Source organism: Oncorhynchus masou, chromosome 13 (genome assembly GCF_036934945.1).
Source record: "Oncorhynchus masou masou isolate Uvic2021 chromosome 13, UVic_Omas_1.1, whole genome shotgun sequence".
Taxonomy (NCBI): domain Eukaryota; kingdom Metazoa; phylum Chordata; class Actinopteri; order Salmoniformes; family Salmonidae; genus Oncorhynchus; species Oncorhynchus masou.
The window spans coordinates 33590001-33662089 of NC_088224.1; the positions used below are offsets into that span (position 1 = coordinate 33590001).

General features: G+C 41.4%; 3 protein-coding genes across 3 annotated transcripts; all 3 read left to right on the plus strand.

Moving 5' to 3' along the window:
* Positions 1-24023: 24023 nt before the first annotated feature.
* Positions 24024-27065, plus strand: LOC135553315 (mucin-2-like). The gene is made up of 2 exons (XM_064985477.1): positions 24024-25876; positions 26363-27065. The coding sequence occupies exons 1-2, from the start codon at positions 24024-24026 to the stop codon at positions 27063-27065; spliced, it is 2556 nt and encodes an 851-aa protein (XP_064841549.1).
* Positions 27066-27108: 43 nt separating this feature from the next.
* On the plus strand, positions 27109-31289 carry LOC135553317 (mucin-2-like). The gene is made up of 2 exons (XM_064985478.1): positions 27109-31038; positions 31104-31289. Exons 1-2 carry the CDS (start codon positions 27109-27111, stop codon positions 31287-31289), a joined length of 4116 nt encoding a protein of 1371 aa, XP_064841550.1.
* A 593-nt stretch (positions 31290-31882) lies between these two features.
* Positions 31883-35030, plus strand: LOC135553318 (mucin-5AC-like). Its single transcript, XM_064985479.1, has 2 exons — positions 31883-34281; positions 34809-35030. Exons 1-2 carry the CDS (start codon positions 31954-31956, stop codon positions 35028-35030), a joined length of 2550 nt encoding a protein of 849 aa, XP_064841551.1. The 5' UTR covers positions 31883-31953.
* The last annotated feature ends 37059 nt before the right edge of the window (positions 35031-72089 follow it).

Genomic DNA, 72089 nt, shown 5'->3' on the forward strand with positions numbered 1-72089 from the left:
AACAAAAATATAAACACAACATGTAAAGTGTTAGTCCCATGTTTCATGAGTTAAAATAAAAGATTCCAGAAATGTTCCACAAGCACAAAAAGCTTATTTCTCTCAAATTTTGTGCACAGATTTGTTTACATCCCTGTTATTGAGCATTTCCAACAATAACATTCCTTATTGTTTTGGAAGAAATGGTGGTGCAATAAAGTAGAAGCTCATCTATTGTTTGTAGGTATTTTCACTTGGTAATGAGTAGTAGCCCTAAGTAAATACATGGAAATCGCTTAATCCTGTGTAATGCCAAGTAAATGCATTGTTTTTATGCATGTTTTATAAATGTTTTATTACATTTATTCTGGGGAGTATGATATTAGTTAAATAGACAACCATGGATTGGCACATCTATTGTTTTAGTTTCAAATTAATTAAATATAGCCATTGATTCTTAATACTTCTATATTAATGTGAGTGCATGATTACGGATAATCCTGAATGAATCGTGAATAATGATAAGTGAGAAAGTTACAGATAATTAATAATACTAATCTGTAAACACAACCAAAACAAACAGCAAATGCATCCAACAAATGTGTAGATTAACAAGCTTGATGTAGTCATTGCGTGCAATGAATATGGGACCAAATACTTACCTTTGTACTACATTAATACACATAAGTGAATTTGCCCCAATACTTTTGATTCCCTAAAAAGGGGTGGACTATGTACAAAAAGTGCTGTAATTTCAAATCCGACACTCCAATATCGATATAAAAATACATTCAAATTAAACCTTCCCTAACCTCAGTCATTGTATAATTTCATATCCAAAGTGTTGGAATACAGAGCCAAAACAACAAAATTGTCACTGTCCCAATACTTTTTGACCTCACTGTATAGGCCCAGACAACAAACATAGAAAATGCATTCTTACATGTCTGAATTTATGAAAATTAGCATGAAAAGTTTTCAAAGTTCCATCCTGTACCATTACGTAGAGTGCAGACGCATGCAATGTCACTGTTGTTGGTTTGGTTCCTACTGGAGTGATCCACACAAAAAAGCATGCATGCTCTACTGTATGTTTCTTTTGATAAAATAATCTACTAAATTTTATTATAAACTAAGTACTAATACCATCTAACAAGGAGGATGTTCCTTGTTATGGACGTTATAGAACAGATTCTAAAAGAAACTCAAACACCTTAAACGTCATACGAGACGTCAGGGAGACGTCAGGGAGTGATACAACTCCTAAAAACATGACATCTTATGATATGTCATCTAATGACAGACCAGACCAGTGTTTAATCAACCATGATTTCTTAGGGTGTGGCTAGTCACAGAACAGTGTAGTTATTTGTAGACAGCAACACCTAAGACAACAATAAATCATCAGAATCACAGTTCAAACATCCAAATAGGGTTAAGTGTAAGAGTAAGTTGTACAATTCACATCTGATAAATATAAGTTGTTACGATTGGGTCAATGCAAATCATTAGTTGGGATATGTGCTAAAAGAATCAGTGATCTAAAGACTGAACCACGAAGCAACTTGCCAACACGCTCTGACTGGGGATTTAAAACCGATAAAGGGCTTTTCACATTGCTGAGCTGAACAGAGCTGCACTCACAGCACTGTCTCCGTGAATAGGCTGGTGGAAAATGAGTCTTAAAAGCAAGTCACACCCTAAAAAAGAAAATCACACCTTTGACAATAAACATACTCTCTAAAACCTGTGATGTGTTTACACCTAGCAGGTATAACTGAAAAACACATGCATACATTCATGGCAGTCAGTCCTTATTATTCAAGAAGGCTTGAGACAGTAACAATTAGACATTGAGTCAGGCATCACACCCAGGAATGTACATGTTCACAAGTGATACCCACATGCTGCTGGTTAGAATGAAGCTCCTCGCCCAAATTGCGTAAATAAATAGTTTGTGTAACACTTTGTGAATGTTAAAACTATCATGCATAACAACCTTCATATTTTAATATCATTCACAAGGAACCTTCATTAGTTATTTTTTAATTCCAGTAAGTAATTATTAAGTTAAGTTAAATGATTTTAAATCAGTATTGTGAACAGTATTGTTGCTGATGTCACTGACTGGGTTAGTCCTGTGCACCACAAGGCTGTATTAGTCTTTGCTGAGCTAAAGCTAAGGCATAATCTTCTGGCTCGATGGGGTTTAGTAATGCTATTCCTGACCATCACTGATGTGAAAAGGGTTTTATAAATGAAATGTGATTGATTTGATCTGATACATATCTTCAGGTATCAGGCAAAGTTACTCAACACGTTACAATGCCATCAATTGCTCTGACCTGGGTTCAAATAGTATTGAGCCTGTCTGGAGTGAGTGCCAGAAAGATGGGATTTACTCTTATGGGACTACTACAATATTTCCTTTGTGCCGGTCAAGCTCAATCACCGGCCACAGTGCGTTAGAGTATTTGAAATATATTATTGACAGCCAGGTCTGGTTCCAACCATTCTGCCCTTGTGGTCTTGAGCAAGTCACATAACCCCTAAACTGCTACCTGGGTACTGCTCTGAGACTTAGCTGGTGCTCCCAGACTGTTGTGTGAATTGTATGTCAGAGGGTTGGGTACTGTGACAGAAGAAATACAAATGTTATTTGTACTGATATATAAAGAGCTTTTCGAGGGGACTTATTTTTAACAAATAACTCATAAATGATGCTGACGAAATGTGTTATAATAGTTATGAATGTATATACAGTATATATATTTTTTACCTTTATTTAACTAGGCATGTCAGTTAAGAACAAATTCTTCTTTACAACGTCTGCCTACACCGGCCAAACCCGGACGACGCTGGGACAATTGTACGCCTTCACATGGAACTCCCAAATACGTCCGGTTGTGATACAGCCTGGATTCGAGCCAGGGTGTGTGTAGTGACACCTCTAGCACTGAGATGCAGTGCCTTAGACTGCCTTGCCGCTCTATGAACATCTGGAAAAAGTGCCATTCAAATATATATTTTTTTATTAATACAATTAATGAAGTCCAACTCCACATAAAACTAGAAATCACAAATCCAAGATAATTTCCTCCATTGTTGGGCTCACCATGTGGGGTCATTGTGACCCTCAATCATTGTTACCAGTTGATTACAACAATCACTTTTGTTAGAGATTTATAAACTGAATCAACCTTTAAAATAAACAACTATGTTTTGTAAAAAGATATGGGAAGTAGCACATGTGTGTGTGTGTGTAGGACTGTTAAATAGAAAAGGGATGACTGCTTACATTAGGCCATTGTCTAAAATTAATGAATGGCTCCAAAGTTAAGTCAATTAAGTACAATGAAGCACATTTCTGGCTAATTGTATTTGTCACCTAAACCGTTTACAATAAAACAAGGTCAGTACATAACTGTTATTATACTCTCAAACACCTAACCAGTTTTCCATACCACGTCAGTACCTGGGGATATATATTTTTTTAAGCTAAGTAACTCTGACATGCATTCCTCTGTCCCTCCCTTTTTCGTCACCTTTATCTTATTATCTTTGGTGCCTCCCAAAATATTACGTCACCTGAAAGACAGACAATTTGTGGCATCAAACCGGCCCTATAGTAATAGAAACTAGAAATACATTTTCATGACAGTATGCCTACTGTATCAACAATTGTAGGCTACCTCAACCCCATATTGTTATTTATATATATATATATTTTTTTGTTGTTGTTGTTGCTTTTTTGTGTTGCTCTTTTGCACCCATTATCTCTACTTGCACATCATCATCTGCACCTCTATCACTCCAGTGTTAATGCTACATTGTAGTTATTTTGCCTCTATGGCCTATTTATTGCCTTACCTACCTAATCTTACCACATTTGCACACACTGTACATAGATTTTTCTATGACTGATTGTAAGTTTGTGTTGTGTTATTGATTGTGTTGTTTGTATTGTGTTATTGATTGTAAGTTTGGTTGTCCCGTGTGTAACTCTGTGTTGTTGTTTTTGTCGCACTGCTTTGCTTTATCTTGACCAGGTCGCAGTTGTAAATGAGAACTTGTTCTCAATCGGCCTACCTGGTTAAATAAAGGTGAAATTAAAAATAAATTAAAAAAAAGCTTGAAATAGTTAACAGAACTAGAAAGATAATGAGATTTTAGAGTAGATATAAGCTAGATATTGTGATTGGTTAAAGACAAACAAAACTTTCCTCAATGAATATTTGGAGAAATTACAGAAATAGAAGTGTTTGCTATAGGTAAGTAATAACCTTTACTGTATAATGGAATATATACATGGAAAGGTTTGATAACATTTTTTAAAATAAATTGCACACAGTACAAAACATAGAAATACATAGAAATAGATCAAGGTAAAATGGTCTTATAAGATAGGATAAAAATCCCAAATTGATAATGTAAAGCAAAAACATTGAAACTTTGATTATGGTTATTATGTATGTGTTATATGTGAACACCATTACACTTTTGATGAACTACACCTACTATTCTGTCACAGAATATGGATAGGATTCAGAGTGAGATGCTGGCAGACCATTTGAAAACTTTAAATTACTTCCTCTTTTTTGAAGTAACAGTTACATGATTTACAGTGCCTTCAGAAGGTATTCATTCATACCTCTTGACTTACTCCACATTTTGTCGTGTTACAGCCTGAATTCAACATTGATTAAATAGAGATTTTACAACATTCTCAAACAGAGAATTAGTGAACATAAAAGTTCAATCAGGAGAAACAACAGGGATTATCTAGTCACAGTACATTTTAATGACCAAAAACATGACATTTCTACCTTTTAATTTTGAGGCATAGAGAAAGTCAAGATATCAGACCAGGGAGGTGATATAAATAATACTCTGAGCAAAAGAGAATGTTTTGGGATTTTCACCCTCCACATATGAAATGCCCATGCATGTTATGTAAATGTGAACATGAGTTAATGCCGCCACTTCAGATCACTCTGACGGTTTTTGTTGTTCAGTACCCAATGATTTATGAAAACTTCCTTGATAGGTCGATGTCCTCATTGTGATTTCACAGTCTTGTTTAATACATTTTATGTACACACTTTATTAGAATTATACGAATACTTATGAAATGCACGTTTTTATGCTAACATGCTTGTTTTCCGTAAACTCCAATCCCATTCAATGCATTGAACGGATGTGGGTGGAGCAAATTAAAAAAGTTCTGATCAAGGCCTTGAGGCCGATATGTAAAGCTTAATACAGAGCTGTCGGGATTTGGCCAGGGTTGTTCCGGGTTTTGGTCACTAGATGCCCCCATTGTGACGGTGGATTACGTCCTTGCATCGACTACCGGGGACTCAATGCCATAACCGTCCGTAACCGTTACCCGCTACCCCTTATGGCCACAGCCTTCGAGCTGCTCCAGGAAGCAGTTGTTTTCACTAAGCTTGACCTGCGGAACGCATACCATCTTGTGCGGATCAGACCTGGTGACGAGTGGAAGACCGCTTTCAACACGCCTACTGGTCACTATGAATACTTGGTGATGCCCTTCGGCCTGACCAACGCCCCAGCGGTGTTCCAAGCGCTCATAAACGATGTGCTTAGGGATATGCTTAACATATTTGTGTTCGTTTACTTGCATGACATCCTCATCTTTTCGAGCTCCCTTCAAGAACACACTAAGCATGTCAGACAAGTACTCAAACGCCTCCTGGACAGCCATCTGTACGTTAAGCCGGAAAAATGTGAATTCCATTCATCCCGAGTACAATTCCTGGGATTTGTAGTGGAACCCGGTCGAGTCCAAATGGACCCCAGGAAGGTAGGGGCTGTAGCGGATTGGCCCACCCCCAAATCCGTTAAGGAAGTTCAGCGTTTCCTGGGCTTCACAAACTTTTACCGCAAGTTCATCAAGAACTTCAGCTTGGTGGCAGCCCCTCTCTCAGCTTTAACCAAGGGTGGCAATGCAAGGTTTTTGTGGGGAAGAGAAGCTGAGACGGCCTTCCAAGGACTCAAGCAGCGCGTTCTCTCTGCTCCCATCCTGATACTACCGACTACGGATGAACCATTTGTGGTGGAGGTAGACGCATCAGAGGTTGGTGTTGGAGCTGTCCTGTCTCAGAGGGGTGAAGACAAGAAAATTCATCCGTGCGCTTTCTTCTCACACCGGCTTACCCCGACTGAGAGGAACTACGATGTGGGGGATCGTGAACTCCTAGCGGTTAAGATGGCATTGAAGGAATGGAGACACTGGCTCGAGGGGGCTTCTCACCCGTTTCAAGTGCTTACGGACCACAAAAATCTGGAGTATATCCAGCAGGCGAAGCGGTTGAACTCTAGACAAGCTAGATGGTCTCTTTTCTTCAATCGATTCCAGTTTATCCTCACCTATCGGCCCGGGTCGAAGAATCTCAAACCGGATGCCCTGTCCCGAGTCTACGCTCCTGCCATTCGAGATGACACGGACATGCCTGTCCTTCCTGCTGCTAAGATTGTGGCTCCGATCTCGTGGCAAGTTGAGGATACCGTGAGACGTGCTCAAGCTAGCGAACCGGACCCGAAAGGAGGTCCTGCCAATCGGTTGTTTGTCCCCAAGGCAGTGAGGACTCAGGTCCTTCTGTGGGGGCACTCCTCTCGCCTCACCTGTCATCCGGGCGTAGGTGGCACCTTGGAGTTCATCCAGCGTAAGTTCTGGTGGCCTACCATAAGAGAAGACGTTGCCACTTTCGTCAATGCCTGTCCCGTGTGCTGCCAGGGCAAATCTTCTCACCTCCGCCCTCAAGGACTCCTTCACCCTTTACCTGTTCCCCACAGACCCTGGTCCCATATCTCATTGGACTTTATTACTGGACTTCCTCCATCCCATGGCAATACTACTATCCTAGTCATAATCGACAGGTTTTCAAAGGCGGCCACGTTCGTCCCTCTGACTAAGTTACCTTCTGCCAAGGAAACGGCTGAGTTGGTAATTAATCATGGTTCCGAGTCTTCGGCATTCCTCAAGATATGGTTTCTGACAGAGGTCCCCAGTTCGCCTCAAGGTTTTGGAAGGCCTTCTGCCAACTCATGGGGGCTTCTGCCAGTCTATCTTCAGGGTACCATCCGGAGTCCAACGGCCAAACAGAGAGGATGAATCAAGAGCTGGAAACCACCCTCCGATGTATGACTCGTGACAACCCGTCCACATGGTCATCCTTTATTGTTTGGGCCGAATACGCGCACAACACCTTGCGCTCCTCCTCCACTGGTATGTCCCCGCACGAGTGTCAGTTTGGCTATGCTCCTCCATTGTTCCCGGACCAGGAGGCAGAAGTCAGAGTGCCTTCAGCCTTGAAGTTCGTCAGACGCTGTCGGCTTATGTGGAGGAAGACCCGTCTTAATCTTATGCGTTCCTCACAGAGGTACCAACAACAAGCCAACAGACGTCGCCGTCCCGGGCCTACCCTGCGCCCCGGCCAGAGAGTCTGGCTCTCCACAAGAGACTTACCTCTACGGGTGGAGTCTCGCAAGCTGTCCCAAAAATACATCGGTCCCTTCAAGGTTGCCAGGAGAGTTAACCCAGTTTCTTATCGCCTACACTTACCCAGATCCCTTAAGATTAATCCCACATTTCACATTTCATTGTTAAAACCTGTTGTTTTTCTCCCCTTGTCCCGGCAGACAGACCTCCCCCTCCGCCTCGTGTCATTGGAGGCCAGCCGGCTTATACCGTCCATCGGATACTGGATTCCCGCCGGGTGCAGCGGTCCTGGCAGTATCTGGTGGACTGGGAAGGCTACGGTCCCGAGGAGCGCTCCTGGGTTCCTGCCAAAGACATCCTGGACCCTGACCTCATTCGTCAGTTCAGGGCCCTCCACCCTGAGAGAGCTGGTAGGAACGTCAGGAGCCGTTCCTAGGGGGGGGATTCTGTCAGGATTTGGCCAGGGTTGTTCCGGGTTTTGGTCACTAGATGCCCCCATTGGGCTTTTTGACCTTATGTTTTTTCCCTTGTTCCCCATTGTTATTTGCACCTGTGCCTCGTTTCCTCTGATTGTATTTAAACCCTTAGTTTCCCTCAGTTCTGTGCTCTGTGTTTGTATGTTAGCACCCAGCCCTAGTGTTCTGTGTATTCTTGTCGATTCCGGTGGATGCTCTTGTGGAATTCTGTTTTTGTTTTTGAGGATCTCTTGAGGCTTTTTTGTGCTATTCCTACCATCTTTTGGATTTACTATTTTTGTATTGAAGGACTTCTCCTTTTTACTTTATTAAATACACCATCTTAAGTACTGCTGTGTCTGCCTCATCTTCTGGGTTCTGCTGATTATTCGTGGCTCAGTTGGTTAAGTGACTGTTTCTCACTCCGGAGACCCAGGTTCGTAACCGGGTCCTGACAGAAACACAGAGCACAGAACTGAGGGAAACTAAGGGTTTAAATACAATCAGGGAAAATGAGGCACAGGTGCAAATAATAATGGGGAACAAGGGAAAAAACATAAGGTCAAAAAGCACAATGGGGGCATCTAGTGACCAAAACCCGGAACAACACTGGCCAAATCCTGACAAGAGCAGTGATATTAGCAAGAGCAGTGTGCGTGTTTCTTATTTATGCTCATCTTTTGAGGAATATAGAAATTGGATTGGTAAACTTTTGATAGCCAAGATTACTTATGTTTTATAAGCAGTAAAATGCTGATTTCTCTTGAAATATTGCAACTCTAATGTGGAATATAATGTATTATTTTATGTATTATATTTTATATTTGAAACATCCACTTTGATGAACTACACCAATTACTTTTACAGAATATGTATAGAATTCAGAATTAATTGCTGGGAGCTGGCAGACCATTTGAACATTTGAAATGACTTTTCCTCTTTTATGAAGTAACATGATTGACGTGATGCAGTAATAGGCTGATTTCTCATGGACAAAATGCAATGCTACTGGATTTTACTCTGTAATTTCACTACGGTGAATAAATCCATGTTCACAGCAGTTATAGTGGCTATTGTGAAATTATTCACACCCTTGAAAACCTTCATTCAATGAGATGTCTTGCATGCATAGTTATTCACCCCTCTTGATCTGGCACAACAAAAATGGTTAAAGTGCATATATTTGCTTTAACAAGTGTCGTGGCATTTTTCTGCTTTACCAAATGAGGAGAGTTACAAACTACACACCAGTCAGAGTTATACTTAAATTACATATTTAATAATAATAAGAGCTTTGCAATAGCCTTTTTACACTTTCAATGATGCGCTATCTCTAATGAACCATTGAAAAGTGACTACAGAAAATTACATTATCACACTGCTGTAACATCTATTAGTTGAATTATATTACCACACTACTCTAAAAAAATGCGACTCAGGTGTGGTAATCTCAATAAGGTACTATAGGTAATATTTCAGTATTTAGGGAATCATTTCAGTATTTAATTTATGTAGCTATAAATTATAATTGTTTATTGTATATAATAAAGATGTAAAAAACTGCACCATGTTGATGAACGGTAATCTTGGAAATAATGAAATTGTGCACAATAAACAAATTAACCATTCATCTAATAAACCACAGTGTTTTTATGGTGGATTATCCTTGGAGTTCTGACCACAACTGCAGTTTACACAACTGCAGCTCCTACTACAACGACAATAACTGAAGCTCCTACGACAACTGTAGCTACAACTACAACAACTATAGGTCTTATGACAACCACAACAGCACCTTCTACTGCAGATCCTACTACAACAACGGTAGCTCCAATGACCACTATGAATGCAGTACCTACTACGAAAACTACAACTGCAGGTCCTGCAATGACAACTGCAGGTCCTACATTGACAACTGCAGGTCCTACAATGACAACTGCAGGTCCTACAATGACAACTGCAGGACCTACAATGACAACTGCAGGTCCTACAATGACAACTGCAGGTCCTACAACAACGATCTCCTTCGACCACTACGACTGAAGCGCCTACTACCAAAACCGCAAGTGAAACTCCTTATGATAAACACAACAGCGGCATCTGCTACGACAACTATAACTGAAGCTTCTAAGACCACGACAGCAGAATAATCTACGGGTACAATGACAACTGTAGCTCCTAAAACAACTACAACTGCAGCACCAACTAAGACCAGTACAACTGCACATCTTCAGGACCGACAACGATAACTACAGGTCCTACGAAAACTGCAGCTCTTACAAAAACTGTTGCTCACGAAACTACAATTGAAACTCCAATGACAACCACACCTGCAGCACCTGCTACGAGAACAACAACTGAAGCCTCTACAAAAACTACAACTGTAGCTCCAATGACAACAACTGTAGCTCCAATGACAACAACTGTAGATACTACTACAACTGCAGCACCGACTTCAACAACCACTGCAGCACCTACTACTACAATGACAACTGCAGCACCTACAACTGTAACTCCTTTGACAACAATTTCAGCTTCTATGACAATTCCAACTGCAGCTTCTCCTACAACATATAATTGGTAGAGTTTGATAGAAAACACTCTAAAGTTTCTAAAACTGTTCAAATAATGTATGTGAGTATAACAGAACTGATATGGCAACCCTGAGGACAAACCATCCCCCCCCAAAAAAACATGTCAGCCTACCACTGTTTTCAACAGCTGTCACTTTTAATATAAGGCGAAATCATTCCAGATTGCAGTTCCTATGGATTCCACTAGATGTCAACAGTCTTTAGAAAGAGTTTCATACTGGTGTTTCAAAAAATGAGCCAGAAATTGCAGTTTTTCTAGGTGGCTCCCATTTTGGCTGTAGTGTTTCCAAGCGCGTGGAAGAGAGCTCGTTCTTTGGTACTTTTCTCTGGTAAAGACAATAACGATTCTCCGTCTTAAATGTTATCATTTATTTACGTATTGGGGTACCTAAGGTTTGATAATAAATGTTTTTTAACTTGTTTGGAAAACTTTATAAGTAATGTTTCGGATACATTTTGTATGCATTTTGATGGAGTTTAAATGGGTGGATTATTGACTGAAGCGCCAGCTAAACTGAGTTTTTATGGATGTAAAGAAGGACATTATCTAACACCATTTGTGATGTATCTGGGACCTTTTGGAGTGCCAACAGAAGAAGATCATCAAAGGAAAGGCATTTATTATATCGCTATTTCTGACTTTCGTGGCGCACCTGCCTGGTGGAAATATGTTTTTCATGCTTTTGTATGCAGGGAGCTGTCCTCAGATTATCGCATTGTGTGCTTTCGCCGTAAAGCCTTTTGAAATCTGACACAGCGGCTGGATTAACAAGAAGTTAATTCCTTCTATAAATCATCAGGGAGGGAGGCAAATCCAGACTCAGAGGAGAAGAAACGACAGCTGCCGGGAATGATGTGGATGGGTAACCAGGCAATAGCTTACGGATTAACAAGAAGTTAAGCTTTATTTTGATGTATTACACTTGTGATATTATGAATGTAAAATATTTATAATTCTGTAGTTTGAATTTCGCGCTCCGCAATTTCACCGGATATTGACCAGCTTGGACGCTACCATCCCACCTGCCCATAAGAAGTTAACTGCACTGTGAATAGGTTGGACAATATGAGCCTTACAAACTAAAGCTGTAGAGATAAACAATAATGTATTGGTGATGCGGATGTGTGCCTCAAATGAGAGGTCACAGTAAAAATAAAAAAAGTTTCTGGTGGTGGGGATGCTGCGATGCTGTCATCATCCAGAGAAAGGGAGAATGTCCTCAGCCAGCTCTATGCACTCTTAGAGCCAATATGCCAAGACATGTTTTGCTGCAATTAAGTTTCAGGAAGTTCAACTGCATCCATCTCTTGATTGCATCTAGACAGTCTGCCAGTTTAGTTGTAACAGTATGTAAGAATATGTAAGAATATGTCGAAGATAAATACAACGCGGACACAGAGGACGAGAGGTCAATAGAGTAATAACGATTAAGGGAAATAGCGTTTTTTCTGTAATAGGGAATTATTGATCAATGGTTCAGAAAAATGGGAGGAATATGTCTTCTGAAATAGGATACTTGCTATTTGGCCATTGGTGTCACGTGTGCTCGCTCTATGGTCTCTAGGTCACCAGGCTGCTCATTATGGCACACACCTGTCACCATCGTTACACGCACCTGCGTGTCATCAGACACACCTGGACTCCATCACCTCCTTGATTACCTGCCCTATATATGTCACTCCCTTTTATTATGTTACTTTCACTCCCTGAACTTGCTTCCTGACTCAGCACACTCCGCCACCGACCTTGTTCGTCTTTCATTCACCCACGTGGGTATAACCAATGAGGAGGTGGCATGTGGGTACCTGCTTCTATAAACCAATGAGGAGATGGGAGAGGCAGGACTTGCAGCGAGATCTGCGTCACAAATAGAACTGACTTCTATTTTAGCCCTCGGCAACGCAGACGCGTTGGCGCACCCGAGCAATGTGGGTGCAATAATTGAATAATCTAGATTTCAACATTTATTTTGCCATGCTCGCGCACGCGATACGAGCCGTGTAGTCAGGGTATTACCCTCAGCACCTAAAGGATTGTCAATGCGACACATCATGGGAGAGCTCAAGACTGAGGTCGGTCAGATTCCCTAATAGTTTTTTCAGTTATTTTAGTAAATTGAACTGAGTTTCTTGCAAAATACAATGTCTTATTTTTTTAAATCTCATTATTATTTGGCCTTTGTAGTTCAGCAGCCTATTGAAATGTAACTGTTCCACAAAAAAATGAGTGATGGAGGAGAAATGTATACAGATTATGATAATTGTCACACCCTGACCATAGAGAACCTTTGTTTTTCTATGGTATAGTAGATCAGGGCATAACTGGGGGGTTTCTAGTTATTATTTTCTATGTGGTGTTCTAGTTTAGTTTTTCTAGGTTGGTGTTTTGTAGGATTCTCAATTAGAGGCAGCTGGCTATCATTGTCTCTAATTGGGGATCATATTGAATTAGCATTTTTTTCCACCTGTATTTTATGGGATATTGTTTTGAGTTAGTGTCTGCTACACCTCTTTGTTACGGTTCGTTGTTTCCTTCTTGCTTTATTGTTTTGTGCATTTCAAATAAATAATATCTGGAAACCATATTGCATTGCAGCTTGGTCTGATAATTATTCCAGTGAACGTGACAATAATAAAGAAAGATGTATGAACAATAGCCTTTGTCCAAGTGTTCTGACAAAATTCTACATTAAACTATGGAATGTCTGAAGAATGCAAAGAAAAGTTCTGCATCACAGCAAAATAAATCATGCTAAATCCATCGCGTCAAAGGGGCATTGTCCATTAATCAAAAACATTAAGGCAGCTTTATGAAAGTCACTAAATACAGCCTACTAAGTTACAACAAACCCGACTTGAAGTATCGACATGAACATTTGAATAACCTGCGCACTAAACTGCTGACCACGAATGCAAACTGTCAAATAATTCCCAAAACATAATGCATTGAAATAAATGGCATGCGATCACAGGAATTACTTACAATCATCAAAGACGCATACATTTTCATTGTGTTCTCGGGGTGACAGGTTTAACCGAACAGAAATCTAACTTGTACTGTTTTGGAGCAGAAAAACCTTCATACTCAGCATCAACGTCAATCGGCTGGCTAGGGTCTTTCTCCACCAGTCTTGTGAAGCTGTGCTTGGCCTGAAGTTGCTTCTTGATATTTGAAGTAGAGTTCTTCGCAGCTCACAGGCGCTTATCCCTGAGGCACCTTTTGCATTCCAATTATTGTTGTTCTCATTTTACCCTAACAATTAAAAATAATGTGAATACTTCCTGTTGTCTCTGCCATATTGCTAGCTATATTCCCGCCACAATGTTCTTGAAGAAACAGGAAGAGTGTGAGTTTAGGGGTGAGATTAGAACTTTTGGGGGGGCAACATTTAAAAAAATAAAAAGGAAATCATATTTAAAAGCAACAAGTTATTTTAAAAAGTAACTAATTACTTAAATCGAAAAACTCAAGCATTAAGTTACTTTGGAACATGCCACCCCCAAAACTAAGAAATGTACAGTGGGGCAAAAAAGTATTTAGTCAGCCACCAATAGTGCAAGTTCTCCCACTTAAAAAGATGAGAGGCCTGTAATTTTCATCATAGGTACACTTCAACTATGACAGACAAAATGAGAAGAAAAAAATCCAGAAAATCACATTGTATGATTTTTTATGAATTTATTTGCAAATTATGGTGGAAAATAAGTATTTGGTCACCTACAAACAAGCAAGATTTCTGGCTCTCACAGACCTGTAACTTCTTTAAGAGGCTCCTCTGTCCTCCACTCGTTACCTGTATTAATGGCACCTGTTTGAACTCGTTATCAGTATAAAAGACACCTGTCCACAACCTCAAACAGTCACACTCCAGACTCCACTATGGCCAAGACCAAAGAGCTGTCAAAGGACACCAGAAACAAAATTGTAGACCTGCACCAGGCTGGGACTGAATCTGCAATAGGTAAGCAGCTTGGTTTGAATCAATCAACTGTGGGAGCAATTATTAGGAAATGGAAGACTTGCAAGACCACTGATAATCTCCCTCGATCTGGGGCTCCACGCTAGATCTCACCCCGTGGGTCAAAATGATCACAGGAACGGTGAGCAAAAATCCCAGAACCACACGGGGGGACATAGTGAATGACCTGCAGAGAGCTGGGACCAAAGTAACAAAGCCTATCATCAGTAACACACTATGCTGCCAGGGACTCAAATCCTGCAGTGCCAGACGTGTTCCCTTGCTTAAGCCAGTACATGTCCAGGCCTGTCTGAAGTTTGCTAGAGAGCATTTGAATGATCCAGAAGAAGATTGGGACAATGTCATATGGTCAGATGAAACCAAAATATGACTTTTTGGTAAAAACTCAACTCGTTGTGTTTGGAGAACAAAGAATGCTGAGTTGCATCCAAAGAACAGCATTCCTACTGTGAAGCATGGGGGAGGAAACATCATGCTTTGGGGCTGTTTTTCTACAAAGGGACCAGGATGACTGACCTGTGTAAAGGAAAGAATGAATGGGGCCATGTATCGTGAGATTTTGAGTGAAAACCTTGTTCCATCAGCAAGGGCATTGAAGATGAAACGTGGCTGGGTCTTTCAGCATGACAATGATCCCAATGAGCCCGGTCAACGAAGGAGTTGCTTCGTAAGAAGCATTTCAAGGTCCTGGATTGGCCAAGCCCGTCTCCAGATCTCAACCCCATAGAAAATCTTCAGAGGGAGTTGAAAGTCTGTGTTGCCCAGCAACAGCCCCAAAATATCACTGCTCTAGAGGAGATCTGCATGGAGGAATGGGCCAAAATACCAGCAACAGTGTGTGAAAACCTTGTGAAGACTTACAGAAAATGTTTGACCTATGTTATTGCCAACAAAGGGTATATAACAAAGTATTGAGACAAACTTTTATTGACCAAATACTTATTTTACACCATAATTTGCAAATAAATTCATAAAAAAATCCTACAATGTGATTTTCTGGATTTTTTTTTCTCATTTTGTCTGTCATACCTACAGGCCTCTCTCGTCTTTTTAAGTGGGAGAACTTGCACAATTGGTGGCTGACTAAATACTTTTTTGCCCCACTGTATATGAAGTTTTTTTTTTTTTTTAAATCCCATATGGAAAAAAACATTGGAACCATTTAAAGGCTAGGTTTTATGGGCATTATGACTCATACTGTGTTACTCAATTCAGATGTGCCTTTTGTTAAGTAAGTCAGGTGTTAAATGAGGTGAAAAAGGAGACTGGAGTGCTGTCATGTATTGATGTGACGTACTGAGATAGGACGTCACCACGCCAGTAAAGGAATGTGAGGGGATTACAGACAGTGCTGGAGTAAAGACATGTTGAAGTTTACCTCTGAGTCTGGTTGATTAAATTCAGTATAATATCTTAATTTAGTACGAGTATAAGATTGAACAATGGCGACGAGCATAACGTTTGAAAACAATAGTTAAATCTGAAAATGTCAGTGTCGTCAAGATCGAAAACATTGTGCCAAAGTTTGACTGCTACAGTGAGCCTTCTTACAATAGGTCCACGCTGGACCAGATGGTTGATGACGTTTGAGCTGTTCGCGGATGGTAAAAGATTAATACTATCACAAGCCCATCAGACTGCTAAGTAGCAATCACTAATTCAGAGAGGCTGCTGCCCATATTGAGACCCAATCACTGGACGCTTTAATAAATGGATCACTAGTCACTTTAAACATTGCCACATTAATAATGTTTACATATTTTACATTACTCATATCACATGTATATACTGTATTATATACCATCTACTGCACCTTGCCTATGCCGCTCGGCCATCGCTTATCCATATATTTATATGTACAAATTCTCATTCACTCCTTTAGATTTGTGTGTATTAGGTAGTTGTTGAGAATTGTTAGATTATTTGTTAGATATTACTGCACTGTTGGAATTAAAACACTCACATTAACATCTGCTAACCATGTGTATGTGACCAATACAATTAGATTTGATTATTTTCCTACTTGGATGGCACTTCCAGAAGCTTGAGGACCAGATTCTCAGGATGGGTAATGTACTGTATAAGTACATATTCATTACAAGTAAGTACTCCTCAAGATACACTTAATTTGAACCAGCTAAATCCTGTGTAACAACTAGTAATTACATTGTATTTAGGCAAACATGACCTGTGCTTTGAAATAGTGTATTGTTTCTAATCTGGGATGATACCAGTGTTGCCAACTCCTCAGTAAGGAAAGTAGCTATTGGCTGTCCTAAAAGTCGCTAAATGACACCATCACCTAATTTGCATAATTGGCCATGTAATTGTGATATATGCTGTAGGAGAGAGGAATGACGTCATGGGAGAGACAAAAAGTGAGTAAAAACACCCCAAATATGTTTAGAACTCCAAATGAACTTTCTTCTGTTGATTCTTGTTATTTCCAACCCTCCTCCTTTGTCCGGCCTTGGGACTGGCAAAAGTGACCCTCTGGCGAAGTTACTTCGTTTTTTATTTGATTTATTTGATTTTTTTTAGTTTGTTTTGTTTTTTAACCTCATGGTCCACTTAGGAGCCTAATACAAGTCACATTAAAACATGAACATTTTTAACCATAACATTTTTTACATTTTTTTTGTATACAATCAACATTAACAATCTAAATGGACCAAAAAGAGACAATAGAAAAAACTGTCAATGGCAATGTGAGAAAATGATAGTAACTCGTCTGGCCCTAATTCAGGTAAATTGTTTTGTTAATGTAAATCACAAGATTTTTTACTAGTTGCTTTTTTGAAAATGTGTTGCTAGAGGGGTCTGAATACTCACTAAATATAGCAACAAAGTTGGATTAGATCTGTTTTCATAAACTCAGCATTAACACCATCTTCCATGTCATAGTATTCAAACATAAAACAAGGAGGATGTTCCTTGTTATGGATGTAGAGGTATGTTCAATAGAACAGATTCTACAAGAAACTCAAACACCTTTCAACGTCACGGGAGACGACAGGAAGACGTCAGGGAGTGATACAACTAATGAAAGAACATTCCTTTTTATCATATGTAATCTAATGACAAGCCAAACCAGTGTTTAATCAACATTGATTGTTTAGGGTGTGGCAAGTCACAGAACGGTGTAGTTACTGGTGGACGGCAACAGCTAAAACAACAATAAATAATTAGAAAACATTAAATCACAGTGAATCAATATCCAAATTGTGTTAAGTGTAAGTTGTACAATTCACATCTGATAAATATAATAATAATGATTAAACTGTCGACATCGAGCGCCGGAGAGGGGGAATGGGTGTAGACGTGACAGTTGGGATGTGTGCCAAAAACAAATCACGGGTCAAAACACTGACACGTGAGGCAACTTGCCAACACTTTTTGACTGGGGATCGTGCTCTTTGCAATATGACAGTACATTTTCTTTAAGATTAATACATTTCTACCAGAAGTTAGTTTAGTTTAATGTGGCAAGTAGCCGTTATATAAGCAGGATGGAGTTCTATGGAAATAATTCACTTCACAGAGGTATAAAGGAACGCATCAGACCAATTTTGATAGTACAAAAGTATAAATAAAGGTAATAAATGCGCCTGGCTGGTTAAGTTTTAAGAAAAATCCAGTATATCCTGTATTATAACAGTCTTTATTAGTCAAGGCGGCATGAGATAGTAACAATTAGAATTTTTTTATTTATTATTTAACTAGGCAAGTCAGTTAAGAACAAATTCTTAATTTCAATGACGTCCTAGGGCATGTTGAGTCAGGCATCACACTCCAAATCTCCATGTTCACAAGTGATACCCACATGTTGCTGGTTAGAATGAAGCTCCTCACCCAAAAAGCTAAATATTAGTTTGGGTAAAACTTTGTGAATGTTAAATGTATCATGCATAACAACCGTCATATTTTAACATAATTTATAAGGAACCATCAAAATGAGTGATTTTGTCATCACAGAAAGGTATTATGAAGTTAAATTATTTTAGTTGAAATAGTCTGGTCTGAGTGAACAGTATTGTTGCTGGTGTTACTGACTGGGTTAGTCCTGTGCACCACAAGGCTATATTAGTCTTTGCTGAGCTAAAGCCAAGGCATAATCTTCTGTCTCGATGGGGTTTAGGTCGGTATCAGTAAAGCAATTCCTGACGAACACTAATTTATAAAGCCCTTTTTTTACAGCAAATGTGATTGATTGATATGATCTAATACATGTTTTCAGACATCAGGAAAAGTTACTCAACATGTTACAATGCCATCAATTGCTCTGACCTGGGTTCAAATACTATTGAGCCTGTCTGGAGTGAGTGCCAGAAAGATGGCGGTTTTCTCTTTTGGGACTACTACAATGGTTCCATTGTGCCAGGCAAGCTCAATCACTGACCACAGTCAGTTAGAGTATTTGAAATATATTATTTACAGACAGGTCTGGATCCAACCCTTCTGCTCTTGTGGCCTTGAGCAAGTCACATAACCCCTAATCTGCTACCTGGGTACTGCTCTGAGGCTTACCTGGTGCTCCTAGAATGTTGTGTGATTAGCATGTCAGAGGGATGGGTACTTTGACGGAATAAATCAAATATTTATCAAATTCCTCATGAATGATGTTGAATAAATGTGTTCTAATAGTTGTTATGAATGACACTGGAACACTCAAGGTGTTATGTATTACGCACCTTTGTTTCAGATCAACTAATGCAACATTGGCATGCAGAATATTCCCCTTGGTTGAGAGGAACTCCCTGAGGAAGACAGGAAAACTGTGCATCAAGGCTTAACCCTAAATAAAGTGATAATGACAGCTGGAGAGGGAAAACCTGCATACTTCAGATCCACGTTTGCGTTGCCATGAACCTTGCAGAGGTTAAATCTGCAGCCAGAAATAGGTCAATACTATTATGCATTTACTTTTTGATCGCTTTACTAAAGATTTTAGTCCTTAGTCCCTGAGTCCTTAATGGGGCAATCTGGGATTCAAACAACAACAATGCGGACACCCCACCACTTTAGTAAACGTAACCACTCTCAAATTCATAGATGTAGCAATGGATGCAAGGACTGACCATCCATGATATCAAAATGATGAGAACCAAGGCACTCTTCAAAATACTGAAACACTATTGTAGTGTCATGTTAATGTTCAACAGAAAATATAAAAAATATAACTTGAACACATTTCATTATCATAAAGAGATACAAGTCTTTAAATATGTATTTATTTTAAATCGAGCCACAAGATAGAGATTTTTATTAATTTCTCCAAATATATCAACTGTAAAGTCCAAAAAATCTAAGGTATTTCCCACACAATATTTTATCAGAAATTAATTTGTTATATTATTATACATATTATACATTTCTTTCTTTCTTTTCAGCAGGTACACACAAATGTTTAGGTGTCAACATTCTTCATTGTAAGCAATCATTTAAAAATTATTTTAGCATCTGGAAAATGCTCCATCAGAAATCCAAGATAATGTCCTCCATTGTTGGGCTCACCATGTGGGGTCATTGTGACCCTCAATCATATTTACCAGCTGATTACAACAAATCTTGGCATCACTTTGTTAGAGATTCATAAAATGAATCTACTGTTAAAAGAAACAACTATGTTTTTAAAAAGATATGGGAAGTAGCACATGTGAGAGTGTAGAACTGTTAAATAGAAAAAGGCTGGCTGCTTACTTCAGGCCACTGATTTAATTAAATGAATGACTCCAATTAAGCAAGATTCTGGCTACAGAAAATCTTTTAAAAAATGTATTTGTGACCTAAACAGTTTACAATAAAAAAAAGTCAGTACATAACTGTTATTATACTCACTCTTATACACTTATTTTCCCCCTCCCTTTTTTTCAATTATTTTTAGTCCATCCCAAATTTTTGGTCAGAACACCTAACCAGTTTTCCATACCACGTCAGTCAGTACCTGGGGAAAAAACAAAAACATTTTGAAGCTAAGTACTTCCCACTTGCATTCCTCTGTCCCTCCCTTTTTCGTCACCTTTATCTTATTATCTTTGGTGCCTCCCAAAATACTACGTCAATTTGTGGCATCAAACCAGCCCTATAGTAATATAAATACAAACTAGAAATACATTAGCATGACAGTATACACGGGAACAATTCAATTGTAAGCTTGAAATGGTTAGCAGAACTAGAAAGAATGAGATTTTAGAGTAGATATAAGCTAGATATTGTGATTGTTAATCGTCATTAACCAAGACCTTCCTCAATTGATATTTGGAGAAATTACAGAAATAGGTGGCTGGCATTGAAGTGTTTGCTGTAGGTAAGTAATAACCTTTACTCTATAATTGAATATATAAATGGAAAATACTTGATAAATATGTTTTAAATAAATTGCACACAGCACAAAAAAATTGAAATATCATATACAAATATAACAAGGTATAATGGTCTTACAAGAAAAGATCAAAATCCAAAATTGATAATGTAAAAGCAACAACATTGAAACAATGAAGATTATGGTTATTATGTACACGTTATATGTAAACATCCCTTTTGATGAACTACCAAACTGTCACAGAATATGTATAGGAGTATGTAGTTAATTGCTGGCAGACCATTTGAAAACTTTAAATTGACATGATTTATAGTGCCTTCAGAAAGTATTCATAACTCTTGACTTATTCCACATTTTGTTGTGTTCCAGCCTGGTCTTAATGATGAAATGCCCATGCATGTTATGTAAATGTGAACATGAGTTAATGCCGACACTTCAGATCACTCTGACGGGTTTTCTTGTACAGTACCCAATGATTTATGAAAACTTTATTGATAGGTCGATGTCCTCATTGTTGTTTTACGGTCTTGTTTAATAAGTCTTATGTACACACTTTATTACAATTATTAGAAGACTTATGAAATGCATATTGTTATATTATAGGGGTGGCAGGTAGCCTTGTGGTTAGAGTATTGGGCCAGTAACCGAAAGGTTGCTAGATCGAATCACCGAGCTGACAAGGCAAAAATCTGTTGTTCTGAACAAGGCAGTTAACCCAATGTTCCTAGGCTGTCATTGTAAGTAAGAATTTGTTCTTAATGGACTTGCCTAGTTAAATGAAGGTTAAATAAAAAATATAAATATTTGTAACATATGCTTGTTTTCCTTATACTCCAGGATTTTGTGAGTGTTTTTAATTTGCACCCTTATGTTGACATTGCTCCAGCCACATCCGTTCAATGCGTTTCATGCTTGAGGCCTAAATTTGAACTTAATAGGGCAGTGATATTAGCAAGAGCAGTGTGCAGGTTTCTTATTTTTTCTCATCTTTTTAAGAATTTTGAAAATGGATGGTCAACATTTGAAAGCCAAGTTTAAATACTTCTGTTTATTAAGCATCAAAATGCGTATTTCTTTTGAAAAATTGTAACGCTAATGTGGATTTTACTATTTCATGTATTATGTTTTATATTTGAAAAAAACATGCATCTTTTGATGAACTACACCGATTATTTTCACAATGTGTGAATTCCTTGTCGCTCGCAGACCATTTGCAAATTTGAAATGCCCTTTCCTCTTATGAAGTAACATGATTGGTGGGATGCGGTAATAGGCTGATTTCTGATGGGGTAAAAATGCAACGCTAATCTGGATTTTACTGTGTAATTTCACTAAAGTGTATAAATCCATGATATAGTGGTTATAGTGACTGTTGTGAAATGATTCACAGCCTTGCAAAGTTTTCACATTTTGTTTCCTTGGTTTTTACATTATTCTTCACAAGATACTTTTGTTCACAGCGATGTCTTGAATGAATAATTATTCACACCTCTTGATCTGGCACACCTAAATGAGTTGCATAAATTTGCTTAACAAGTTACAGATTAAGTTGAAAAGTGTCCACCGCTGAACATTAATAGTGGCTTATGACCTGTCAATAAAATGTATATTTTTCTTTCTATTCAGAAAACAACTGCATCAACTGAGTCCAAAATGAAGACACAGAAACTGACAGCTACTTTATTTACCATGGGTATGTAGTACACTGAATTTCATTCTGTGTTCATGTTTCTAACTCATTTTTTACTATTTGCTAACTTCATGCCAACTGGTGTATTAATCCTGAATTAAAATATTAACAACCAAAAAAGCAAGATGGTGACAAAATAGACCATATACATTTGGATAATGTAATTAGAATAATGAGCAATGATGTACATGTTGTATGCATTTGATGTTACAATGCCTATGATTTTTTTTAAATATGTTTATTTTGACATTTCATGGGGGCAATTTTACATTTTGCCAAGGCTACTTTACTGTCAAATGTCTCCCCTCGATTAAATACGTTTCCAAAATAGAAAAAAGGAAAATGACTCAATTGTAAGCGGTAAACATTATCAAACTGCTGTAACCTCTATTACTTGAATTATATTACCACACTACTTTCATGAAAAATGTACCCTTTTTTCAACAACAACAAAAATTGAACTCAGGTGTGGTAATCTCAATAAGGTATTATAGGTAATATTATTAACAATCAAGGGAATAATATGTAGCTAAAAATTATAATTGTATATATTACATAATAAAGATGTCAAAAACTGCACCATGCTGATGAAGGGAAATCTTGGAAATGTTGATATTGTGCGCAATAAACATATTAACCATTCATCTCATAAATCACAGTGTTTTTATGCTGGAATATCCACGGAGTTCTGACCACAACTGCAGCTCCAACGACAACTGCAGCTCCTACGACAACTGCAGCTCCTACGACAACTGCAGCTCCAACGACAACTGCAGCTCCTACGACAACTGCAGCTCCTACGACAACTGCAGCTCCTACGACAACTGCAGCTCCAACGACAACTGCAGCTCCAACGACAACTGCAGCTCCTACGACAACTGCAGCTCCTACGACAACTGCAGCTCCTACGACAACTGCAGCTCCTACGACAACTGCAGCTCCTACGACAACTGCATCTCCTACGACAACTGCATCTCCTACGACAACTGCATCTCCTACGACAACTGCATCTCCCACGACAACTGCAGCTTCTACGACAACTGCAGCTACTACGACAACTGCAGCTCCTACGACAACTGCTGCTCCTACAACAACTGCAGCTTCTACGACAACTGCAGCTCCCATGACAACTGCAGCTCCTACGACAATTGCAGCTCCTACGACAAGCTGCAGCTCCTACGTCAACTGCAGCTCCTACGACAACTGCAGCTCTTACGACAACTGCAGCTCCTATGACGACAAGTGTAGCTCCTATGACGACAAGTGTAGCTCCTATGACAATAACTGTAGCTCCTACTACAACAACTGAAACTCCTTCGACAACAACTGTTGCTTCAACGACAACCAATGCAGCTCTTCCTACAACTGTAAGTCCTACGACCACTACACCAGCTGCACCTACTGCAACAACCACAACGACAGCAGCTTCTACGACAGCCACTGCAGCTCCGACAACCACAACTGCAGCTCCAACTTCAACAACTGTAGCTCCTATGACCCCCACAACTGAGGCTTCTACGACAACATCTGTAGCGCCTATGACCACTACAACTGCAGCACCTACTTCAACAACTACAACTGAAGCTGCTACAACAACTATAGGTCCTACGACCACCACAACTGCAGCTCCAACTACACCTGTAAATCCTATGACCACCACAACTGCAGCACCTACTACGACAACTACAACACCTACTACGACAACCACAGCACCTACTACGAAAACCACAACTGTACCTCCTTCGACAACCACAACTCCAACTACAACAACTGTAGCTCCTATGACCCCCACAACTGCAGCACCTACAACTACAACTGAAGCTCCTACGATAACCACAACTGCAGTACCTACTACGACAACTACAACCGAAGCTGCTACGACAACCACGACTTCAGCGCCTACTACAACAACCACAACACCTACGATGACAACCACAGCTGTAGCTCCTACGACCACCACAACTGCAGAACCTACTACAACAACTACAACACCTACTACGACAACCACAACACCTACTACGGCAACCACAACACCTACTACGGCAACCACAACACCTACTATGGCAACCACAACACCTACTACGACAACCACAACTGCAGCTCCAACTACAACAACTGTAGCTCCTACGACCCCCATAACTGCAGCACCTACAACGACAACTGTAGCTCCTACGACCACAACTGCAGCACCTACTTCAACAACTACAACTGCAGCACCTACTACGACAACTACAACCGAAACTGCAACAATAACGATGACTTCAGCACCTACTATGACAACTACAACACCTACTACGACAACACCTACTATGACAACCACAACTGTAGCTCCTACGACAACCACAACTGCAACTCCAACTACAACAACTGTAGCTCCTACGACCACCACAACTGCTGCACCTACTACGGCAACCACAACCGAAGCTGCTACGACAACCACGACTTCAGCGCCTACTACAACAATGACAACACCGACATTACCTACTACAACAACCACAACTGCAGCTCCAACTCCAACTGTAGCTCCTATGACCACCACAACCACAACACCTACTACAACAACCACTGTATCTCCTACAACAACTACAAATGCAGCTCCTACGACAACAACAACTGCAGCTCCTATTACAACTTTAGATCCCACGACCACTACAACAGAAGCACCCACTACGACCACTACAAATGCAGCTTCTACGACAACAACAACTGATACTCCTACTACAACCACTACAACAAAAGCACCTACAACCATAACTGTAGCTCCTATGACAACCACAACTGCAGCTCCAACTACAACAACAGTAGCTCCTATGACCACCACAACTGCATCACCTACTACGACAACCACAACACCTACTAAGACAACCACAACACCTACTACGACAACCACAACTGTACCTCCTACGACAACCACAACTGTACCTCCTACGACAACCACAACTGTACCTCATACGACAACCACAACTGTACCTCCTACGACAACCACAACTGTACCTCCTACGACAACCACAACTGCAGCTTCAACTACAACAACTGTAGCTCCTACGACCACCACAACCACAACACCTACTACGACAACCACAACTGTACCTCCTACGACAACCACAACTGCAGCTCCAACTACAACAACTGTAGCTCCTACGACCCCCACAACCTCCGCACCCACAATGACAACTGTAGCTCCTACGACCACAACTGCATCACCTACTACAACCGAAGCTGCTACGACAACCACGACTTCAGTGCCTACTACGACAACTACAACACCTACTACGACAACCACAACACCTACCACGACAACAACAACTGCAGCTCCAACTTCGACAACTGTAGCTCCAACGACAACCAAAACTGCAGCTCCAACTACGACAACCACAACTCCAACTTTGACATCCACAACACCAACTATAACAACTGTAGCTCCTACGACGACAACTGTAGCTCCTACGACCACAACTACACCATCTACTTCGACAACCGCTGCAGCATCTGCTAAAATAACTACAACTGATACTCCTACGACAACATCTGTAGCTCCTATGACCACTACAACTGCAGCACCTACTTCAACAACTACAACCGAAGCTGGTACGACAACTACAACACCTACTACGACAACCACAACACCTACTACGACAACCACAACTGTAGCTCCTACGACAACCACAACTGCAGCTCCAACTTCAACAACTGCAGCTCCTACGACCACAACTCCACCACCTACTTCAACAACCGCTGCAGCATCTGCTAAAATAACTACAACTGATACTCCTACAACAACATCTGTAGCTCCTATGACCACTACAACTGCAGCACCTACTTCGACAACTACAACTGTTGCACCAACTACGACAACTATAACCGAAACTGCTACGACAACCACGACTTCAGCGCCTACTACGACAACTACAACACCTCCTATGACAACCACAACACCTACTACGACAACCACAACTGCAGCTCCAACTACAACAACTGTAGCTCCTACGACCACCACAACAACAACACCTACTACAACAACCACTGGATCTCCTACAACAACTACAAATGCACCTCCTACGACAACCACAACTGCAACTCCAACTTCAACAACTGTAGCTCCTACGACCACCACAACTGCATCACCTACTACGACAACCACAACACCTACTACGACACCCACAACACCTACTACGACAACCACAACAGCTACTACAACAACCACAACAGTACCTCCTACGACAACCACAATAGCAGCTCCAACTACAACAACTGTAGCTCCTACAACCCCCACAACCTCATCACCTACAATGACAACTGTAGCTCCTATCACCACAACTGCAGCCCTTACTTCAACAACTACAACTGCAGCACCTACTACGACCGAAGCTGCTACGACAACCACGACTTCTGCGCCTACTACGACAACTACAACACCTACTACGACAACCACAACACCTACTACGACAACAACAACTGCAGCTCCAACTATGACAACCACAACACCAACTACAACAACTGTAGCTCCTACGACAACATCTGTAGCTCCTATGACCACTACAACTACAGCACCTACCGACAGCCGCTGCAGCATCTTCTAAAATAACTACAACTGATACTCCTACGACAACATCTGTAGCTCCTATGACCACTACAACTACAGCACCTACTACAACAACTACAACCGAAGCTGGTACGACAACTACAACACCTACTACGACAACCACAACACCTACTACGACAACAACTGCAGCTCCAACGACCCCCACAACTGCAGCTCCAACTACAACAACAGTAGCTCCTACGACCACCACAACCGCATCACCTACTACGACAACCACAACACCTACTACGACAACCACAACACCTACTACGACAACCACAACTGTACCTCCTACGACAACCACAACTGCAGCTCCAACTGCAACAACAGTAGCTCCTACGACCACCACAACCGCATCACCTACTACGACAACCACAACACCTACTACGACAACCACAACTGTACCTCCTACGACAACCACAACTGCAGCTCCAACTGCAACAACAGTAGCTCCTACGACCACCACAACCGCATCACCTACAACGACAACCACAACACCTACTACGACAAGCACAACTGTACCTACTGCGACAACCACAACTGTACCTACTACGACAACCACAACTGTACCTCCTACGACAACCACAACTGCAGCTCCAACTACAACAACTGTAGCTCCGACGACCCCCACAACCCCAGCACCTACAACAACAACTGCAGCTCCTACGACCACAACTGCAGCACCTACTACAACTGAAGCTGCGACGACAACCACGACTTCAACGCCTACTACGACAACTACAACACCTACTACGACAACAACAACTGCAGCTCCAACTTCAACAACTGGAGCTCCAACGACAACCACAACTGCAGCTCCAACTACGACAACCACAACTCCATCTTTGACAACTGTAGCATCTAAGACCACCACAACTGCAGCACCTACTACGACAACCACAACTCCAACTACATCAACTGTAGCTCCTACGACCCCCACACCTGCAGCACCTACAATGACAACTGAAGCTCCTACGACCACAACTACAACACCTACTACGACATCCACAACTCCAACTTTGACAACTGTAGCATCTACAACCACCACAACTACACCACCTACTTCGACAACCGCTGCAGCATCTGCTAAAATAACTACAACTGATACTCCTACGACAACATCTGTAGCTCCAATGACCACTACAACTGTAGCACCTACTACAACAGCTACAACCGAAGCTGGTACGACAACTACAACACCTACTACGACAACCACAACTGAAGCTCCTACGACCACCACAACACCTACTTCGACAACCACAACACCTACTACGACAACCACAACACCTACTACGACAACAACTGCAGCTCCAACTACAACAACTGTAGCTCCAACGACCCCCACAACTGCAGCACCTACAATGACAACTGTAGCTCCTACGACCACAACTACACCACCTACTTCGACAACTGCTGCAGCATCTGCTAAAATAACTACAACTGATACTCCTACGACAACAACTGTAGCTCCTATGACCACCACAACCACAACACCTACTACAACAACCACTGTATCTCCTACAACAACTACAAATGCAGCTCCTACGACAACAACAACTGCAGCTCCTATTACAACTTTAGATCCCACGACCACTACAACAGAAGCACCCACTACGACCACTACAAATGCAGCTTCTACGACAACAACAACTGATACTCCTACTACAACCACTACAACAAAAGCACCTACAACCATAACTGTAGCTCCTATGACAACCACAACTGCAGCTCCAACTACAACAACAGTAGCTCCTATGACCACCACAACTGCATCACCTACTACGACAACCACAACACCTACTAAGACAACCACAACACCTACTACGACAACCACAACTGTACCTCCTACGACAACCACAACTGTACCTCCTACGACAACCACAACTGTACCTCATACGACAACCACAACTGTACCTCCTACGACAACCACAACTGTACCTCCTACGACAACCACAACTGCAGCTTCAACTACAACAACTGTAGCTCCTACGACCACCACAACCACAACACCTACTACGACAACCACAACTGTACCTCCTACGACAACCACAACTGCAGCTCCAACTACAACAACTGTAGCTCCTACGACCCCCACAACCTCCGCACCCACAATGACAACTGTAGCTCCTACGACCACAACTGCATCACCTACTACAACCGAAGCTGCTACGACAACCACGACTTCAGTGCCTACTACGACAACTACAACACCTACTACGACAACCACAACACCTACCACGACAACAACAACTGCAGCTCCAACTTCGACAACTGTAGCTCCAACGACAACCAAAACTGCAGCTCCAACTACGACAACCACAACTCCAACTTTGACATCCACAACACCAACTATAACAACTGTAGCTCCTACGACGACAACTGTAGCTCCTACGACCACAACTACACCATCTACTTCGACAACCGCTGCAGCATCTGCTAAAATAACTACAACTGATACTCCTACGACAACATCTGTAGCTCCTATGACCACTACAACTGCAGCACCTACTTCAACAACTACAACCGAAGCTGGTACGACAACTACAACACCTACTACGACAACCACAACACCTACTACGACAACCACAACTGTAGCTCCTACGACAACCACAACTGCAGCTCCAACTTCAACAACTGCAGCTCCTACGACCACAACTCCACCACCTACTTCAACAACCGCTGCAGCATCTGCTAAAATAACTACAACTGATACTCCTACAACAACATCTGTAGCTCCTATGACCACTACAACTGCAGCACCTACTTCGACAACTACAACTGTTGCACCAACTACGACAACTATAACCGAAACTGCTACGACAACCACGACTTCAGCGCCTACTACGACAACTACAACACCTCCTATGACAACCACAACACCTACTACGACAACCACAACTGCAGCTCCAACTACAACAACTGTAGCTCCTACGACCACCACAACCACAACACCTACTACAACAACCACTGGATCTCCTACAACAACTACAAATGCACCTCCTACGACAACCACAACTGCAACTCCAACTTCAACAACTGTAGCTCCTACGACCACCACAACTGCATCACCTACTATGACAACCACAACACCTACTACGACAACCACAACACCTACTACGACAACCACAACACCTACTACGACAACCACAACTGTACCTCCTACGACAACCACAATTGCAGCTCCAACTACAACAACTGTAGCTCCTACGACCCCCACAACCTCAGCACCTACAACGACAACTGTAGCTCCTATGACCACAACTGCAGCACCTACTTCAACAACTACAACTGCAGCACCTACTACGACCGAAGCTGCTACGACAACCACGACTTCTGTGCCTACTACGACAACTACAACACCTACTATGACAACCACAACACCTACTACAACAACAACAACTGCAGCTCCAACTATGACAACCACAACACCAACTACAACAACTGTAGCTCCTACGACGACAACTGTAGCTCCTACGACCACAACTACACCACCTACTTCGACAGCCGCTGCAGCATCTTCTAAAATAACTACAACTGATACTCCTACGACAACATCTGTAGCTCCTATGACCACTACAACTACAGCACCTACTACAACAACTACAACCGAAGCTGGTACGACAACTACAACACCTACTACGACAACCACAACACCTACTACGACAACAACTGCAGCTCCAACGACCCCCACAACTGCAGCTCCAACTACAACAACAGTAGCTCCTACGACCACCACAACCGCATCACCTACTACGACAACCACAACACCTACTACGACAACCACAACACCTACTACGACAACCACAACTGTACCTCCTACGACAACCACAACTGCAGCTCCAACTGCAACAACAGTAGCTCCTACGACCACCACAACCGCATCACCTACTACGACAACCACAACACCTACTACGACAACCACAACTGTACCTCCTACGACAACCACAACTGCAGCTCCAACTGCAACAACAGTAGCTCCTACGACCACCACAACCGCATCACCTACAACGACAACCACAACACCTACTACGACAAGCACAACTGTACCTACTGCGACAACCACAACTGTACCTACTACGACAACCACAACTGTACCTCCTACGACAACCACAACTGCAGCTCCAACTACAACAACTGTAGCTCCGACGACCCCCACAACCCCAGCACCTACAACAACAACTGCAGCTCCTACGACCACAACTGCAGCACCTACTACAACTGAAGCTGCGACGACAACCACGACTTCAACGCCTACTACGACAACTACAACACCTACTACGACAACAACAACTGCAGCTCCAACTTCAACAACTGGAGCTCCAACGACAACCACAACTGCAGCTCCAACTACGACAACCACAACTCCATCTTTGACAACTGTAGCATCTAAGACCACCACAACTGCAGCACCTACTACGACAACCACAACTCCAACTACATCAACTGTAGCTCCTACGACCCCCACACCTGCAGCACCTACAATGACAACTGAAGCTCCTACGACCACAACTACAACACCTACTACGACATCCACAACTCCAACTTTGACAACTGTAGCATCTACAACCACCACAACTACACCACCTACTTCGACAACCGCTGCAGCATCTGCTAAAATAACTACAACTGATACTCCTACGACAACATCTGTAGCTCCAATGACCACTACAACTGTAGCACCTACTACAACAGCTACAACCGAAGCTGGTACGACAACTACAACACCTACTACGACAACCACAACTGAAGCTCCTACGACCACCACAACACCTACTTCGACAACCACAACACCTACTACGACAACCACAACACCTACTACGACAACAACTGCAGCTCCAACTACAACAACTGTAGCTCCAACGACCCCCACAACTGCAGCACCTACAATGACAACTGTAGCTCCTACGACCACAACTACACCACCTACTTCGACAACTGCTGCAGCATCTGCTAAAATAACTACAACTGATACTCCTACGACAACATCTGTAGCTCCTATGACCACTACAAATGCAGCACCTACTTCGACAACTACAACTGCAGCACCTACTACAACAACTACAACCGAAACTACTACGACAACCACAACATCTACTACGACAACCACAACTGTAGCTCCTTTGACCACCACAACTGCAGCACCTACTACGACAACTGCAACACCTACTACGACAACACGTACTACGACAACCACAACACCTACTATGACAACAACTGTAGCTCCAACGACCCCCACAACTGCCGCACTTATAACGACAACTGTAGCTCCTACGACCACAACCATACCACCTACTATGACAACAACAACTGCATCTCCAACTACAACAACTGTAGCTCCAACGACCCCCACAACTGCAGCACCTACTTCTACAACTGCAGCACCTACTTCAACAACTACAACCGAAGCTGCTACGACAACCACGACTTCAGCGCCGACGACAACCACAACTGCAGCTCCAACTACAGCATCTGTAGCTCCTATGACCACTTCAACTGCAGCACCTACTTCAACAACCACTGCAGCTCTTACAACAACTACCCCAGAAGCACCTACTTCGACAACCACTGCATCTCCTACTACAACAACCACTGCAGCTCGTACAACCATTACAACAGCAGCACCAACTACAACAACTACAAATGCAGCTCCTTCGACAACCACAACAGAAGCCCCTACAACAACAACTGAAGCTTCTACGACAACAAATATATCCCCAACCACTACAACGTCAGCAGCTACTGTGAAAATAACTTCAGCTCCTACTACAACAACTGTAGCTCTTACAACCTCAACGACTGCTTCACATAATACAACGATAACTAAAGCTCCAACGATAACAACAATTGCAGCACCAATTACGACACCTACATCTGCAGCACCAACTTCGACAACTACATCTGCAGTACCTACTACGACAACTACATCTGCAGCACTTACTACGACAATTACAACTGCAGCACCTACAAAGACAACTGTAGCTCCTATGACCACTACAACTGCAGCACCTACTTCAACAACTACAAATGCAGTTAATACAACAACCACAACTGCAGCTCCTACTACAACAACTTTAGATCTTTCGACCACAACAGCAGCAGCACCTACAACGACAACTGAAGCTCTTACGATAACCACAACACCTCCTACGACCATTACAACAGCAGCATCTATAACAACTTTAGCTTCTTCGAAAACAACTATATATCCTACTACCACTACAACTGCAGCAACTACTTCGACAATCACTACAGCTCCAGCTACAACATCTTTAGCTCCTACGACCAATACAACTGCAGAACCTACTTCGACAGTCAATACAGCTCCAGCTACAACATCTTTAGCTCCTACGACCACTACAACTGCAGAACCTACTTCAACAACCACTGCAGCTACTACTTCAAAAACCACTGCAGCTCCTACTTTAACAACCACTGCAGCAGCAGCACCTACTACAACAACTACAAATGCAGTTCCTACGACAACCACAACTGCAGCTTCTACTACAACTTTAGATCCAACGACCACTACAGCAGAAACACCTACAACGACCACTACAAACGCAGCTCCTACGACAACCACAACTGATACTACTACTGCAACTTTAGATTCTACGACCACTAAAACAGCTGCACCTACAACAACAACTGTAGCTTCTATGACAACAAATATATACCCAACCACTACAATGTCAGCAGCTACTTCGACAATCACTTCAGCTCCTTCTACACCAACTATAACTCTTACAACTACTACGACTGCAGCACATACTACAACTACAACTGAAGCTCTTACGATAACCACAACTGCAGCACCTATTACGACAATTACAATCGAAGCTCCTACGACAACCGCAAATGCAGCACCAACTACAACTGCAGCACCTACTACAACAATAACAACTGCAGCACTTACTATGACAACCACAACTGCAGATCCTACGACAAGCACAACTGCAGCTCCAACTACAACAACTGTAGTTCCTACTACCACCACAACTGCAGCACCTGCAGTGACATCTGTAGCTCCTACGACCACTACAACTACACCACCTACTTCGCCAACCACTGCAGCAACTGCTATAATAACTACAACTGAAGTTCATATGACAACATCTGTAGCTCCTATGACCACTACAACTGCAGCATCTACTTCAACAACCACTGCAGCTCTTACAATCACTACCCCAGCAGCACCTACTATGACAACAAATGCAGTTCTTATGACAACCATAACTGCAGCTCCTACTACAACAACTTTAGATCATACAACCACAACAACAGAAGCACCTACAACAACAACTGAAGCTCCTACGATAACCACAACACCTACTACGACCATTACAACAGCAGCACCTATAACAACTGTAGCTTCTACGACCACTACAACTGCAGCACTTACTTCAACAACCATTGCATCACCTACAAGAACACCTGTATCTACTTTGACAAACACTGCAGCACCTGCTACAATAACTTCAACTGAAGCCGCTACGACAACCACAACACCTACTCCGACCATTACAACAGCAGCACCTGCTACAATAACTACAACTGCAGCTAAAGCTACAACCATAACTGCACCTCCTACTATAACATTTTTAGCTCTTATGACCACTACAACAGCCGCACCTACAATGACAACTGTTGCTCCGACGGCAACTATAGCGCCTACAACCACTACATCTACCATACCTACAACAACTAAAGCTCTTACTCCAATAACTGTAGCTCCTTCAACCAGCACCACAAAAGCTGCTATGACAATCAATTCAGCTCTTACTACAACAACCATTGGTCCTACCACCCCTACAATTACAGCATCTACTACGACAACAACTGCAGCTTTTACGAAGACCCCAATTGCAGCTCCTACAACTGCAGCTCCTACAACTGCAGCTCTAACAACTGCAGCTCCAACAACTGCAGCTCCAACAACTGCAGCTCCAACAACTGCGGCTCCTAAAGCTGCCACTGCAGCTCCTACAGCTGCAACTGCAGCCCCTACAACTGCAGCTCCTACAACTGCAGTTCCTACAACTGCAGTTGATAATGCTGCTCTAATTACAACAGCTATAGCTCCTACAACCACTACAATGGAAGCTCCTTCAACAACCACAACTCCAGCTCCTTCGACAACCACAACTGTAGCTGCTACAAAAACCACAACTGTAGCTGCTACGACCACCACAACAGCAGCACCCACAACAACAACCGTAGAAGCAACCACACCCCTTCCCACTCTGTTGCTGATCACTCCTTTCAATACCACAAGTGGAGGTTTTCCTGGCTGGGCTCTGGCCATTATCATCCCTTGTGGCATCGCTATCATTTTGGTACCTCTGTGGATCCTGCTATGTGTACGTATAGTCTTGTGTTCACTTGTACTGTGTATATTGTTTACATATTTATTTAAAAAATATGCTACATTTCTGCAATGATTTAATTTTACATGTGAATCATACTTCTCCATCTTGTTTTGCAGTGCATTTTATGTGGTGGATGTGCAGCTATAAGGAGACGCTGGCACAGACGCAGATCTTACAATGTACAGTACACCAGAAGAAATGGTCTCTTCTGAGGTGACAACGCTAACATCTGTGACCAATTGTCATCACAAGAACAGCCAATCATCTATATCTGCTAATCATGGGACTTTAATGCATGGAAAATCACTTGACTACACAGGACTGCATCCGAGAAGATCAAGTGAAAATTGTTAATAAGCTTAAAAGGCCATATGGTTTTTGTTCAATGTACTACTTTTTATATTATGCATCTGATTGTTAATCAAAGTTACAGCTGAGCTGAACAAAGTATGTTTATATATTTATTAGTCATGTCATTTGTGGTTTCAAGCTGTGCTGTCCACTGACTAAAACGGTTATCATTTATTTATTTAATTTATAATAAGCTTCATTCCAATATTTATTTTTTGTTTGTTATTTCCTCTCTTGATTAACTATGAAGTAATTTATTTTGAACTGCAATACAGTACTTGTTTCTTCAACTTACAGTTTGACAAATGTAATGAAGATACAAACCAGTATTATTTTATGAAAAGGTTTGACTAAAGGGTGATTATAGACAGCACATCTACACATCAAATGTAGTCAAAATTGTCCGACCTGGCACCTTAATCTATGCAAATTAAAGACACAATTCATTCAAAAAAACGTGATTTTTTAATGTTTTGTATTCAGTGCCCTCAGAATGTATTCACACCCCTTGACATAAAAATTGTGTTACAGCCTGAATTTGAAATTGATTAAATTGAGATTTTGTGACAAATGGCCTACACACAATACTCCATACTGTCAAAGTGGTATTATGTTTTTAGATTTTCTTTTTACAAATTAATTTAAAAAAGTAAATAAGTATTCAACCCCTTTGTTATGGCAAGCTTACATAAGAAGTCACATAATAAGTTGCATGGACACACTGTGTTCAAAAATAGTATTTAACATGATTTTGGAATGACTTCCTGTCACGACTTCCACCGAAGGTGCCTCCTCTCCCTGTTCGGGCGGCGCTTGGCGGTCGTCGACGCCTACCTACTAGCTGCCACCAATCCCTTTTCCTTTTCATTTGGTTTTGTCTGTCTTGTGTTCACCTGTGTATAGTTTATTTAATCTCGCCCTACACGCTAGGTTTTGTGCGGGATTGTTTGCATTACTGCCGTTAGTTTGGGACGTTTTTTTAATATATTTTTTTACTTTTAAGCAGGTGTATTTTCACGGGACTGTTTTGCCCACACGTTAGTTTAGCAGAGGAGTGTTACCTCCGTTTTGTTTACTAGACTGCGTTCCTGTGTTCTTGTGGCTACGTTTGTGGTCATGTGCCTGTTGTGTTGGTGGACAGTAATAAAATGCCCTTCCTGGATATTCTTGCTCTCCTGCACCTGACTCTACACCCACCTCGCCGAGGGAGAATCTGACACTTCCTCATCTCTGTTCAACCACAAACACCAGGGAGGTTTTCCAATGCCTCGCAGAGAAGGGCACTTTTTCGTAGATGGGTTAAAGAAAAAAGACAGACATTGAATAGCCCTTTGAGCATGGTTAAGTTATGAATGACACTTTATATGGTGTATCAATGCACCCAGTCACTACCAAGATACTGCCGTCCTTCCTAACTCAGTTGCTAAAGTGAAAGGAAACCGCTCAGGAATTTCACCATGAGGCCAATCGTGACTAAAACAGTCACAAAGTTTAATGGCTGTGATAGGAGAAAACTTAGGGTGGACCAATAACATTGCATTTATTCCACAATACTAGCTAAACTGACAAGAGTAAAACGAAGGATGCCCGTAGAAAATTTAGCAAAGCAATTCACTTTTTGTCCTAAATACAAGGTGTTCTGTTTGTGACAAATCCAATACATTACGTCAAGGACTTGGAAGTTTTTCGGAATAGAACATAAATGGAATGTAGCTAAGCACAGGTAACATCCAAGAGGAAAACTTGGTTCAGTCTTCTTTCCACCAGACATTGGGAAATGAATTCACCTTTCAACATGACAATAATTTGAAAACACAATGCCAAATATACACCGTCTCTTGGTGTCTTTCACACATACATATACATACAGTTGAAGTCGGAGGATTACATACACCTTATCCAAATACATTTAAACTCAATTTTTCACAATTCCTGACATTTAATCCTAGTAAAAATTCCCTGTCTTAGGTCACTTTTTAGAATGTGAAATGTCAGAATAACAGTAGAGAGAATGATATATTTCAGCTTTTATTTCTTTCATCACATTCCCAGTGGGTCAGAAGTTTACACACACTCAATTAGAATTTGGTAGCATTGCCTTTAAATTGTTTAACTTGGGTCAGGAAGCCTTCCACAAGCTTCCAACAAAAAGTTGGTTGAATTTTGTCCCATTCCTCCTGACAGAGCTGGTGTAACCGAGTCAGATGTGTAGGCCTCCTTGCTCACACACACTTTTTCAGTTCTGCCCACAAATGTTCTATAGGATTGAGGATAGGGCTTTGTGAAGGCCACTCCAATACTTTGACTTTGTTGTACTTAAGCCATTTTGACACAACTTTGGAAGTATGCTTGGGGTCATTATCCATTTGGAAGACCCATTTGTGACCAAGCTTTAACTTCCTGACTGATGTCTGGAGATGTTGCTTCAATATAACCATATAATTTTCTTTCCTCATGACGCCATCTATTTTGTGAAGTGCACCAGTCCCTCCTGCAGCAAAGTACCCCCACAATATGTTGCTGCAACCCCCGTTCTTCACGGTTGGGATGGTGCTCGTCGGTTTGCAAGCCTCCCCTTTTTCCTCAAAACATAACGGTGGTCATTATGGCCAAAGAGTTCTATTGGTGTTTCATCAGACCAGAGGACATTTCTCCAAAAAGTACGATCTTTGTCAACACGTGCAGTTGCAAAACGTAGTCTGGCTTTTTTATGCCAGTTTTGTAGCAGTGGCTTCTTCCTTGCTGAGCGGCCTTTCTGTTTATGTCGATATATGACTTGTTTTACTGTGGATATAGATACTTTGTACCTGTTTCCTCCAGCATCTTCACAAGGTCCTTTGCTGTTGAACTGGGATTGATTTTAATTTTTCGCACCAAAGTACGTTCATCTCTCGGAGACAAAACACCCCCTTCCAGCAGCTAGCTAAGCAGCTAGCTAACATCCACTGTCCACTAGCACTGTAGAAACTATTACACTCAACTGAACGACTCGATTAGCGTAGTGTCAGCTAGCTACATAGTTGTCTTCGCTGTCTTCGTATCCAAGATAATTGTGCAGTTTAGAGTGTGTAGACTTAGAGTGATTATCTTAATTTACCGAGGTTAGCTAGCCAGCTATTTGTCGTCCTTAACGTAGGAAATGCTGCTAGCTAGCTAGCCAACAGCTAGCCAACCTCTACCGAATTGAACTCCAACTACCCGGTCAACATTCCGCGTCGCTCCACAGGTAGTATCACATTTTTCATTTCACTTCATTACAGTACAACGGTTTGATTTGTTTGATCGTAGCTAGCCAGCTACATAGCCGTCTTTGTATCTAAGACAATTGTGTAGTCTAGAGCGATTTTCTAGGTTAGCTGGCCAGCTATTGTCGGTCTTTCAACGTAGCTAGCCAGCTAGCCCCCGAATAGCAGCACTGTAGTAACTATTACAGTACAACGGTTTGTTTTGTTTGATCGTAGCTAGCTAGCTACATAGCCGTCTTTGTATCTAAGTCAATTGTTTAGCCTAGAGCGATTTTCTAGGTTAGCTACATCGCAGCCACTACCAGCTAGCCTACTCCAGCAGTACTGTATCATTTCAATCATTTTAGTCTATAAGATTCTTGCTACGTAAGCTTAACTTTCTGAACATTCGAGACGTGTAGTCCACTTGTCATTCCAATCTCCTTTGCATTAGCGTAGCCTCTTCTGTACCCTGTCAACTATGTGTCTATCTATCCCTGTTCTCTCCTCTCTGCACAGACCATACAAACGCTCCACACCGCGTGGCCGCGGCCACCCTAATCTGGTGGTCCCAGCGCGCACGACCCACGTGGAGTTCCTGGTCTCCGGTAGCCTCTGGAACTGCCGATCTGCGGCCAACAAGGCAGAGTTCATCTCAGCCTATGCCTCCCTCCAGTCCCTCGACTTCCTGGCACTGACGGAAACATGGATCACCACAGATAACACTGCTACTCCTACTGCTCTCTCTTCGTCCGCCCACGTGTTCTCGCACACCCCGAGAGCTTCTGGTCAGCGGGGTGGTGGCACCGGGATCCTCATCTCTCCCAAGTGGTCATTCTCTCTCTCTCCCCTTACCCATCTGTCTATCGCCTCCTTTGAATTCCATGCTGTCACAGTTACCAGCCCTTTCAAGCTTAACATCCTTATCATTTATCGCCCTCCAGGTTCCCTCGGAGAGTTCATCAATGAGCTTGATGCCTTGATAAGCTCCTTTCCTGAGGACGGCTCACCTCTCACAGTCCTGGGCGACTTTAACCTCCCCACGTCTACCTTTGACTCATTCCTCTCTGCCTCCTTCTTTCCACTCCTCTCCTCTTTTGACCTCACCCTCTCACCTTCCCCCTACTCACAAGGCAGGCAATACGCTCGACCTCATCTTTACTAGATGCTGTTCTTCCACTAACCTCATTGCAACTCCCCTCCAAGTCTCCGACCACTACCTTGTATCCTTTTCCCTCTCGCTCTCATCCAACACTTCCCACACTGCCCCTACTCGGATGGTATCGCGCCGTCCCAACCTTCGCTCTCTCTCCCCGCTACTCTCTCCTCTTCCATCCTATCATCTCTTCCCTCTGCTCATACCTTCTCCAACCTTTCTCCTGAGTCTGCCTCCTCAACCCTCCTCTCTTCCCTTTCTGCATCCTTTGACTCTCTATGTCCCCTATCCTCCAGGCCGGCTCGGTCCTCCCCTCCCGCTCCGTGGCTCGATGACTCATTGCGAGCTCACAGAACAGAGCTCCGGGCAGCCGAGCGGAAATGGAGGAAAACTCGCCTCCCTGCGGACCTGGCATCCTTTCACTCCCTCCTCTCTACATTTTCCTCCTCTGTCTCTGCTGCTAAAGCCACTTTCTACCACTCTAAATTCCAAGCATCTGCCTCTAACCCTAGGAAGCTCTTTGCCACCTTCTCCTCCCTCCTGAATGCTCCTCCCCCCCCCCTCCTCCCTCTCTGCAGATGACTTCGTCAACCATTTTGAAAAGAAGGTCGACGACATCCGATCCTCGTTTGCTAAGTCAAACGACACCGCTGGTTCTGCTCACACTGCCCTACCCTGTGCTCTGACCTCTTTCTCCCCTCTCTCTCCAGATGAAATCTCGCTTCTTGTGACGGCCGGCCGCCCAACAACCTGCCCGCTTGACCCTATCCCCTCCTCTCTTCTCCAGACCATTTCCGGGGACCTTCTCCCTTACCTCACCTCGCTCATCAACTCATCCCTGACCGCTGGCTACGTCCCTTCCGTCTTCAAGAGAGCGAGAGTTGCACCCCTTCTGAAAAAACCTACACTCGATCCCTCCGATGTCAACAACTACAGACCAGTATCCATTCTTTCTTTTCTCTCCAAAACTCTTGAACGTGCCGTCCTTGGCCAGCTCTCCCGCTATCTCTCTCAGAATGACCTTCTTGATCCAAATCAGTCAGGTTTCAAGACTAGTCATTCAACTGAGACTGCTCTTCTCTGTATCACGGAGGCGCTCCGCACTGCTAAAGCTAACTCTCTCTCCTCTGCTCTCATCCTTCTAGACCTATCGGCTGCCTTCGATACTGTGAACCATCAGATCCTCCTCTCCACCCTCTCCGAGTTGGGCATCTCCGGCGCGGCCCACGCTTGGATTGCGTCCTACCTGACAGGTCGCTCCTACCAGGTGGCGTGGCGAGAATCTGTCTCCTCGCCACGCGCTCTCACCACTGGTGTCCCCCAGGGCTCTGTTCTAGGCCCTCTCCTATTCTCGCTATACACCAAGTCACTTGGCTCTGTCATAACCTCACATGGTCTCTCCTATCATTGCTATGCAGACGACACACAATTAATCTTCTCCTTTCCCCCTTCTGATGACCAGGTGGCGAATCGCATCTCTGCATGTCTGGCAGACATATCAGTGTGGATGACGGATCACCACCTCAAGCTGAACCTCGGCAAGACGGAGCTGCTCTTCCTCCCGGGGAAGGACTGCCCGTTCCATGATCTCGCCATCACGGTTGACAACTCCATTGTGTCCTCCTCCCAGAGCGCTAAGAACCTTGGCGTGATCCTGGACAACACCCTGTCGTTCTCAACCAACATCATGGCGGTGGCCCGTTCCTGTAGGTTCATGCTCTACAACATCCGCAGAGTACGACCCTGCCTCACACAGGAAGCGGCGCAGGTCCTAATCCAGGCACTTGTCATCTCCCGTCTGGATTACTGCAACTCGCTGTTGGCTGGGCTCCCTGCCTGTGCCATTAAACCCCTACAACTCATCCAGAACGCCGCAGCCCGTCTGGTGTTCAACCTTCCCAAGTTCTCTCACGTCACCCCGCTCCTCCGCTCTCTCCACTGGCTTCCAGTTGAAGCTCGCATCCGCTACAAGACCATGGTGCTTGCCTACGGAGCTGTGAGGGGAACGGCACCGCAGTACCTCCAGGCTCTGATCAGGCCCTACACCCAAGCAAGGGCACTGCGTTCATCCACCTCTGGCCTGCTCGCCTCCCTACCATTGAGGAAGTACAGTTCCCGCTCAGCCCAGTCAAAACTGTTCGCTGCTCTGGCCCCCCAATGGTGGAACAAACTCCCTCACGACGCCAGGACAGCGGAGTCAATCACCACCTTCCGGAGACACCTGAAACCCCACCTCTTCAAGGAATACCTAGGATAAGATAAGTAATCCTTCTCACCACCCCCCTTAATGATTTAGATGCGCTATTGAAAAGTGGCTGTTCCACTGGATGTCAGAAGGTGAATTCACCAATTTGTAAGTCGCTCTGGATAAGAGCGTCTGCTAAATGACTTAAATGTAAATGTAAATGTCTGAGTGGTGTGACGGCTGCGTGGTCCATGGTGTTTATTCTAGCGTACTATTGTTTGTAAAGATGAACGTGGTAACTTCAGGCATTTGGAAATTGCTCCCAATGATGAACCAGACTTGTGGAGGTCTACATTTTTATAGGTCTTTGCTGATTTCCCCAAGATGTCAAGCAAAGAGTTTGAAGGTAGGCCTTGAAATACATCCACCTCCAATTGACAAAATTATGTCAATTAGCCTATCAGAAGCTTCTAAAGCCATGACATAATTTTCTGGAATTTTCCAAGCTGTTTAAAGGCACAGTCAACTTAGTTGTATGTAAACTTCTGACCCACTGGAATTGTGATGCAGTGAATAATAAGTGAAATAATCTGTCTGTAAACAGTTTTTGGAAAAAGGATGTGTGTCATGCACAAAGTAGATGTCCTAACCGACTTGCCAAAACCTATAGTTTGTTACCAACAAATGTGTGGAGTGGTTGAAAAACGAATTTTAATGACTCCAACCTAAGTGTAAACTTCCGACTTCAGCTGCATATAAACTCAGCAAAAAAAGAAACGTCCCTTTTTCAGGACCCTGTCTTTCAAAGATAATTTGTAAAAATCCAAATAACTTCACAGATCTTCATTGTAAAGGGTTTAAACACTGTTTCCCATGCTTGTTCAATGAACATAAACAATTAATGAACATGCACCTGTGGAACAGTCGTTAAGACACTAACAGCTTACAGACGCTAGGCAATTAAGGTCACAGTTATGACAACGTAGGACACTAAAAGAGGCCTTTCTACTGACTCTGAAAAACACCAAAAGAAAGATGCCCAGGGTCCCTGCTCATCTGTGTGAATGTGACTTAGGAAAGCTGCAAGGAGGCATGAGGACTGCAGATGTGGCCAGGAAAATAAATTGCAATGTCCGTAATTTGAGACGCCTAAGACAAAACTACAGGGAGACAGGACAGACAGCTGATTGTCCTCGCAGTAACAACACCTGTAACAACACCTTCCACCTGGTGGAAGACTGGAGTAACATCTCACAGCAAGAACTGGCAAATCTAGTGCAGTCCATGAGGAGGAGATGCACTGCAGTACTTAATGCAGCTGGTGGCCACACCAGATACTGACTGTTACTTTTGATTTTGATGCCCCCCTCTGTTCAAGGACATATTATTAAATTTCTGTTAGTCACATGTCTGTGGAACTTGTTCAGTTTATGTCACAGTTGTTGAATCTTATGTCTCGCCGACAGAGATGGCCGCCTCGCTTAGCGTTCCTAGGAAACTATGCAGTTTTTTGTTTTTTTTTACGTGTTATTTCTTACATTAGTACCCCAGGTCATCTTAGGTTTCATTACATACAGCCGAGAAGAACTACTGTATATAAGATCAGCGTCAACTCACCATCAGTACGACCAAGAATATGTTTTTCGCGACGCGGATCCTGTGTTCTGCCTTACAAACAGGACAATGGAATGGATAGCATGCAGCGACCCCAAAAAACGACTCCGAAAAAGAGGGAAACGTAGCGGTCTTCTGGTCAGACTACGGAGACGGGCACATCGTGCCCCACTTCCTAGCATTCTTCTTGCCAATGTCCAGTCTCTTGACAACAAGGTTGATGAAATCCGAGCAAGGGTAGCATTCCAGAGGGACATCAGAGACTGTAACGTTCTGTGCTTCACGGAAACATGGCTCACTGGAGAGACGCTATCCGGAGCGGTGCAGCCAACACCTTTCTGGTAAGAAGAGGGGTGGGGGTGTATGCCTTATGGCTAACGAGGCATGGTGCGATGAAAGAAACATACAGGAACTCAAATCCTTCTGTTCACCTGATTTAGAATTCCTCACAATCAAATGTAGACCGCATTATCTACCAAGAGAATTCTCTTCGATTATAATCACAGCCGTATATACCCCCCCCCAAGCAGACACATCGATGGCTCTGAACAAACTTTATTTAACTCTTTGCAAACTGGAAACCATTTATCCGGAGGCTGCATTCATCGTTGTTGGGGATTTTAACAAGGCTAATCTGAAAACAAGACTCCCTAAATTTTATCAGCATATCGATTGTGCAACCAGGGGCAGAAAAACCTTGGATCACTGTTACTCTAACTTCCGCGACGCATATAAGGCCCTGCCCCGCCCCCCTTTCGGAAAAGCTGACCACGACTCCATTTTGCTGATACCTGCCTACAGACAAAAGCTAAAAAAAGAAGCTCCCACGCTGAGGTCTGTCCAAAGCTGGTCCGACCAAGCTGACTCCACACTCCAAGACTGCTTCCATCACGTGGACTGGGACATGTTTCGTATTGCGTCAAATAACAACATTGACGAATACGCTGATTCGGTGTGCGAGTTCATTAGAACGTGCGTTGAAGATGTCGTTCCCATAGCAACGATTAAAACATTCCCTAACCAGAAACCTTGGATTGATGGCAGCATTTGCGTGAAACTGAAAGCGCGAACCACTGCTTTCAATCAGGGCAAGGTGTCTGGTAACATGACTGAATACAAACAATGCAGCTATTCCCTCCTTAAGGCTATCAAACAAGCTAAGCGTCAGTACAGAGACAAAGTAGAATCCCAATTCAACGGCTCAGACACAAGAGGCATGTGGCAGGGTCTACAGTCAATCACGGACTACAGGAAGAAATCCAGCCCAGTCACGGACCAGGATGTCTTGCTCCCAGGCAGACTAAATAACTTTTTTGCCCGCTTTGAGGACAATACAGTGCCACTGACACTGCCTGCAACGGAAAAATGCGGTCTCTCCTTCACTGCAGCCGAGGTGAGTAAAACATTTAAACGTGTTAACCCTCGCAAGGCTGCAGGCCCAGACGGCATCCCTAGCCGCGCCCTCAGAGCATGCGCAGACCAACTGGCTGGTGTGTTTATGAACATATTCAATCAATCACTATACCAGTCTGCTGTTCCCACATGCTTCAAGAGGGCCACCATCGTTCCTGTTCCCAAGAAAGCTAAGGTAACTGAGCTAAACGACTACCGCCCTGTAGCACTCACTTCCGTCATCATGAAGTGCTTTGAGAGACTAGTCAAGGACCATATCACCTCCACCCTACCTGACACCCTAGACCCACTCCAATTTGCTTACCGCTCAAATAGGTCCACAGACGATGCAATCTCAACCACACTGCACACTGCCCTAACCCATCTGGACAAGAGGAATACCTATGTGAGAATGCTGTTCATCGACTACAGCTCGGCATTCAACACCATAGTACCCTCCAAGCTCGTCATCAAGATCGAGACCCTGGGTCTCGACCCCGCCCTGTGCAACTGGGTACTGGACTTCCTGACGGGCCGCCCCCAGGTGGTGAGGGTAGGTAACAACATCTCCTCCCCGCTGATCCTCAACACTGGGGCCCCACAAGGGTGCGTTCTGAGCCCTCTCCTGTACTCCCTGTTCACCCACGACTGCGTGGCCACGCACGCCCCCAACTCAATCATCAAGTTTGCGGACGACACAACAGTGGTAGGCTTGATTACCAACAACGACGAGACGGCCTACAGGGAGGAGGTGAGGGCCCTCGGAGTGTGGTGTCAGGAAAATAACCTCACACTCGACGTCAACAAAACTAAGGAGATGATTGTGGACTTCAGGAAACAGCAGAGGGAACACCCCCCTATCCACATCGATGGAACAGTAGTGGAGAGAGTAGCAAGTTTTAAGTTCCTCGGCATACACATCACAGACAAACTGAATTGGTCCACTCACACAGACAGCATCGTGAAGAAGGCGCAGCAGCGCCTCTTCAACCTCAGGAGGCTGAAGAAATTCGGCTTGTCACCAAAAGCACTCACAAACTTCTACAGATGCACAATCGAGAGCATCCTGGCGGGCTGTATCACCGCCTGGTACGGCAACTGCTCCGCCCTCAACCGTAAGGCTCTCCAGAGGGTAGTGAGGTCTGCACAACGCATCATCGGGGGCAAACTACCTGCCCTCCAGGACACCTACACCACCCGATGTTACAGGAAGGCCATAAAGATCATCAAGGACATCAACCACCCGAGCCACTGCCTGTTCACCCCGCTATCATCCAGAAGGCGAGGTCAGTACAGGTGCATCAAAGCTGGGACCGAGAGACTGAAAAACAGCTTCTATCTCAAGGCTATCAGACTGTTAAACAGCCAACACTAACATTGAGTGGCTGCTGCCATAACACTGACACTGACTCAACTCCAGCCACTTTAATAATGGGAATTGATGGGAAATTATGTAAATATATCACTAGCCACTTTAAACAATGCTACCTTATATAATGTTACTTACCCTACATTATTCATCTCATATGCATACGTATATACTGTACTCTATATCATCGACTGCATCCTTATGTAATACATGTATCACTAGCCACTTTAACTATGCCACTTTGTTTACATACTCATCTCATATGTATATACTGTACTTGATACCATCTACTGTATCTTGCCTATGCTGCTCTGTACTATCACTCATTCATATATCCTTATGTACATATTCTTTATCCCCTTACACTGTGTATAAGACAGTAGTTTAGGAATTGTTATTTAGATTACTAGTTGGTTATTACTGCATTGTCGGAACTAGAAGCACAAGCATTTCGCTACACTCGCATTAACATCTGCTAACCATGTGTATGTGACAAATACAATTTGATTTGATTTGATATTTGCACATGTTAAGTTTGCTGAAAATAAACACAGTTGTGAGTGAGAGGATATTTCTTTATTTGCTGGGTTTTTATATATACACTGCACAAAAAAATAAAGGGAACACTAAAATAACACATCCTAGATCTGAATTAATTAAATATTCTTATTAAATACTTTTTTCTTTACATAGTTGAATGTGCTGACAACAAAATCACACAAAAATTATGAATGGAAATGAACTTTATCAACCCATGGAGGTCTGGATTTGGAGTCACACTCAAAATTAAAGTGGAAAACCACACTACAGGCTGATCCAACTTTGGTGTAATGTCCTTAAAACAAGTCAAAATGAGGCTCGGTAGTGTGTGTGACCTCTACGTGCCTGTATGACCTCCCTACAACGCCTGGGCATGCTCCTGATGAGGTGGTGGATGGTCTCCTGAGGGATCTCCTCCCAGACCTGGACTAAAGCATCCGCCAACTCCTGGACAGTCTGTGGTGCAACGTGGCGTTGATGGATGGAGCGAGACATGATGTCCCAGATGTGCTCAATTGGATTCAGGTCTGGGGAACGGGCGGGCCAGTCCATAGCATCAATGCCTTCCTCTTGCAGGAACAGCTGACACACTCCAGCCACATGAGGTCTAGCATTGTCTTGCATTAGGAGGAACCCAGGGCCAACCGCACCAGCATATGGTCTCACAAGGGGTCTGAGGATCTCATCTAGGTACCTAATGGCAGTCAGGCTCCCTTTAGCGAGCACATGGTGGGCTGTGCGGCCCCCCAAAGAAATGCCACACCACACCATGACTGACCCATCGCCAAACCGGTCATGCTGGAGGATGTTGCAGGCAGCAGAACATTCTCCACGGCGTCTCCAGGCTGTCACGTCTGTCACATGTGCTCAGTGTGAACCTGCTTTCATCTGTGAAGAGCACAGGGCGCCAGTGGCGAATTTGCCAATCTTGGTGTTCTCTGGCAAATGCCAAACGTCCTGCACAGTGTTGGGCTGTAAGCACAACCCCCACCTGTGGACGTCGGGACCTCATACTACCCTCATGGAGTCTGACCGTTTGAGCAGACACATGCACATTTGTGGCCTGCGGGGAGGTCATTTTGCAGGGCTCTGGCAGTGCTCTTCCTTGCACAAAGGCGGAGGTAGCGGTCCTGCTGCTGGGTTGTTGCCCTCCTACGGCCTCCTCCACATCTCCTGATGTACTGGCCTGTCTCCTGGTAGCACCTCGATGCTCTGGACGCTACGCTGACAGACACAGCAAACATTCTTTTCATAGCTCGCATTGATGTGCCATCCTGGATGAGCTGCACTACCTGAGCCACTTGTGTGGGTTGTAGACTCCGTCTCATGCTACCACTAGAGTGAAAGCACCGCCAGCATTCAAAAGTGGCCAAAACATCAGCAAAGAAACATACGAACTGAGAAGTGGTCTGTGGTCACCACCTGCAGAACCACTCCTTTATTGAGGGTGTCTTACTAATTGCCAATAATTTCCACCTGTTGTCTATTCCATTTGCACAACAGCATGTGAAATTTATTGTCAATCAGTGTTGCTTCCAAAGTGGACAGTTTGATTTCACAGAAGTGTGATTGACTTGGAGTTACATTGTGTTGTTTAAGTGTTCCTTTTATTTTTTTGAGCAGTAGTTAGTCAACAATAGTTGATCTAAAAACAAATGATTTTGTGCAACTTGTTTCTAACCAGCATCATGTATCGCTTCTGAACTTCTACATGCTCCCTGAGAGGGATGGCTGACTCAACCTGTCAAGTTGTTCAACTCAGAGCCTTCTTGGCTAATAAGGAACGTTGCCGTGAATGTAAAGTGTGTGCAATTCTGGTTATACTTGCTAGACGAAGAGAACGTGTTTTGTTTTTTTAGGCTGTAGTTTTTTAGGGTGTGACAGCAATAGCGTGTAAGGCTCATATTGCGCAACCTATTCACAGAGACAGTGCAGGGAAAGAATATCATTGTGGTAATATGACATTTCACATTCAATAAAACCTGAGATGACAGTCTCCGATATCCTAGAACTTGTAGCATCGTAAGCTATTGCTTGGTTACCCATCCACATCTTTCCGGCCAACTAACATTTCTTCTCTATGAGTCTGAAAGACCATCCAGTCGCTGATGAGTTTGTTACATTTTGAATGCTTAGCAGGACAAGAAAATGGTCTAATTCACGCAATTAAAGAGAAAATCCCTGGTCATCCCTCCTGCATCTGACCTGGTGGACTCACTAGAAACAAAATGCTTTGTTTGTAAATTATGTCTGTGTTGGAGTGTGCACCTAGTCATCCGTAAAATAAAATAAAGAATAATCATTGTGCTGTCTGGTTTGCTTAATGTAAGGACTTTAAACGATTTATACTTTTACTTTAGATACTTAACTATATTTTAGGATTTAATTTGACTTTTGATACTTAAGTATATTTAAAACAAAATACAAGTAGGATTTTTCTGTGTGACTCACTTTTACTTCAGTTATTTTCTATTAATGTATGTTTACTTTTACTCAAGTATGACAATTGGGTACTTTTTCCACCAATGCCAAAAACAGAAAAACCTCTTAAAATGCCTTGGGGGTGTTAGTCATTGTTATGCCCAGTAGACCACCCTACCTTAGAATGGCTTGTCTACTTAGTACTCTCGGGAACGTTACGCTCAGCACCTAAAGGGTTGTCAATGCGCCACACTGTAGGCAGCACTGATGTCATCGGATATCACTGGAGAGCTCAAGACTGAGAAATCTGACAGATCTTGATATTTTTTTCAGTTCTATTAGTACATTGAAATGTGTATTTTGCAAGAAACAATGTCATGTTTTCTATCTCACTATTATTTGGCCTTTGTAGTTCAGCAGCCTATTGAAAATGTAACTGTTCCACAAAAAAATGTGTGATAAAATGTGTGATGGAGGAGAAATGTATACAGATTATGATAATGAAGAAAGATGTATGAATAGCCTTTGTCCAAGTGTTCTAACAAAATTCTACATTAAACCATCGACTGTCTGATGAATGCAAAGAAAAGTGTTGCATCACAACGAAATAAATCTTGCAAAATCCAACGCATCAAAGGAACATTGTCCATGAATCAAAAACAACATTTAGGCGGCTTTATGAAAGTCACTAAATACAGCCTACTAAGTTACAACAAACCCGACCTGAAGCAATGACATGAACATTTAAAGAATCTGCCCACTAAACTGCTGACAATGAATGCAAACTGTCAAATAACTCCAGAACATAATGCATTGAAATAAATGGCATGCAATCAGGAATAACTTACAATCATCAAAGACGCATACATGTTTATTTAGTTCTGGGGGTGACAGGTTTAGACTAACAAAAATCTAACTTTTGCTGTTTTGGAGCAGAAAACCCGTCATACTCAGCATCAACGTCAAACGGCTGGCGTGGGTCTTTCTCCACCAGTCTTGAGCTGTGCTTGGCCTGAAGGTGCTTCTTGATGTTTGAAGTTGATTTTATTATTGTTTTTCTCATTTTCTAATACCAATTAAAAATAATGTGAATACTTCCACGGTGTTAAGGCTGTTGTCTCTGCCATCTTGCTAGCTGGCTTCCCGCCACAGAGTGAGAATTTCGGGGAAAGGAATTGAATTTTTGGGGAGGCCAAAATAATAAAAATGGAAATCAGATTTAAAAGTAACTAGTTATTTTAAATGGTTACTAATTACTTAATTATGGGTTGAATCCCGCTAATGGGATCGATGTGACAACAGCCAGTGACAGTGCAGGGAGCTAAATTCAAAACAAAAGACATCTCATAATTAAAATTCCTCAAACATAGAAGTATTTTACACCATTTTAAAGATAAACTTGTAGTTAACCTCTCTGCGCACCAAACCCATTAGCGGGATTAAATTTGACAACATATGGTGATCGCTACATAAATAGTCATATTAAACATTCATGAAAAAACAAGTGTCTCACATGGGTCGAAAGCCTAGAATCTTTCTAATCCAACTGCGTTGTCAGATTTAAAAAAGGATTTACTGCGAAAGAATACGATGCGATTATCTGAGAACAAAGCCTCAAAAATATAACTATTTCAACCAGCACAGGCGTAACATCACAAATTGCAATAAAATTGCTTACCTTTGACGATCTTCCTCTGTTTGCAATCCCAATGCTCATTGTTACACAATGAATGGTCTTTTGTTTGATCAAATTCATTTTTATAGCCTAACACGAAACAATTTGTGAACCGCTTGTGCTGTGAATTCCGTCTCATTTCATTTGACGACATATTCGATTTAAATACACACACTAAACGTGACTTTTACACTCATGTTTGGTTTCATTGCAATCAACTGGTTTGTTTGTAACATGGGGCTTTGTTCTCAGATAGTCGCATCGTACTCTTTGGCAGTAAATCTTTTTTTCTAACACAACCAAACCTGATGGGTCATTTCGCGGGACCTATTGACTAAAAGAAACCGATTGAAAGACAACAAGTAATGACATCATTGTGCACTAATGATATGACCGCTGTTTTCATTGATTGACTGTATTTTAACCCAATAACCACTGATGGTCTTGAAATCTAGCTGGGTAGATAGCCAATGAGCTGAGGTAAACGGCAATATGTAATGTTTATGTGTTGGAAGACCAACCTATGTAGTAAACTCCGGTGTATAGAGGTTCATTCGCCATTGAAGATTCATACCGGAAGGAGCCACGCATGTTACGCACAGAGTTGTTTTGGTAAAGCGCATCTTCAGCTGTTTATATATAGTGGGGCATATATATAGTTATTCCATTCAAAATGTATAACTTCACCAATTTGGCCACTCGGGTACATTTGGGCTACTTGTGTGGGACACCTGAGTGACTTCATGATAAATGTCATGTAGCACACTTATTTTGGAAGTTATCATTCTGAAACTTTGCATAAGTACTGTTGCCCTCTTATGTTTTTCACTGAAATTGTCCCCATCATCCTATCTGAATGTTTGTTTTGTCTTGTTCATTTTAAAGATTATTCAACAATAGAAATTAAAAAACATATGTTTTTTCATTGTATTATCTAAACTAGATCTATTGTGTTACATTCTCCGACATTCAATTCACATTTACACAAACTTCAGAGTGTTTTCTTTCAAATGAAATCAAGAATATGCATATCCTTGGTTCGGAGCCTGAGTTACAGGCAGTTAGATTTGGGTATGTCTTCAGGCGGAAATTGAAAAGAAGTAGGGGGGTAGCTGTGAGAGGTTAATCTACCCATCTTGTCCAATTACAAAAATGCTTTACAGCGAAAGCACAACATATGATTAAATTAGGTCAAAAAGCAGAAATAGAGATAAAATGAATCACTAACCTTTGATGATCTTCATCAGATGACACTCATAGGACATCATGTTACACAATACATGTATGTTTTGTTCGATGATGTGCATATTTATATCCAAAAATCTCAGTTTACTTTGGCGCGTTACGTGTAGTAATGTTTTGATTCAAAAACATCCGGTGATTTTGCAGAAATAATAAATATTGATAAAAGATACAACTGTTATTCACAGAATTAAAGATAGACTTCTCCTTAATGCAACCGCTGTGTCAGATTTCAAAACAACTTCACGGAAAAAGCATAATCTGAGAACGGCGCTCAGAACCCAAATCCCCCAGAGGAATATCCACCCTTTTGGAGTCAACAGAAGTTAGAAATTACACCATAAATATTCACTTACCTTTGATGATCTTCATCAGAAGGCACTCCCATGAATCCCAGTTCAACAATAAATGACTGATTTGTTCCATAAAGTCCATCATTTATGTCCAAATAGCCACTTGTTGTTAGCATGTTCAGCCTAGTAATCCATCATCATGAGGCGCAGGCAGTTCGTCCAGACAGAAACTCTGAAAGTTTTGTTACAGTCCTTTAGAAACATGTTAAACATGTTAAACATTTTAAACGTAAATAGCATTATAAATATTCACTTACCTTTGATGATCTTCATCAGAATGCACTCCCAGGAATCCCAGTTCCACAATACATGTCTGATTTGTTCGATAAAGTCCACCATTCATAAATACCTCATTTTTGTTCGGGCATTTCGCCCAGTAATCCAAATTCATGACGCGAAGGCCAGACGAAAAGTAAAAAAGCTCCTTTACAGTCCGTAGAAACACGTCAAACGATGTATAGAATCAATCTTTTTTAACATAAATCGTCAATAATGTTCCAACCGGAGAATTCCTTTGCCTGTAGAATTGCAATGGAAAGCAAGCTACCTCTCACGTGAACGCGAGTGGTCAGCTCATGCCTCTGGCAGACCTCTGACTCAGTCCCCTCTCATTCACCCTCACTTCACAGTAGAAGCATCAAACAAGGTTCAAAAGACAGTTGACATCTAGTGGAAGCCTTAGGAAGTGCAATATGACCCCATAGACACTGTATTTGATAGGCAATGAGTTGAAAAACTACAAACCTCAGATTTCCCACTTCCTGGTTGGATTTCTTCTCAGGTTTTGTCTGCCATATGTGTTGTTATACTCACAGACACCATTCAAACAGTTTTAGAAACTTCAGTGTTTTCAATCTAAATATACTAATAATATGCATATATTAGCTACTGGGCCTGAGTAGCAGGCAGTTTACTCTGGGTACCTTATTCATCCAAGCTACTCAATACTGCCCCCAGCCATAAGAAGTTCAATTGAAAACTAAAGTGTTAAGTTATTTTGGAACATGTCACTCCCAACACTAAGAAACGTATATGAAGTAGTTCTAAAAATCCCTTATGGAAAAACGATTGGAACCATTTTCGGGCTTTCCCACCAGGCTTAATGGGTATTATTATTCATACTGTGGTACTCAATTCAGATGTGCCTTTTGTTAAGTAAATCAGGTGTTAAATGAGGTGAAAAGGAGACTGGAGTGCTGTCGTGTATTGATGTGACGTACTGAGAGAGGATTTCAACACATCAGTAAAGGAATGTGAGGGGATTACAGACAGTGATGGAGTAAAGACATGCTGAAGTTTACCTCTGAGCCTGGTTGATTAAATTCAGTATCATATCTTAATTTAGCACGAGTTGTAAGTATAAGATTGAACAAGTGCCACTTTAACTCAGTCTCCTGAAAGGTTTATGTGAAGAAATGGTGAATTGACAAAGATCGCCTCCATCAATCTGACAATACAGAATATTTCACTATTGTAGACATATTTCGTCTCTACAGCAAGAGGGTGCCAAATAATCAGGATCTAGTTAGTTGTTGTTCAGCATACAGTGAGTTCCAAAAGTATTGGGACAGTGACAAATGTCTTTTTGTTTGGCTCTCGTCCCCAGCACCTTGGATTTGAAATGATACAATGACTATGAGGTTAAAGTGTCAGCTATAATTTGAGGGTATTTTCATCCATATCGGGTGAACCGTTTACAATAGTACAGCCCTTTTTGTACATAGTCCCCTATTTAATGGGACCAAAAGTATTGGGACAAATTCACAGTAACACTTCCTTTTAAGGGGTCCTTATTACAGTGTATCTACATGTGTAATTACACTAACAAGCGTTGTAGCGACTCATTGTTACAATGTAATAACATGTACCTGGTAGTAATTGCGGTCTGTAATTACAGAAGTGTAGCAAAGAATGCTTGAGCACAATGCTTTTTACAAACGGGCAGTGTTCCACTAAATTCCCCAACTTGATGTTTAGCTTTATCTCAGCTGCTTCTGATTCATTAACAGCTGTGACAAAGGTTTGGATATCTTGTGGATTCGCTGGGTGTCTGAGAGATTATAGCCTATGCTCAATAAGCTCTAATTACCTAACCATGAATGTGACCTTTTCAAAATATTTGTCCAGTCAACGTTGTTGCTAGCACTTGCCTCAAAAATAAAGTGTACCATCTGGGTTGACTTGGTTGAGTTTTGGTAAAAAAAAAAATATGAGTGTCATCCCAGATGAGGAATAAGACACTATTTTAAAGCACATGTAATGTTTGCCTAAGTATAATGTAGTTACTAGTTGTTACACAGGATTTAGATAGTAAAAATGACAGTACACTACCCATCCTGAAAACCTGGCCCTCATTTTGAAGCTCCGAGAAGTGTGAGCCAAGTGGGAGAATAAACACAATAGTATACGTAATATTCACATTGTAACGGCTGTTGGTGGAAGAAGGTGAGGACCAAGGTGCACCGTGGTACATGTACATGTTTGTTTATTGACACTGAACACTAAAAATAACAAAGGGAATAACCAAAACAGTCCTGAAAGGTGAAAAACAGTAAATAGAAATCATCTACCCACAAAACCCATGTGTTACGACTTCCGCCGAAGTTGGCTCCCCTGCCTGTTTGGGCGGTGCTCGGCGGTCGTTGTCACCGTCCTACTAGCCGCTACCGATCCCTTTTTCGTTTGTCTGTTGGTTTTGTCTTATTAGTTTCACCTGTGTGTATTTTTGGTTTAATTAGCTTCCCTATATGTAGTAGGTTGACCCGCCCTTGTTTTGTGCGGGATTGTCTTTTTGCTACGTGTGTGCATGTTAGGTAGTGGTGGATTGTTTTTATGTTACGTGTGTGAATGTTAGGTAGTGGTGTATTTTCTTTTCTTTACTTGACACCCTGTGGTTTTCGGTTGTCTAGTATAGGGTCCTGCGCCCTGTATTGTGTTGGGCTTATCATTTTGGTGTGCAAAAGTAAAGCCCCTCTCTCTCTCTCTCTCTACCTCTATCTCTCTCTGCCTCTCTCTCTCTGCCTCTCTGCCTCTCTCTCTCTCTGCCTCTCTCTCTGCCTCTCTCTCTCTCTGCCCTCTCTCTCTGCCCTCTCTGCCTCTCTCTGCCTCTCTCTCTCTGCCTCTCTCTCTCTGCCTCTCTCTCTCTCTACCTCTCTCTCTCTCTACCTCTCTCTCTCTCTGCCTCTCTCTCTCTGCCTCTCTGCCTCTCTCTCTGCCCCTCTCTCTCTGCCCTCTCTCTCTCTGCCCCTCTCTCTGCACTCTCTCTCTCTCTCTCGCTCTGCCTCTCTCTCTCTCTCTCTGCCTCTCCCTCTCTGCCTCTCTCTCTCCCTCTCTCTCTCTCTGCCTCTCTCTCTTTGCCTCTCTCTCTCTCTCTCTGCCTCTCTCTCTGCCGCTCTCTCTCTCTGCACCCACCTAGTCCCGCCTGCCATCTCAATCAGAGACAACGATAGATAGCTGCCTCTGATTGAGAACCACAACCGGCCAAACAACAAAGAAATACTGAACATAGAATGCCCACCCTTGCTACACAGGATGTGGCTAGTTATAATGAAGTTTATCTTGAGGGGTACTTACTTGTAATTATAGTATCCCAATAGTTAGTGGTAGAAAAAGTAGCCAATTGTCATACAGTACTTGAGTAAAAACTAAAGATACCTTAATAAAAAGTAAAAGGGTAAAGTCACCCAATAAAATACTCCATGAGTAAAAGTATGAAAGTAGTAGTACTTTAAAATGAATATTTATTTCTACAATTCGTATGCTATGTTAGGAATCCAATTCGTACTATAAGTTAAGATCCTGGAGTGCAAATTTAAGTACCGGTACTTTAGTTTACACGACAACCGATAGCATACCAACACACAATATTTCAGCATCGACAAACCCCGTTATATGTGCTCGCCAACTGAGAACCGATCTCCGCATTGACACAACTCTGCTTATTTCGCCAGATAGTCACTTAACTTTTGTTCTTTTACTTTGTAGTTTAGCAAGCTGGCTAATGCTGTTGCTTCTGGCAAATATTGAGTTATTTAAGCAAGCTAGCTTGTTAGCTAATAAAGTTAAGTGAACATACCTTCGTAATCTGTTAAATAAGACGACATGCAATTTAAAGCCCTTCTCCATTTAATTTTTCGGCACTTATGTTGTGGCCCGGGCAATTCCGTGGACTGTGTTTAAGGTCAACTTCGGCAGAAAGACAGACAGAAAACCATTTTCATGAACTGAGCGATGAGTATTATGGGTACTGTTTACTAAATATGGAAGGAACATTCTGCAAAGAGCCTATAATGGTAAGGTTATAAGCACTAGGGCAAAAATGGGTTCACAAATGGCTCATATCAAAAAAAGTTGAAATTGTTAAATCATTTAACGTTATATTTGACAATAAGTATATTGCTTTGACACATTATTAATAAACAGTTATGGCTACAATTCTGAGATAGTAATTTATGCTTGCCAAATTGTAGGCTTGGTTGAATAATGGTTTATAAATGCACTTAAAATGGTCATATGACAAACTCTTATTCCATCATGTAACCTTTGTTGAATAGCATTCTCACTTTTGGATGTGATGCATTGGTGCAATTATTTATTCATCCCAGGATATAAGGCATGTCAAGTAATTGATGCTTAATGTCTCCCGATCTGTGCCACACGTTTAAAACAACGATGACCTCGAACATGTCCATTTGTAAAAGAACGGGGTCAAGAAGAAGGTAAATGTGCAAAATCGAGACATGATAAATTGCCACAAAAATTTTTAAAAGTGTTGGAGACGAGACAAAAACCTCAAGACAGGAGAACCTTTTCAGTGTATTTGTTTTTGGGGATTTGGGAATTTCTGCGCTACCTGTGCTATCTGTGCTACCTTGTCCGGTACTGCTGTTTTCGATTCTCTCTCTCTACCGCACCTGATGTCTCTAACTGAATGACCGGCTATGAACAGGCGTCAGTGTAGCCTAGTGGTTAGAGTGTTGGACTAGTAACCGAAAGGTTGCAATTTCAAATCCCCGAGCTGAAGACTCCAGATTGGAAAATACTGAAGACAGATATTTCCGTTGTTACCTGTAAAGTTAAAAACAGGAGCAAAATACAATCCTGGTTTTCAAAAAGATATATTTAGGCTACTCAACATTCTATAGGTTACAGGTTTGAGTCACCACTATTGTAGTTATGACATTGTTTAATCTTATTAATTAAATTATTGATCCAACCATGTTAAAAAGAGGAGAAAAATACAATCCTGGTTTTCCAAAACGTCTATTTAGGCTACTCAACAATTCTATAGGTTACAGCTTTGAGTCACCACTATTGTAGTTATGACATTATTTAATCTAATTAATTATTATTGTTTTGTAAGAAATGATGGTGCAATAAAGTTGACTAAAGTATTGGATGCAGCTGAGAAGAATCAAAACAATAGTTGCTTAATTTAGTGGAAACCTGCTTATTTTTAACAAACATGGTAAGAAGCATTCGTTGTTACACACAGAACGCAGTTATAACAAGTTACTTCTTACGTCAAGTTACTTGTTGTTATTACACTTGTAACTTTGAGTTGTTATTGTCAACTACAATACTTGTCACAGGGTAATTAGTGTATTTATGACCCCTTAAAAGGCAGTGTTAACAAATTCACTTATGTTTATTAATAAATAAGTAAATGGTTGATTATTTGGTCCCATGAAATAATTACATCAAGCTGGTGATTCTACAAATTAGCTGGATGCTAATTTTGATTATTTTCTGCCAGGATAGAAATTCATGTTAAATAATGTATTGTGTAATTGGAGTCACTTTTATTGTAAATTAGAATAGAAAATATTTCTAAAGAAGTCTACATTAACGTGGATGCTACCATGATTACAATTAATCCTGAATGAATTGTGAATAATGATGAGTTAGAATGTTAGATGCACAAATATAATTTTTCAAAGATATGCTAATCTCCCCTGTCATTGTAATGTTGAGAAGTTAGCATTTTGGGGGGGTATGATATTAGTTAAATGGGCAATCATGGATTGGCACATCTATTGCTTTATTTTTAAGTTAATTAAATATAGCCATTGTTTCTTAAAAAATATAACTAATAAATGCGTCATGAGATTAGTTCAACTGTCACTTTTATTGTAAATAAGAATTGACTATTTCTAAACACTTGTTAATGTGAATGCTACCATGACTACGAATAATTCTGAATGAATTGTGAGTAATTATAAGTGAGATAGTTACAGACACACAAATATCATACCCCCAAGACACGCTAACCTCTCACCATTACGATAACAAGGGAGGTTAGCTTTTTTAGGGGGAGGGGTGTTAGAAACATTTTCTATTCTTATTTACAACTAAAGTGACTCCAAAATGACACAATACATTTTTTACCGTCAATTTCTATTGGGCACAAAATAATCTGAAACAACAAAAAAAACAGCAAATTCATCCAAAAAATGTGTAGAGTAACAAGCTTGATGTAGTCATTGCGTGCTGTGAATATGGGACCAAATACTTAACTTTTTACTACTTTAATACACATACGTGAACTTGTACCAATACTTTTCGTTCCCTAAAATGTGGGGACTATGTACAAAAAGTGCTGTAATTTCTAATCGGTTCATCATATATGGACAAATAAATACCTTCAAATTAAATCTGACAATCTGCCATAACCTCATAGTCATTGTATCATTTCATATCTAAAGTGTTGGAGTACAGAGCCAAAACAACAAAATTGTCAATGTCGCAATACTTTGAGATCACTGTTTTTCACTGTATTGATGAAAACTAGCATGTACCATTATGTAGTGTGAAGTGCTTGCAATGCCACGGTTGTTGGTTTGGTTCCTACTGGAGTGAGCCACACAAACATGCATGCATGCTCTACTGTATGTTGATTTTGATAAAAGAATCTTCTAAATTATAATATAAACTTAGCACGTATACCATCTTCCATGTCATACCATGGCATCCAAACATAAAACAAGGAGGATGTTCCTTGTTATGGATGTAGAGGTATGTTCAATAGAACAAATTCTAAGAATCTCAAACACCTTTCAACGTCATGAAAGGTGTTTGACAACCATGATTTCTTAGGGCGTTGCTAGTCACAGAACAGAAACCTGAAATCACAGTTCAAACATCCAAATAGGGTTAAGTGTAAGAGTAAGTTGTACAATTCACATCTGATAAATAGAAGTTGTTAGGATTGGGTCAATGCAAATCATTAGTTGGGAAATGCGATAAAAAAAATCACTGATCAAAACACTGACACGGGAAGTAACATGCCAACACGCTCTGACTGGGGATTTTGCTCAATAAGTTCTCTCTGATCTCAATACATTTATACCAGTCCATGTGTTAGTTTAGTTTAAATATAAATGAAATGTGATTGATTGACTTGATTGGATCTGATACATATCTTCAGGTATCAGGCAAAGTTACTCAACGCGTTAAAATGCCATCAACTGCTCTGACCTGGGTTCAAATAGTATTGAGCCTGTCTGGAGTGAGTGCCAGAAAGATGGTGGTTTTCTCTTTTGGGACTACTACAGTGGTTCCATTGTGCCGGTCAAGCTCAATCACCGACCATAGTCAGTTAGAGTATTTGAAATATATTATTTACAGACAGGTCTGGTTCCAACCCTCTGCCCTTGTGGCTTTGAGTAAGGCACACAAACCCCTAAACTGCTACCTGGGTACTGCTCTAAGGCTTACCTGTTGCTATTGTGGGAATAGTATGTCAGAGGGTTGGGTACTGTGACAGAAAAAATACACATTTTATTTCTACTGATATATAAAGAACTTTTAAACAAATTCCTCATGAATGATGTTGAATAAATGTGTTCTAATAGTTGTTATGAATGACACTGGAACACTCATCAAGGTGTTATATATACTCACCTTTGTTTCAGATCAACCAATGGCATTGCAGAATATTCCCCTTGGTTGAGAGTCCTGAATAAAAAGAGGAACTCCCTGAGGAAGACAGGAAAACGGTGCATCAAGGTTTAACCCTAAATAAAGTGATACTGACAGTCAGCTGGAGAGGGAAAACCTGCATACTTCAGATCCACGTTTGCGTTGCCATGAACCTTGCAGAGGTTAAATCTGCAGCCAGAAATAGGTCAATACTATTATGCATTTACTTTTTGATAGCTTTACTAAAGATTTTTGTGCTTAGACTCTGAGTCCTTAATAATGGGGAAATCTGGGATTCAAACAACAACAATGCGGACACCACACCACTTTAGTAAACGAAACCACTCTCAAATTCATAGGTGAGGACCAAGGCACTCTTCAAAATAGTGAAACACTATTGTAGTGTTGTGTTAATGTTCAATTGAAAATATATTTTTTTTAACTGAACACATTTCATTATCATAGAGAGATACTTTGTCTTTAAATATTTATTTTTTTATTCAGCCACAAGATACAGACTTGTATTAATTTCTCCAAATATATCAACTGTGAAGTCCCAAAAAATGTAGGGTATTATGCAAAAACATTTTTTTCTTGCTTTTCAACAGGCACACACAAATGTTTAGGTGTCAACATAAGTAATCATTGTTAAATTATTTGAGAATTATCTGGAATAAAGAGCAAAACAAACATATTATTTTTATTAATACAATTATTGAAGTCCAACTCCACATAAAATCAGAAATGGAAGATGATTTTTTCCATTGTTGGGCTCAGCATGTGGGGTCCTTGTGACCTTCAATCAAAGTTACCAGCTGATTAACAACATATCTTGACATCTCTTTTGTTAGAGATTTATAAACTGAATCTACTGTCAAAAGAAACAACTATGTTGTGTAAAAAGGTATGGGGAAGTAGCACATGTGTGAGTGTAGGACTGTTAAATAGAAAAAGGCTGACTGGCCCAAAAGTTAAGTCAATTAAGTACAATGAAGCAAGTTTCTGGCTATAGAAAATATAATTGTCACCTAAAAGGTTTTCAATAAAATAAGGACAGTACATAACTGTTGTTATTCTCTCGAACAGATACACCAGCCCATATTTGCCCCTCCCTTTTTTAGATGATCTTTTGATCTTTTGTCCATCTTTTGACACAAAACCTAACTAGTTTTCCATACCACGTCAGTACCCGGGGAAATAAACAAAAACATTATTAAACTAATGACCTCTTACGTGCATTCCTCTGTCCCTCCCTCTCTCATCACCTTAGCCTTATTATCTTTGGTGCCTCCCAAAATATTACGTCACCTGAAAGTGATATAGTAATAGAAATAGAAGCTAGAAATGCATTGCCATTATTACAGTATGCATATGAACAGTTCAATTGTAAGCTTGAAATGGTTAGCAGAACTAGACAGATAATGAGATTTTAGAGTAGATATAAGCTAGATATTGTGATTGTGTATTGTCATTAACAAAGACCTTCATCAACAGACATTAGGAGAAATTACAGAAATAAGTGGCTGGCATTGAAGTGTTTGCTTTATTGTATCATGGAATATATAAATGGAAAAGCTTAAATAAACTGCACACAGAATGTTTATTAGTGATGCAAAATAAATCATAATGTATATAAATATGGGTGTTTTATATTTATATTTCAAGCAATATTTTGGACCAAGGTTGAAAGAAGCAGTCCGTTTGTGAGATTATGTTGCCTTTACCTACATTTTTTATTTCTTTCAGACATAAGAACATCTAAACAGAATGTTGTGTAAACTAAATATTCAATATGTACAGCTATCAATCCAAAACGATTTGGATTGGACTCTACAATGTATTTTTTCACACTGGATTGTGACATTTTCAACTCAAGTGATGTGTTTGTCTTCAGAGGGGGAATATTTTTCTCTGTGAGAGGTACAATTACACCCTTTTACATCATGAATGCCTAAGAGTTGTTATCTCTGTGTATTCAACTCATCATTAGGAACCAGTGTTCAAAAAGATTCAAGAGTCATTGAATATTTTCAAGATGTCTAAAATTCCTGATGTAATTCTGGATTGACATGCATGGCTGTTCAGGCAATGTCCTTAGTCATTGACAAAAATATGTGAAGGAAAGAAATTAGACATTAACATCACACAAATGTTACAAGTGCTTTTATGATCAGAAATGTTTCATGTATAGTTTAAAATAATTGCATGCATTTGATAGCTTTCTTGTTATATTGGAAGGGTTTGCTCCAACAAATATTAATACACCATTTATTATGATATACATTACAGGACAGATAAACAATGTAGACAGCTTTTGATGAGAATCTGTGGCTCCATGTCTTAATGATGGTTCCATTACAACTTTCAGAAATTAACAACAATTAGGCATACAATTATTGATCAACACCAAAACCCATTGTCACATACAGGACGACTTCGGCTTGGGCTTGAGTCTGTGTCATCTCTAGTCATGTAACGGCTTTCTTTATGTGAAGGAGAGTCGGACCAAAATGCAGCGTGGCTATTTAGATTAATGTTTTAATGAAAAAAGGAACCCGAATCAATACAAAAACAATAAACGTAACGTGAAAACCGAAACAGCCTAAACTGGTGCAAACTAACACAGGAACAAGGAACAGGAACAATCACACTCAAAACCCAACACCAAACAGGCTACCGAAATATGGTTCCCAATCAGAGACAATGACTAACACCTGCGTCTGATTGAGAACCATATCAGGCCAAACATAGAACTAGACAAAATAGACATGTAACATAGAATGCCCACTCATATCACACCCTGACCAAACAAAACATAGAAACATACAAAGCAAACTATGGTCAGGGTGTGACAAGTCATCTCTCTATACAGACTGGTTGCTTCTGGCAATGTACCAATATTCCAGTTTAACACGTGTAGATATTTCTGCATCAGTTGTGACAAAGATGACAAGTCGGAAAAGGGAAACAAGTCACTGGTAACATCCCTGCCGGATCCGCTTCTTGCCCTAGCTAAACATGAGCAGAATTCCAGCCTGCATTTTGAACCCTGACTACCCAAAATAGAGACATAAAAAGATCTAAGGTCAGGGCGTGACACCTAGCTTGCATTGCCTGACGACTCATCAGCGATTGTTAGCTCTAATGAATTTATCCTCTGCAGCAGAGTTAACTCTGGGTCTTCCTTTTCTGTGGTGGTCCTCATGACAGCCATTTACATGAATGAACCAAAAGTTAATGATGATTTAAATATCAATAATGAAATGTAAATCATGCAAATATAACTTGTTTTTGTAAGCAGTACATAAAATAAGGAATGGGACTGCTCCTAATGGAGCTCCTGACTGACGTGTACTTTGGTGCATTGAGTTTGTTGGAGCCTCTCCAGCTTGCTGATAATAAAGAATGATTTATTTAAGTTTGACTTTGAGTGTCCCTGGTGGTCATTTCCACGACAGTATGATACAATGAGATGTTCGCTTGGCGTCAATCCCAGTCAAGCAGATCCTCACCAATTTGACGGCTCCAATGGCAGTTCCACCTCCGACACCAGCAAAACATTCGCTATGCAGGCGTCGGCTATCACTGGTTAACGCTTGATCCGATTTAATCTAGGCCCTAGTGTGACTGTTGTGGTTGCAACTACAGTTCTGAACGAGTGACCAGTGTAGCATGGAGGTGAAAAATAACACCTTTATATTACTTGAGAAAGGAGAGAAGTGAAGCAGAATTTGGATGAGGGTTGAAGAAGAGGGAAGAAAAGAGTATGAGGAGCAGTGCTGAGACAAGCATGGATATGTATTTTTTTATATATTTTTTTTATTTCACCTTTATTTAACCAGGTAGGCTAGTTGAGATCAAGTTCTCATTTACAACTGTGACCTGGCCAAGATAAAGCATAGCAGTGTGAACAGACAACAACACAGAGTTACACATGGAGTAAACAATAAACAAGTCAATAACACAGTAGAAAAAAAATAGTCTATATACTTTGTGGGCAAAAGGCATGAGGAGGTAGGCGAATAATTACAATTTTGCAGATTAATACTGGAGTGATAAATGATCAGATGGTCATGTGCAGGTAGAGATACTGGTGTGCAAAAGAGCAGAAAAGTAAATAAATAAAAACAGTATGGGGATGAGGTAGGTAAATTGAGTGGGCTATTTACCAGTGGACTATGTATTTTTTTATTTTACCTTTATTTAACTAGGCAAGTCATTTAAGAACAAATTCTTATTTTCAATGACGGCCTAGGAACATTGGGTTAACTGCCTGTTCAGGGGCAGAATGATAGATTTTGTACCTTGTCAGCTCGGGGATTTGAACTTGCAACCTTTCCAATGGTCTAACCACCTGGCTACCCTGCCGCCCCATACAGCTGCAGCGATCAGTTAGCTGCTCAGATAGCAGAAGTTTAAAGTTGGTGAGGGAGATAAGTCTCCAACTTCAGAGATTTCAGCTGAAGACATAGTGGTTAAGTGATTTTTGCAATTCGTTCCAGTCACAGGCAGCAGAGAACTGGAAGGAAAGGCGGCCAAATGAGGTGTTGGCTTTAGGGGTGATCAGTGAGATACACCAGCTGGAGCGCGTGCTACGGGTGGGTGTTGCCATTGTGACCAGTGAACTGATATGCAGTCCCTTCAGAACGTGTTCATACCCTTTATTTTTTCCACATTTTGCTGTGTTAGAGCCTGAATAAAAACATAGTAATTGTGTAACTGATTTTGTGTTACTGGCCAACACACAATACCCAATTATATGTCCCAATTATATGTCGAAGTGGAATGTGTTTTTTTTTAGGAATGTTTACAAATTAATAAAAAATGAAAAGCTGAGTCAATTAAACGTCTTGAGTCAATAAGTATTAAATTGCATGGACTCACTATGTGCACAATAATAGTGACTATTGAGATATTTCCAGACGATGTGTTAATTATTAATTGTAGAAGAGCTAGTAAGATGGTTGCACTTTATATGTGCCATTAGACATGCACCTGTCTGGGGTTGGACATGACTGGTTATTCCTGTAATTGTGTGATGGCCTACTATGTACTTTTGCTATGGTTACACCTCTTGTGTCTTTTCCAGAGTGCCAAGGACTGTTGCTATGGCCCCACATGCATGCACCTGTCTTAAAGCGAGAACATGTCTGTCTTTTTTTTAACTATTGCTGAGGCACTACAGTTTCCATGCCCTAATATGAAACCAAACAAAAAGGAGTGCAAGGCATTAAGACGATGGTGGTTAAATAGCAGAGGGGATGAGTCAATAAGAGGAGTTACTATGAGTGTGACGTAAGGAGGAAAAATGTATAAGAGTTATGTGCCAAGACTGGAAAATAGTTGATTTCATGAACCAGCTTGGAATTTATTATGTTGTAATAAAAGTCTATTTGATCTCACAGGCTCCGGTATTTGAGATATATGATTGACTGTATTTTTCCATGACATGACTAACATTATTTTTGAATGATTTCTTCATCTCTGTACCCCACACATACAATTTTCTCTAAGGTCCCTCAGTCGAGCAGTGAATTTCAAACATATTCAACCACAAAGACCAGGGAGGTTTTCCAACGCCTCGCAAGGAAGGGCACTTACTATTGGTAAATGGGTAGAGATAAAATAAAAAAAGCATTGATTAACATCCACCATGACAGAGCTTGAAGAATTAAAAAAAGAATAACTCACAAATATTGTACCATCCAGGTGTGCAAAGATCTTACAGCAAGAATTGCTGCCATAAGTGATTCTAATATGTATTGACTATTTCATTTTAAATAAAGTTCAAAAAAAAATGTTTTCACTTTGTCATTTTGTGGTATTTTGTGCAGATGGGTAAAAAATTATTTTTTTTTATTCAGGCTGTAACACAAAAAAAATGAAATGCTGTAAGTCAAGGGGTATGAATACTTTTTAAAAGCACTGTATTAACATACTTTTTAATAGTCCCGTACCCCTTCAAACATTCAACCTCCAGCTGCGTACCCTCTTCAAACATTCAACCTCTAGCTGCGTACCCTCTTCAAACATTCAACCTCCAGCTGCGTACCCTCTCTAGCACCATGTTCAGCACACTCTCAAATGTTGTTTTTTTGCCATCATTGTAATTCTGACACACACACTATACAATAGATGTATTAAACGTAAGAATGAGTGTCACAACCCAGCTCGTGGGAAGTGACAAAGAGCTCTTATAGGACCAGGGCACAAATAATAATATAAAAATAATCAATAATTTTGCTCTTTATTTAACCATTTTACATACTGTATAAAACTTATTTGTTCATCGAAAATTATAACTCACCAGAAAGGTGTGCTTGAAAGGACGCACATAAGTCTGCAATGTTGGGTTGTATTGGAGAGAGTCTCAGTCTTAAATCATTTTCCACAAACATCATAGCCTCAATTTTGTCCCGCACATTGAATATAGTTGCGGAGAGTCCCTGTAATCCTAGATTCAGATCATTCACGCGAGAAAAAAAACACCCAGATAGGCCAGTCGTGTGAGAAACTCATCATCATTCAAGCGGTCAGACAAGTGAACACTATAGTTAGTAAAGAAAACTTTAAGCTCGTCTCTCAATAAAAAAAATGTGTCAATACTTTGCCCCTTGATAACCAGCGCACTTCTGTAGGTTGTAAAAGTGTTACATGCCCATATCATTGCATATTGCAGAAAATACACGAGAGTTCAGTGGCCTTGCTTTAACAAAGTTAATCATTTTTACTGTAGTGTCCGAAACATCTTTCAAGCCACCAGCCATTCCCTTGGCAGCAAGAGCCTCTCGGTGGATGCTGCAGTGTACCCAAGTGGCGTCGGGAGCAACTGCTTGCATGTGCGTTACCACTCCACTATGCATCCCTGTCATGGCTTTTGCGCCATCAGTACAGATACCAACATGAGCAGCAGCTCAGTAATTCCCACGAGAGTGTAACGGTTAATGTGATTGGATGTTAATTATTTATCTAGGCTACCTGTATTTGACATTGTGTTGTTTTTTCACTGAACACTAGATTTTTGGCAGTGAAATAAGGCTACTTGTAACGATCTGGGTGTAGTGGGTGCGAAGTCTGGCGCAGGAAACAGAGAGTTCAAGGTAGTGCTCTTTAATGCACATATGGCGAACATAGGCCACCCCACGAAACACTGGGCGCTCACAAAAATAAATTCCTCAAACATGTGGACTAAAACAGTCCTGAAAAACCCACGAACAGGAAAAAACACGCTCGTCTCAAACCTGCACAAATGTCACACAAACAATCCCGCACAAAGAACAGGTGGGCCAGCTGGCAAATAAAGCCCAACTAATCACCACAATACATAACAGGTGTAACCAATAAACAGACAAGGAGGGGGAGGAAAGAATCAGTGGCAGCTAGTAGGCCGGTGATGACGACCACTGATCGCCACCCGAACGGGAAGGGGAGCCACCTTCGGTAGGAGTTTTTGACACTACTCAGATGAGGAAAAAAACCTCACTATAAAAACCTATGTCATGTGAAGGAATAAAAGTGATAGGAGTTTTGCACACGCCATTAGAAGAAAGCCATGTAAACTCAGTAAGAAGACAGCTTGAGAAAATGGTAATGTGGAGGGAAATGGCCTTGTCTGAGGGCTGCGAGCATATGCTGTAGAATAGGATATAGTTTAGTAAGGCGATTTGAAATAGTTGTGTTGTGATGGAGAAGGGTCCTGCTTATTGAATATGGATGGTCAAAGATGGCACGAGACAAAGCAATGAGACATAATGAAATCATGTGAATCACCTAGTGTGCAACATGCTGTAGCTAGGACTATTACTTGAGGTCCACTACTATAGAGTTACCCTTTACCAATATGTAAGGGTAATCAACTGCAGACTACTTAGCCTGAAACTCCAACAAAAAAACATGGACAGGAAGCATTAGTAGTACGACCTGTCTCCGAGGGCCAACTGTCTAACACATAATGATATCTTGATTGGCCGGCCCTGACGTTCTGCCACCCTAGGCAAGACAAAAAACAATCCACCCCCTATCCCCGTTAAACTGTGTACAGCAGGGGTCGGTCGGCAATAGGTTTGGCATAGGACAAAAAAAATTCTCAGCTAAAAATCTGAACATAATAGCAGCCCAATCCATATGCCTATGCTACAAATTAAACAAATGTTAACACATCTGGTTAGTATGCTGTATAATCAGTTTAATGTCAGTAACATTGCCTAATATTTATATAAAAGACAATTTAACAGAGACATTAGTGATTTTATCAATGTAATCAGATTTAAAATATTAAAATCTGATTACATTGATAAAATCACTAATGTCTCTGTTAAATTGTCTTTTATATTTCTGTGTGCATTGATTGGGGAAAAACATCTTACTTTCAAAAGAAAATTGTGTGCTGAAAACGTCTCCAAAGAAAGGTGGATAATTAAATAAAAGTTTCAGGGTAGAATGCACAGAGAAATATGTATTCTTACCATATTTCTCCAATGTCTAACCAGTGTCTTGTTTGCAACAGTTATTTGCAAATAATTCCATTTTAGACATCCTTATTTAATCTAAGCATGGCAATATCAAAAGTTATCTTTCCACCTGGACAGACACTCTACCGAAGCAGAAAAATGTCAGCTTCAACTGCTGGCTACTCCTCCATTGCATAACCCACACAACAGAAGTGCTTCGCTAAAAGCTGCCTGGGATTAATCAAACATCTTCTCTTTTCAGAAAGTGAAAAGCAATAGCAATAGCAATTCTCCTTGAATATTATAGGCTGCAGCTCAGCTTCAGAATGTCAGAGAGAGGAATGAATACATCCCCATATGCATCAGACTCTTTCACAGGAATTTTAAAGTTTGTTCCTAACACACGAAATCATGGAGTTAATCAATGTTATACAACGCTTTATATAATCTGCATACTTTTTATGTATTTATTTCAAAATATAACGCTAACAATAGGTATCCTTTTAACCCTGTCATTCTAGTCACATTAGCGCATGTTAGCGCACATTGGTTTCAACCGTCTCTGTATAGGGATACCCTCACTCAATTTGAGCCCAAACACACCAAGCCCTTCCCAGAGACGGAGGTATTGAAAGAGTGCATGCGACAGTATTGGAGGATTTTGTTATACCGACATCTATAGATAGCATAATTGTGTTTGTCAAACAGGTAGGCTTACCACGTTTTTGAATAGAAAGAAATAGGCTCGAATATGTAATTGGATGATTAAGCCCATAGAAAATGGTGGTGCACACGTAGAAGATTTTACATTAACCCCTGCATCGGAGAGTTGCAATATTGCAATCACTATGCAGGCAGTTCCATACAGTAGGAAACAAAGTTTTTACTAATAAAACTTTTATTTAACATCATTTAATATTCTTGTAGAACTGTAAAAAAGAGGGAGATAACTTGAGTTTTGGAAACAAGTGCTTTCATAAATGCATTTCGGGCCTCGTTTCACTGGACAAGTGTAAAATAAGCTTTCTTTCAATGACCCAGCCTTAACGAATTTAGTGTATTTACAAATCGAATTTGATTGCTGAGCATCAGTTTCAGCATTTCTTCATTTCGTGGCCCGCCGAGAATGGCCTCTTTCCTCTGCTGTGGTGGTGCATTGCAGTCAGTGATGTTTTCTTTCGGTAGATGTCCATGGTTCTGAAATCAAATAATCGGAGAGAGATATTAGGATGTAGTCTATTTAAGTCTAAAAATTTGAGATTTAACAGGCCATAGATAATTGAGTAGTCTTAAAAATTGGTGATAAAATGTATGTGAGTGATAAAATCGTGGCGTGGGGATATATCAGTCACTAGCTGATAGTGTTAGGAGTGCGGGGTGAGGTCAGAGCCATGTTTCTTTTCCTATGGCTCTGTTTTTGAGAGGAGGTTTACACACGACCACACCCAGTAGCGATACAGATGCCATACTACACCTTATTGACATGGTAGGCCAGTTTAGAGTGCAGATAGGTGACTCCATAGTAGCCAGATTGACATCAGCAGGAGCCATAGATGCGAGTGCTGAGTTCCACAGTACACCACGAAGAGAAACGTCAGCAACCGATTCAGTAAGACATGAAGTTCCACCAGTTCCACATGTGACATTCCACCTCAAGTCCGAGAGAGAACCCAGAGTGTTCAGAGGTGACAGCTCTGACAAGTACACAGTACAAGAGTGGGTTGATCTGACAACAGACTATTTGAAAAACCAAAGATGTGAGGTGCCTGATCAAGCAGAAGAGATCGTTAGCAGGTTGATGGAAAAAGCTAGGGATGTAGTGAAGATAGGCTTGAGGAGTGACGAGTCATTGGATGTGAAACAGAACTCAAATCGAATCTATAATATCCTCCTATTTTATTGACACTTCATGATGTCACCCAATTGAAGATTTCTACTCAACGAAGCCCAAACAAAGGGAGGATCCGGTGGTCTACTGGATCAGGCTCAACAAAGCAGCAGATTTAGCTGATGAGACGCAGACCGGGTGGGAGGATGAAAAACTTATGTCAGCAAGTGGCCCGCATTGTTGTGAAATTGTTGCCCTGATCCTAAGCTCTCCTACAGGTTCAGCTGCAAAGCACTTCATGAGTGGTGCTCCAGAGACGTTCAGGTGAGGATTGACGAGCACCAGAGGGAGCAGAGAGCCTTAATGAAACAAAGCGGCGTCAAACAAACAAAGAGCCATGTCACTGCTCTGCACGACAATGTCCCAGTGTCACACAACCAATTTAACAATGAAAAACGTCATGCCTCACACTCCTCTTTTGGTCCTGCTCCTACTCAAAGTCAACAGTATCACATTCCATATACTTCTGTAACTCCCGCCTTGGTTCAACTATTGATGGAGAAAGTGCAGTGACGCAACAGTGTTTCCCATGAACACAACACCCCTTCAGAATGATGTGGTAGCAATGCGGGTTAAGTGTGCCTTGAATTATAAATAAATCACAGACCCTGTCACCACCAAAGCACCCCCACACTGGAGATAATCTGTTCATCTATTCTGCGTCTCACAAAGACCCGGCAGTTGAAACCAAATATCTCAAATTTGGACACATCAGACCAAAGGACAGATTTTCACCGGTCTAATGTCCATTGCTCGTCTTTCATGGCCCAAGCTAGACTCTTCTTCTTATTGGTGTCCTTTAGTAGTGGTTTCGACCGTGAAGTTTTGATAAACGCAGTCTCCTCTGAACAGTTGAAGTTGTGATGTATCTGTTAC

Bases quoted from the DNA above. Each gene is read 5' to 3' on its own strand.
- LOC135553315 (XM_064985477.1), top strand. From the start codon at position 24,024: ATGACCACTACAACTGCAGCACCTACTTCAACAACTACAACTGAAGCT. The intron at 25,877-26,362 runs ATCCACAACACC...AACTGCTACGAC, and splicing joins ACCACAACTCCAACTTTGAC to AACCACGACTTCAGCGCCTA.
- LOC135553317 (XM_064985478.1), top strand. From the start codon at position 27,109: ATGACCACTACAACTACAGCACCTACTACAACAACTACAACCGAAGCT. The intron at 31,039-31,103 runs GTAGCTCCTACG...TACTACGACAAG, and splicing joins CAGCTCCAACTGCAACAACA to CACAACTGTACCTACTGCGA.
- LOC135553318 (XM_064985479.1), top strand. From the start codon at position 31,954: ATGACAACTGTAGCTCCTACGACCACAACTACACCACCTACTTCGACA. The intron at 34,282-34,808 runs GTTCTTATGACA...TCCTTCAACCAG, and splicing joins CTACTATGACAACAAATGCA to CACCACAAAAGCTGCTATGA.